This window comes from Ursus americanus, chromosome 15 (genome assembly GCF_024610735.1).
Source record: "Ursus americanus isolate L20-20 chromosome 15, mUrsAme1.1.p, whole genome shotgun sequence".
NCBI classification, from domain to species: domain Eukaryota; kingdom Metazoa; phylum Chordata; class Mammalia; order Carnivora; family Ursidae; genus Ursus; species Ursus americanus.
The window spans coordinates 2,690,356-2,751,303 of record NC_142141.1 but is presented as its reverse complement, the minus strand read 5'-3'; the positions used below and the strand labels follow the sequence as shown (position 1 = coordinate 2,751,303).

Sequence of the window (60,948 nt, the reverse complement as noted above, 5' to 3'; positions counted from 1 at the left end):
AGGCCGCAATCCCTCGGGCGCCTTTCCGAGAGGGGTGGAGCACCGGTTCCCGGAGCTCTGCCTCCTTCTGAGGCAACTGCCCATTCCCCTTCCCCTTGAATGGGTCTTTCTGCGTTGGTCAGGTGTGCGCAGGGCTGTGCGCCTGTAAACGTTCCGACTGCGCGTAACACCTTCTTTCAGTGACCGCGCAGCTGGTTTCCGAGGGCTCCTCCGCGGCGCGCGTGTAACTGGGTGCGCGCGCGAGTCTGCACGTGCCGGTCAGCATGGGTGCACGCGTGTCTGCACGTGCGCGCCTGCCAAAGTGCGTACACTCGGGCTGGCGCGCAAGGGCCAGTGTACGCGCACACATGTCTGCGTGTGCTTTGTCATCCGCGCCCCTGCTCTGCGTGTGCAGAGAGGTGTGAGCCCGACCACCCCGCGCTGCAGCGGTGTGGGGCTTCCCTGGGCCTTGCACCTGCAGCGGGCGCTTTACAGTCCAGCAGGTGGCGCCCGAGGCCACCTTCACGCCTCCTAGCCAACAGCAATTCCCAGCCTGGGTATACCCTCTCCCCCGGGGTTATCGGGGGGGGGGGGGGGAGCGCAGGGGAGGATAGGAGATGGAGAAACTGAGGACCGAGGTGGTCAATCTTGTACCTGGGCAGAGGATGCCAGGCCCCAAAGAGCGGAGTGGAGTAGTCGGGGACCTGGAAGCCCGTCGGCCGCCCCACCCACCTCCCAACCCTGCCTTGCCGGTGTGGCGGCGGCTACAGACAGATTGGCTTTATTCGTGGACACGCGGAGCGGGGAGGCGCCCGGGCCCGCCCACCCAGGACACGCTCACACGAGGGGTGGGGGACTCTCCATGCCACAATCACGACACACGACGCCTGCGTTCGGACTGGGCCGGCTGAGGGCGGGGGCATGGCACAGCCTGGCTCCTGGTTTTGGCTAAAAAAAAAAGGTTCTTGGGGTCTTTGTGGGAGTGGGGTTGGAGGCTCTGGGGCTGCCCGGGGGTCCCTCAGAGAGCCTCCGTCGGGAGTGTGTTGGGGGGAGCCGTCGCTTTCTGATCTTGGTTTAAAAATACATAGAACATGCAGACATTGGACGGGATGGGGTGGGGAGGGGGCAACATAGGTGGGGCGAGGCTACCAGCCACAGCCGCAGCCCCAGCCCTGTCCACGCCCCAGGGTTGGACGCGGGCGGGTAGGACAGACAGATGGACAGACACCAACACAGGCTCCAAGGGGGCGCCTCGGAGCAAAGGAAGATCTCGTGTTTGGGGGAAAGGGGTAGAAGGACAGCCCTGGTTCTTGGGGACGGGGCAGGGGATAGGGAAGGGATTGTGCTGCTGGTGGGGGGCCCTCCTGGGCCCTTACGCCTCTGGCTCATACTCTTGATACTCCTCCTGCATCAGAGGGATGGGGGTGGAGTGGGGAAGAGCAAAAGAGGAAGGGGTTGGAGACCAAGTGGCCAGGTTCTGGCCCCGAGACTCCTCTCCCTCAAGGAGGAACAGCACATGCCCCTCTCCCTGGGCAGGGGAGGAACCTGGAAGTTGGGGACAGCTGGGACTTTCCTGGGCAGGGGTGCCTGGGGCCCAGTGCTAGGCCCCATCTGTCTTCCCTCTCTGCTGCCATCACGGAGTGCCCGGGTTCTAGAAAAGGGGGGTGTGAAGTTCCCTGGCCCAACCCTATCCTATCAGGGACCTCCCACCCCAGCTGGGGATGGTGGCAATCTTCTGGGATGCCCAAAGCCCCACCCAGCCCTGCCACCCCTCACCTGGGGCGGTTCCTCATAACTCTCCCCTTCTGGCTCCATCAGGGGCTCAATCAGTGGCTCCTCAGCAGCTTCCTGGGCCACTTCCTCTGGCTGCAGGCAGAGAAGGGACAAGGCCATGAGGGCAGCTGGGGGATACTCCCCAAATTCCTACCCTGGGAAGCTTTTGGCTGATTGGGCGGAGGCTAGGCTTTGTTGGCAATATAACCAGAATTTTTAATTAAATTTTTTATCTGGAGTGCCTTGGAAGTGGAATGAAGGTGTGAGGGGTGAAATCCCCCTAGATCACCATGAAGCTGGGAGTGGCGAGGGGAAGTGGGGCTCTCCATACCCCTCTCCCCAGTGCCAGGTAGCCTCCTGCCCTTCCGTCATTTGGACTGGATAGGATGGGGAGATAGACAGTACACTCGATCACCGATTCATCCCTACCTGCCTTGTGTCAGGCTCTGCTGGGCATCAGGACCCCAGAGATAGCCCTGGGGGCACCTCTGGGCTGGAGGGAGATGGAAGCTCTGAGACAGGGCTGGGCGGGAGCGCTGAGCCATTCCCCTGCCACCTTCCACCCATCCCTCCCCCAGGGTCCTGTGTGGCCTGGTTTCTTCAGCTGTTGCTATTTTAAGATAAGCTGGAAGCAACAGCTCATGGTGTTGCTTGGATGTGTGAGCTGAGACTCTCCCCTCCCCCCTGCATCTGCTGCCCGGACGGGAGCAGGCCAGCAGGCACACAAGTAGGGGGGCTGCCAGACACATGGCCAGCCACCTGCGGGTGAGCACGTGTATGTGCACAAACACAGGCACACACCATCAGCTGGGGTCCACGCACGGCTGCACAAAGCCACATGTGGGCTGGCACACTCCGGGACCCCAGGGGGGAACGTGTAGGTAGGGGGGATACCACCTCCCCATTTCCCACGTATAACCACTGTCCCTCCCTACTGGGCAGAGATAAGAATCTTGGGAGCCTGGGGGGCTGGCCCTGAGAAGGCCTGCCTGACCACGTCTGCGGTCTAGCTGCCTTACCCCCATCCAGGCAGCCTCAGTTCCCTCACATGACCAGTGTGGGCGGGCCCCCGGGCACACTTGCTTCCAGCTCCTGACCTGGCTCACTTCCCCCAGTGCACCGATGGATACCCCACGGCCTAGGAGGTGGGGAAACGTCAGTTTGCCCAAAGTCACCCAGTACTAAAACTTCCAGCTTGAGTGCATTGTTTGGCAACAACCTACACATCCGGAGCGGTGGCACGAGGTGTGCAGCACGGCTCATCACAGGGTGGGTGGCCCGCAGCGAGTGGGGAGAATGGCGGCACCCCCCACGCATGGCCGAAGGCCGCGCTGTTGAGCGCAAGCAGCCAGGTGCAGAAGAGCGCGCACTTCGTGATAACATGTATATGGAGTTAAAAAATACCCAACTCATCTGTGGTGACAGAAGTCAAGAAGCAATGACCCTTGGTGGGGGAGGCAGGGCCAGGACCAAGGTGAGGTGAATAAGGCACCCAGGGTGCAAATGTTAAGAAGGCCCCCACTCTCGGGACCATGCAAATGAGACCCCAGAGTGAGTGTCCCCCTCAAATTTTGTGCCCCAGGCACCTCCCTCTTCTTACCCTGGTCTGGGCCTGGGGGTGAGGGACTGGAAGGAGGTCTAAGGCAGGCTTCTGAGGGGCTGACGTTCTGTGTCTTGGTGTGAGTGCTGGTTACATGGGGGGTTGGCTCTGAGACTTTCATGGGGCTGTGTGCTTTCTGTATGTATGTTGTTCTTCAGTAAAAAGTTTACTTAAAAAACATCCCATCCTGGCCACTCATGAGCTCAGGTCAGTCACTTCTCTGAACTCAGCTGCCTCAGATGGGAAATAGCGATGGAGCCGTCTGCTCTGCAGGAGGGGAGGGTCCCACGGTAATGCACGTGAGCAGGAAGGTGGGGACACTCAGAAATGTGCACCCTAGGCTTGCGCGGGGTTCCCCATGCCCAGTAGCCCCAAAGGCTGCTGCTTAAATAGTAAAGTCCATGATACTGAGCTCCCTTGAGAGCCGAGGCTTGGGGTGTCAGAAGCGCTGGTAGGAAGGAGGAGGCCTGAGAGGAACCGTTCTGTGCAAAGGCCCCTGGAGGCTGACAGCTCAGGCTCAGATCTGGCTTTCTCTGCACCCCGGCTCCCAGCAACTCCATTGACATAAACCTGAGCTTATCTTCCCAAGCACCTTCTTAGAGAGGCAGGCAAGTCACTTCACCTCTCTGGGTCTCAGTTCCTTCATCTATAAAATGGACACATGTAGTGCCTTCTTCCCAGAGAGTGTGAAGATTCAGCGAGTTACCCCATGTACCCAGTCTAGAACATTGCCTGCCCGTACACGAGCTCAGTGAATGGGAGCAATCCCTGGAACAATGATAATAACTGGGAAGTCACATAGCTGGTAAAATCCATACACAGGACTTGAGCCAGAACTTCTGATTCAAGCCCCAGGCTTGTGACAGGGGAAAGGATCAACTGTGTAAAGAGCCTGCAGTGAAGGGTGGTCCTTGGACCCATAGCAGCAGCGTCACCAGGGTACCTATTTGAAATGCAAACTCTCAGGTCCCACCTCAGACCTACTGAATCAGAAATTCTAGAGAGGCAGCCGATGGTCTGTATTTTAACCGGGCCTCCTGATGATTCTGACGCATACGTAAGTGTTGAGAACCTGAGAACCTCTGATATACATTATATCTAATCTGTGCAAGAGCCCTCTTGTGCTCATCTTCTGTCTTACAGGCAGAGGCACGCTCAGAGATGTAGCGGACCCTGCCCAGGGTCACACAGTCAGGACGTAGTGGAGGTAGAATTCAGATCCAGCTCTGCGGCACTTCCAGGTTCACAGCTCTTACGATGCAGTGTGTCCTCATGAAGGTGCCTGCCCTCACGCACCTGGCGGTAGCCAGAACTGCTCTGCTGGGGGCGGACATGCCTGCACAAATATGCCATGCATGGCCCCGTGGCCCGCACTCGCTCATGCCTGCCTCAGGGCCTTTGCCCATGCTGTTCCTACCGCCTGAAATACAATTCTCAAAAGGCTTGCCTCATCCCTTGGGTGTCAGCCCAAATGTCACCTCATCAGAGAAGTCTTCCCAACTAAAGTAGTCCCCTGACCCCTTGACTCTCTGTCCTATCACCTGTCTTTTCTTCATAGCACGTATCCCTGTCTGAAAGCATCTTATTCATTGGTTGTCTATCTTCTCCCACCACAGCGTCAGCTCCCTGAACACAGGAACTTACTCACCGCAGCAACTCCTAGAATAATTCCTCTCTGGCACGGATACTTGTTGAATGACAAGAAAGAACGAACAACCCGTGACATGCAGACGTGGCCCAAAGTGGTCCAGGTCACACTCGCAAGCAGGATACGTGTATACAGGCAGACCTGGGTCACTGTCAGAGGGAGCACCACATCCCGACACGCCAGGGGAACTCATTCTGAGCTGAGTCTAACAGAGCCCTGTGGAACCTGAGGCAAGGGGTGCCTCAGGCTGGCTGGGGGAGGGGGAGCCTGGTGGCACGTGTACGGGTATGCCTGGCACGTGTGCGTGTGTATGGCGAGAGGATAACTCACCTTCAGATCAGTGGGGAATTCCTCCTTCTTCATCAGGCCCGTGGCTGCTGCAATGTTCCCGGCCCCAGAGAACACGGCTCCTCCCAGATGGGACGCCTGCTCCTTGGTTTTTTCAGCCACTGGAGCAGGGAGAGAATTGGGGAAGGGGGTTGGGGACCAAGGTGAAGCGGACAGAGATGTGTTTCTCTCCCGTGCGGTGTCCCGGCTGGCCCCCCTCATGGAGCACACTCTCAGATATCCTTGGGGGTGTCCTCTTCCCCCACCACCCCCCACCCTGCAGATCCCAGCCAGATCCCAGGCCCGAGGTGAGGGAAGGGGGCTGTGCCAGGGCTGGGCTGGTACCTGAGGCCACTCCTTGTACCACCCCCTCTCGAGTCTTGCTTCCTGCAGGGACAAAAAGGAGCACACATCAGGACTCTGAGCTGAGGGAGCAGAGGCTCTGGCGAGCGTGGTGGTTACGGAGCGGGCAGAGGGACCCAGTAGGCAGTGGGCATCATGGCCCCATCACTGCCTCCTCAGGCCCCCAAATTCAACAGGTGCCCCTCTCATGACTGCACTGAGCCCTCCAAACCTACTTCCCAAGGACTTTGAGTTCTCCCCCAGTGTCTGCTTCTCCTCTACCTGAAATGATAGCCACACCCTCTGGGGGATGTTGCCTGGGAGCCAGCACTGTGCAGAGCACATTTCCTTTACTTCTCAGTCCCCGGTGAGCAGGTGGGGGTGGGAGTGGGGGGTGGAACCTCAGAGGGGGGGGTGTTCCTCTGGTGCCCTCGATGCCTGACCGCCCACATCCCACCTATGGACATTCACACCCGCCAGCCCCCACTCCTCTTCTTCTCAAGACTCTTCTAACTGGGGTGTGAGTTCGTCCTTCCAGCCAAAGTGAGGAGTATCTCAGGTATATGGTGGGTCTGAGGGTGGGTCTGAGGGTGCCTGACACCCATGGCACAGGCAGGGTCTTTTCAGGAAGGTAGCTGCTGGGAAAGGCAAGATGGCCTGATTGGAGGTGGGGGGCAGAAGCCTTCAGGGTAGTGGGGAGTCTCCTATTCTGAGGATGTGGCAATGCAGACAAGAGCTGGTAGACCCGAAATGGGTAAATGGATGTCTGGGCGGGCTGAGACTGGTGGAAGGAGAGAACAGCATGGGAAAGCAGGAATCTCCCGGCTATGGCCAGCCTGACCGTAGCCAGAGACAGCTGGTGGGGGGTGCTGCATGGCACCCTGTCATTCCTCCCACAAACATTTGTTGGCACCTGCTCTGTGCCAGGTCCCAGGGCCAATGGCTCAACGTCAGATGGGGGTAAGAGAAGAGCAGATTTGGCGCCCTGGACCTTGAGTAGTGGGGAGAGGGCTTCCAGCCTCCAAGGGGTACATGGTAGGGGAGGGGCACTGCCTGGGCCTTGACAAATGGGGAGCAGGTGGATATGCAGAAAGGAGACTGGGAACGGTATCTCAGGCACAGGAAACCAGGCAGACAGGGCACAGAGAGGTGATCTTTCTGGGCCTGCGCAGAGCACATCAATGCTGTCTGTGCACCTGGAGAGACGGAAACACGGACTGAGGCAGGACTGTGAAAGCACTGAGTTACAGGCTACAGGAAGCTGAGGCTTTAACGCGTAGGAACTGGGGCCCATTGGGGGTTCCCGGGCAGCGGGAGGAGCAGGAGATGCCAAACTAAGGGGAAGGGGATACTTCGAGTCTGTTAGCAGGGAGACTGCATCAGGGTGCCAGGGATACATAGGAGTGCGAGGGCTGGGTCGGGGGAGGGAGCAGGGAGGCCAGAGCTGGGGCCTGGCAGCTGTGGGCTCAAGGCTCCACGTTATCTCCATCACCTGTGCCCTAGTTCCGGCCACCCTCATCTGCCGGCTATACTACCTCCCCACAGGCCTCGCTGCATTTGGTCTCTCCCCAGAGGCCCTAGGAACCTTTCTATACTGAAGTCAGATCACGTCAGTCCCTAGTTCACAATCTCTCTTGGCAGGTTGTAACGATCCTTTGCCTTGGCCAGCAAGGGCCCCCTCATGCGCTGCCTCTTGCCCATTTTTCTGATCTCATCCCCCACCACTGCTTCCTGCCCTCTGCTCTCCAGCCCTGTCTCCTTCAGCCCTTTTCTGCTTCCTCCAACTCCCCTCTTCCACCCAGCTCTTTTTTCTTTGGGGTTCAGCTCAAATGCTACTTTCTTTGATTACCTGACTGCAGTAGCCCCCATCCCAGCCACTTGATGTCAGATTCCACTATGGGAATGCTCTGGGTCACTATCGGGAGAGGCGGCACCTACTAGCACCTACTAGCATGGAGTAAGAAGTCAATCAATATTTTTAAAATTGCACAATCCCAAATCTGCCACAACCCTGGGCAGATTAACTAGCCCTCTTCCGCCCCCACAAAGGATAATTCTGCCTACTACACACCAGTAAGCCCTGAATCACCACAGAAATTCAGTAATTGTTAGTTTGGGGCCCTGCATCCCCTTATGCAAATGACCCTGCAGGCTCCCTCTCCTCTCACACTTAGGGTGAGAGATTTTAATCACTTCGCCTTTCTCCTCACACAGCTAGAAGCTGCAAGGAGGAGGGGCCGAGGCAATGATGGAACCACAGGCATCGGGAGGCAGGAAGACCCTAAGAGCAGTTCTGTGGTGGCCGTAGCAGGAGAGGAGGGCTAAGGTAAGGGGCAACCCGGTAACAGAAGAGGCAAAGCGTGCCAGGCGGGAGCTCTGGAGTCCGTAAAGATTGGCTCCGACTGCGGTTTCAGGTTTCAGCAGCTGTGTGACCTTGAGTGTGGTAGTTAAACCTCTGGGAACCTGGCTTTTCTTGGGCTGTGGAATGGGCCAGGGCCATGAAGTGAGGTAATGAATGTTAGGGCATTTCACACGGAACTTGGGAGAGTGGAAGAGCTCAACACCCGGTAACTAGTAACCATGTGAAGAATAAGAAAAAGGCTATCTGTTTTGACCCATGCATTGGTCCCTGGCCTTTCAGCTGAAACCCCACCCTCCCCAACTCTCTCTCCCCTCTCCCGTTCTCCCCCCCCCCCAAAAGGTTTCATCACTGACCCAGGCTTTCTTCCTGTGTCCCCGGTGACCCCTGCTGACCCCGCCCCATCTGCTGACTCATATTCTCCCGCCCAGACCCCTCTGGCCCCACTCCCTCGGAGGACACCCGAACCCTGCATAGCCCCGGAAGCCTTGCCCCTTGCCCACCGACGTAGAGGACGCCCTCCTTGGTCTTCTCCGCAGCCTCGGTGACCCCCTGCTTGGTTTTCTCCGCGGCGGCCACGACGCCCTCCTTGGCCATGGACAGGCCCTTCATGAACACGTCCATCCTGACGGCCTGGGGAGGGCGAACACACGGGCACGGGTGCGCTGGCCCCGCACCCTCACCCCAGCCCTTTCCCTGGGATGCCGGTTACCCCCTCCTCTCCCACCTGAGACCCCGGCCCCCTGCCGGGCCAGAGCCCCCTCCCGTCTTACCCCCTCCCCAGCGTGAGGCCACAGGGCCGCGACGAGTCCCGGCGTCCTTGAAACCTGGGGACGCGGGAGGAGCCACTGCCTCGGTTATCCCGGGCCCTGCAACCTGCAGCCCCGCGGAACTGGGGTGCTGGGATCAGCGCGAAGCCCTGGGGCCTGCCTGTACACACGACAGAGTCACAAGACCATACACACAAACATTCTCCACCGACACGCTCACGTGCACACACAGGACACGCAGACGTTCAAACGCGCACGGACACCCTGACACACACGAACACACGGGCGCGGGCGCACGTCCACCCCGCCACCCCGCCAGTTGCAGACACAGAGCAGCAGTCACACAAACAGCCCAGGGCGCACACGGACACGCACCTGCCGGAACCCTCTCTCCATTCTCCAGCGGGTTCCGCGTCTCTGCTCCCAGCCCCTATCCCATCCCGCCCAGTCCCCTGTCCCTCCCCAGCCCCTTCCCCTACCCCGGCGTCCGAAGAGCGGCCGCCTCACCTGGAAGCTGGGCCCGGGCTGGGGATGGAGCGGCGGCTGCGGCTGCGGCTGCGGCGGGCGGACGCAGGGGCTCGGTTAGGCCGGGCTGGGGTGGGCTCGGGGCGGATGGGGAATCGGGGCCTCGCCAGGCGCCCAGGTCGGTCGGCAGCAGGCGGGGCGCGGGCGCTGAGCCGGGACGCAGCGGTGCCCGGGCCTTCGGTGAGTCGCCAGCCACGGATCGCGCCTTGCGCTCTGCTCGCACGCTCAGCCTCCGGCTCCTGCTCCCGCTCGAGCGCTGCGGCAGCTCTGAGCTCAGCGCCCCCTCTGGCGGCCGCGCCGCCCCCTCAGCCTGACTGACAGGGGGCGGGGAGGGTGACATCTCCGCGGAGCCCGCTAGCCTCCCGGGGCAGGCCACCGACGCGTCACTGAGGACCCCTGGGCTCAGACTCGCGCCCAGCCCCCAAGAGCCTAATCGGGTGGGGGAGACAATGCGGAGCGCCAAGAGTAGGGCAGAAATGCTGCCTGCAGTTGGCTTTGGGGTTCAAATGGGTTCGAATCTCCGCTGTGCTTTTTCTTCACTGTGAGACCTTGGGCTACTCAGCCTTCCTTTTCCGAATGCCAGTTTCTTTTTCTGTAAAATAATGGATGATTCGCTCAACGAATGTTGACTGAGCGTTTAGATAGGTGCCAGGCAGGTTTGAGTCTGGAGACAGTGGAAAAGGAAACCAAGGTCCCTGCCCTTGGGGAGTTTACAATGATATGTTTGTATGTGTGCAGAAATGGGACACAGGACTGAAAACAAACGTGTCAACACTTAAACCTAAAAGGTTGTTTCAGGTTGTGATGAGTGTTATGAAAATAATGGAATGGTGATGTAACAGAATGACTGGAGGAGGGCGCTTGAGACAGAGTGCCCAGGGAAGGCCTGTGTGAGAAGGCCAGTAGGAGCAGAGACCCCAGAGAGGCACCCAGGCCAATATGGGCAAGATCCATAGAGAGGGGACTGCAAGTGCAAAGGCCCTGAGACAGGCCTATGCTTAGGAACAGATAAAAGGAAGTGCAGCAGGAGAGCCAGGAGTGGATGAGGATGTAGACAAGATCGCCTTTTGTGTGTATGGTTATGGTGGGGATTGTCAAACGGCCGTAGAATGCCAGACACACATGGGCCCTCAGTTGGAGCTATGACAGAATTATGCCCAAGAAATTATGGGATCCCAGAGGAAGGGGACTTTGACAGCTTAGGGGAATCAGGGAAGCCTACACAGAGGAGGTGACATCTATGCTAGGTCTCATGGGAGAGGTAAGCTTTTACCTGGAAGACAGGCTGGAATGGTATTTTAGGCTATGGGTGTAGCATGGGCAAAGGCACTGTGGCTGGAAATGCAGGGTGTGTAAGTGACAGGTGAGGAGGTGAGGAGGCAGCCAGACTGTGCAATGGCCCGGGGAAAAAGTGTTCATAGGCCACTCGTAGAGCTGCAAACTGGTGCATGCTTTTTGGAAGGCAGTCTGCCAATGTTTAGCAAAAATATAAAGGCATGCTCCTTTTGAGCCAACAGTTCCCCTTCCAGGGATTCATTCCTTGGATCTACTCACACAAGCGCACAAAGCCATTTGTGCAAGGATGTTCACTGCAGCACGGAAAATAATGTCCATCCGTAGGGGACTGGCAAGTTAATCATGGGACTTCCATCCCGTGAAAGGAAGAGCAGGACCTGACGTGGGGTGTATCGAGAAATGGTGTGAAGCGAGAGAGGGGGGTGCTAAACTGCAATGTGGGGAACTAGTCCGTTTTGATACATAGACACACATAGTTATGTAAGACCCCTTATACACAAATATATACATAGTGACATCTAGATTTACACAGATCACACCAGCAAGGACTTCCAAAACACTGTTCACAGTAGTTGTCCCTGGCAAATGGGGCTGAGAGCACTCAGGGAGAGAAGTTTCTACATTTTATCACCTCCCTTCTTATGCTGTCTGCTTATTTTACTTTGAATAGTATTTTACTTGTATAATTTAAAAAGCTAGCAGGGGGGATGTCTGTCATTATTTTTGGCCTCTCAGCATTGGAACTGTCCCCTTCTTATGTTCGGGGGCTCTCCTACCTTCTGAGGCCCGGCCCACCTCCCCCGCTAGGAGCTGACAGTGCTTTCCTAGCCTTGCTTGAAGCCCAGACATGTGACCTCAGCCCCAGACAGCCCAGCCCCAGACTTGGAAGCTGCAGAAGGAGGGAAGGAGGCAGTCGGCTCTGGCGAGGACAGGTGGTGTTGGTGGTAGCGGCTCCAACCAGGGACCACAGGTGGCAGTGACACTGCTTCTGGGAGCATCCGGCAGCAACAGGGCAAGCTGCGCTGTCCATGGCCAGCTGTAGCACTGGGGGAGTCTTCTAGGGTCTGCTTGGCAGTGTGATTTGGAGGATTAATCCAGGATGTGTTGTCTTCAAGGGGGACTCTCTGGCCTTCCTAGAGACTTTCTGAGCTGCCCAGTATTGGATAATAAAATCCTTATCTGCTTAAATGAGTTTTGTGACTCTCAACTAAGAACCCCAGAATGTCAAAATCAGTGTTGAAGAGGCAAGCAGGAGGGAGAAGAGGAAGAGAGAAAGGCCACATGAAGGGTGCCTGTATCTCTACTGTAGGAACCGGGAAGTCACCAAAGGGTATTAAGCACCAGGGAGACTGAAATGAGATTTGCACTTTGTGGGGCCACATGGAGGTGAACAGTTGGGCGAAGTGGGACACAGCAAGATCAGGAGAAAGCTGGAGTAGAATCCCCAGGAGGGATGATGGAGCCCGCACCAGGGAAGCCACAGTGAGGCTGGAACAGGATTGGAGGGACAGTTGGGTGTTGTTTAGGAGGTAACTTATTAGGTGTCGGGGAAGAGGGAGAGGGATGAGTTGGAAGATTTCCAGGTCTCTGGCTTGGATAGCAGGTGAGAGATGCTGTTGCAAAATGAAACAGACATTGAGGGGGCGCCTGGGTGGCTCAGTCGGTTAAGCGTCTGCCTTTGGCTCTGGTCATGATCCCAGGGTCCTGGGATCGAGCCCCGCATCGGGCTCCCTACTTGACGGGGAGTCTGCTTCTCCCCCTCCCTCTGCCTGCTGTTTCCCCTGCTTGTGCTCTCGCTCTGTCAAATAAATAAATAAAATCGAAAGAAAGAAAGAAAGAAAGAAAGAAAGAAAGAAAGAAAGAAAGAAAGAGACATTGAGGGGATGGGGCTGCTTTCAGGATAGGGTGAGGGGATGGAGAGCTTGTTTGAGGCCTAACTGGGGCCAATTCTGTGGTGCCTGATAGCCAAACTAGAGAAGGTGTCCAGCAGATAGGACATCTGAGCCTGGAGCTCGGGGAATCACTCAAGGCTGGCTTCGGGTATAGATTTGGGCCATGGTATACTTGGAAATCTTTAACATGTGGCTTTCTGAAGCAGGGAAATACCTTGATTTGTAGAAGTTGCCCACATCTGTGGTGCAAATTCTTTCTCTGTGATTGATTTCACTGTGAATGTGATGTCACAGAGCAGAGAATTGGGAAGAGATGGGCCATTTTACAGTATTTTCACCATACAGATAAAATAGGTAAGAACAATCTTAAGAGCATGGATAATAGTAAAATAATTAGGAAGCTATGTTTTGAGTATTTATTATCTGTTTTAAACATAATTTATACAACTATAAGTTTATATGATGTAATTTTCAATAACGACTTGAACACCTGGCTCACAAACTCCTGAAACTGGAATAATTGCTCTCATGAGCTGGGCTAAGGTAGCCCATTACCCCACTGGGCTTGGAGTCATTAGCATGGAGGTGGTGGCTAGAGTCATGGGGAGGATGCAATACCCAGGAGAACATGGAGAGTGACAAGGAGAGGGTCCAGAACAGAATCCTGAGGCACTGCAAACTTCATGTGTGGCCAGGGGCAGAGGACCTGGCCAAAAGACTGAGAAGGAGCAGCACGGGGAAGAGGAGAATCTGGAGAGAGTGGTAGCAGGGAACCCAAGGAAATTGGAGGACAGCTGGTTAAATGCTACAGAGGGACCAAAGTGATGAGGAGTGATGAGTCCTCAGATTCACAGCAAGTGGGCCATCAGGGACATTAACAGTAGCACAGGGGCTATGGGAGCCCAGGAGGGAAATGGCACCTCCAGAAAGCCTCCAGGAGAAAGTGACATTCAGGCTGGGTTTTGAAAGATGAGAAGGACCTTACAAGTGATGGTGAGCATTCTCGGCAGAAGATTCAACAGGTGAAAAAGTCCAGAGTGCGAAGGGAGCAGAGGACAGGTTTCATTCTGAATCTGGCAAGAAGTTCATTTGACTGCTAATACAGAAGCTTAGGCAAAGCAGGTTTTTATTCTTTTACTTAAAGAAGTCCAGTGGTAGGCAGGCCACAGTTGGTTTGATGACTTCACATTCATCAGGAACCTAGACTCCTACCTTCCTGCTCCACCATTCTTAGCATGAATTCTACCTTCAAGGTCATCTCATGGTCCAACATGGCTGCTGCAGCTCCAGCCATCATATCTATGCAGAAAGCAGGAGGGGAGGAAGTAGGGTAAAAGAGTACCTGCCAGTTGTCTGTCTCATTCACAAGGAGTTTTCAGAAGCTAACAACTGCGTATCTCCAGGCTATGCCTAGCTATAGGGAGGCTGGAAAAGTGTGGTCGTCTAGCTGGGCATATGACTTTCCAGAATCACATTATGAGAAGGGGAGAATGATTACTGAGTGGACCACTAGCATCGCTGTCACTATTTCTTTTTGCACCCAACTTTTTTATTTTGAAAAACTTCAAACCTAGAGAAAAGTTGCAAGCATGCTACAGTGAACAAAATCTTCAGAAAAGTTGCAATATGAATATAATGAATACCCAATATTCTTCACCTAGATTCACCCGGTGTTAACATCGGCTGCATTTTTCTTTGTCTCTCTTTGTACTGTCTCCAGAAGAAGGCCGTGTGGTTACTGGGCCGCCACTTTGCAGCACAACGGGTTCTTCACCCTGTGTCACACTGCTGCCCACCTCCTCCCCCTCTCCTCTTTAGGGCACAGGATGGCAGAGCCCAGGGCCCTGGGCCTCTCTCTGGCTGGGCCCTAATCCTGTGGGTTTTCTGGGACCTCCCCTCGTTTCCATCTTCTCTCCCCCAGGAAAATGGGCCTCTTCATTCCTCTCTTCCCTTCCCTCTTCCTAAGAATGTACTAAGGAGAATGGTTGTTGAAGCCTGGGGGAGGGAAGGGTGGGAGAATATGGGGAGGGGTTGGGAGAAGATCCCCAGCGGGGCAGCTGGAGCAGAAGGCATTCTCCTAAGAGGATCACGCGGATGCTGGTGATCCCAGCCCTGCCTGGGTTTTTCGAAAATCCAGATGGGTCTTTGTAACTCTGTGTGCGGTGCCTGACAGTGTGATTAAACATTTACCAACATTCCTGCTGTCCAGAAGCCTCAGGGTAGGGAGGATGACAGGCGGGCAGGGTGGGAGCTGAAGACAGAGAGAGGAGTGAATGATATTTATCGTACATCAACCACGTCCCAGGCGTGGCATCATTATGTCATTAATCCCTAAAATCAATCCTGTGAAGCAGGTATTTTTCAATCCCCCCCTTACAGATGAGGGAGCCAACACCCAAAGAGGGGAAATCATATAACCAGCCATTGGCATCTCTTCTTCTCAGTTTCTCCCGAGTGCCCACCGTGTGCCAGGCATTGTTTTAGTACGAGGTTTAGCAGAAAACAAGACCACGAAGTCCTTGCTCTTCTAAAAGTTAAATTCTAGTAGGAAGCAACAGACAGCCAACGAACTAGTGACCAAATAAGATGTTTTAGATAGAGTTGCTCACGTCCAAATCAGTGAGGTCCACCGTGCAAAATCTAAAAGGTCAGCCCTCCGTCCTCGCCCTGCCCTCTGAGGCCTTGCTAAGAGCCGGGCCCTGCTTCAGGTCCTAGAGAGCACAGCTGTGGATGAGAGAGGCCTTGGTTCTTCTGTTCTGGTAGAGGGAGGCAGCTGAGTAAAATAAATAGGTAAAATATATGGTGTGTGAGGAGGAGCTATGCTGGGAGGGGAAGCAAAGAAGAGAAAGGGCATGGAAAGTGCTAGAGTGGAGCTGAGGGCTTGAACAGTTACATACAGTAGGCAGGGAAGGCCTCACTTGAGTTAGGAATTGAGGGGAGAGCCCGTGTAAGGTCCCGAGGCAGGAGCATGTGGTCTATTTTTTATTGAAACACAGTTTGACACAAAACGTTCATTCATTTCGGGAGTACAACATAGTGATTCGACAACTCCATAAGTTACGCCTTGGAGAGTGGTCAGCTCTAGATAAGACAGTCAGGGAGGCCCTCTTTGAGAAGGCAACATTTGAAGCCAGTCCTGAAGGACAAGAAGTCAGTCATGCAAAGAGCTGGAGAGGAAATGGCAAGTGTAAAGGCCCTGAGGCAGGAGCCAGTCTGGCCTGTTGGAGGATTAGAGTGCTTGGGGCACTGGGAGGCTGGGTCATGCAGAAATCTGCAGGCCCAGAACCTGGACTTTGGGTCACATCCTGGGTGTCCTGGAGGGTTTTAAACAGAGGACTTCAGTGATCAGATTAATATTTTAAATGAGCCCTCTGAGGGAAGTGGGGGATGTTCTGTAAGGAGGAGGAAGTAGAAGCAAGGAGAATGTTAGGAGAGACTTGGGCAGTGGCTCAGGCCAGAGATGGCAGGGCTTGCCTGGAGTGGGGCAATGGGGAGTAAGACGAATGGGCAGATTCAAGATATTTTAGGAACAGTATGGTAGGATTGAGGTTCTGGAGACCATTGTGCAGAAGTCTTCCACAGATAGGCTTGGGAGGGCTTTGAGTAGGGACCAGGGCCCCTTAGGGCCAGGGGGTTTGCTCCTAGGGTCTTTCTTTAGTGACCTGACTCCAGACTCCACAGGCTGTCCCATGCTGGAAGATGTGGAAGAAGGTAGGAAAGGGGTACCGTGGCTGGCAGTGTCGTTCCATGCCAGGCTCTGGGCCAGGACTCTAAGGCAGCTAAGACCGTGCCTGGCACTTGGGGAGGGTCCTTTTCTCCCTTTTTCTCCATCCAATATAGATTTATGATCTCTCCCCAAGCCTGGCCCTCCTCCAGTGCTTCCTCTGTCCAAAATTCTTTGACACTCTTCCAATCAGGAGGTGGGAGTACATCCCTGTCTTTGAATGTGGGCCCGGGACACTAATAGAATACAGTGGACATGATGCTGTGCCAGGATTTGGGCCCAGGCCTTAAGAAACTGGCAGCGTCTGCTCCCTGTCTCTTGGGATGCCGCTTCTGGGAACCTAGCCACCGTGCTGTGAGGAAGCCAAGCGGCCGCATGGAGAGGGACATAGAGCTGTCCCAGCCAACACTCCCAGCTGAGGTTCCAGATGACAGCTGGCGTCAACTGCCCCACTGAGGGAGCAGATGACTCTAGCCCCAGCCTGGAAGCCACTCCAGCTGACGGCGCTTTGGGGCAGAGGCGAGCCGTCCCTATTGAGCACGACCTGAGTTGTAGATCTGTGAGCAAAATAGATGATTGTGGCTGTTTTAAGCCACTAAGTTTGGGGTGGTTTGTTAAGTAGCAACAGGTAGTTGGGACATTGTGGCCCACCTCTCCAGAGCCGATCCATCACCAAACAGCAGGGAGACTTCCTTCTAAACACCTGTGAAGTCCATCATGTTCTCGCCATCTTCCCTGTCACCTGGACAACTACATTAGCAACCTAATAGATCTCCTCCCACACACTCTTGCTACCACGAAGTCTGTTTCCTACACAGCAGCCCAAAGAACTTGCTGGAAAGCCCATATGATTACCTCCCCAGCCCATCTGTATCCACTTGAAGCATTCAGTGGCTCCCCATTTTCCTAAGATCAAGACCTACTATCCTTTCCTCCTTTGGCCAGCAGCCACACTGGTCTCGTTTTTTCCTTCAGTGCCCCATGTTCCTTTTGCCCCTGGGCCTTTGCACGTGCTGTTCCTGTCCCTGAGATGCCCTTCTCCATCCACCTAGTTAACCCTTGTTCATGCTTTAGGTATCAACTCAAACATCACCTCATCCATGAACTGCGTCTAGCTAGTGGTTCCTGAACAGCGTTCTTGACCAGCATCCTCAGGGAGCTTGTTAGAAATGCCAATTCTCAGGCCCAAGCCCAGGGCTAAGGACTCAGATTCTGGGGGCGGGGCCCAGCAGCCTGTTTAACAAGCAAGCAGGTGATTCTGATCCATGCGCTTGAGAACTGCCACTCTAAAGCCCCCAGTTCAGGTCATGGACTTTATCCTTTCCCATCTGCGAACTCCTTTCCTTCAGAGATTTGAGTCTGTGACTACACAGATGTTTGCAAGAGTACCTGCTGTCTGGCTCCCCCTGATAGAGCAGAGCACAGGGGCCGCTCAGTTTTGGCCCCTCACTGCCTCCTGGCACCTAGCCCCATGCCTGGCAGGGACCTGGAGCTTAGGGCATGTGGGTTGGACAGATACTGACTGTCAGCCTCCAGGTGGTCAGGGGCTTCCCTGGGTGTGGGGGGAAGAGACTGGTCCCTTTATGGATCTCAGACCCTAAAAGTGGCCAAGGGGAGGGTGAGAAATTTGGGGAGGCCTCAGCTCTAGCAGAAAAGGGTGCTATTGAGAAGGATACCCCTCCCCCCCCTGCACCCTGGGGTAGCCCTCAGCTGACTTGTATTGACCACAGCACCAGGCCCTGTGTTATGGGCTTATGCATTTTATATCACATTAATATAATGAGCTTCTGAGTTGTATATCATTAACATTCCCATTCTACAGATAAGGAAACGGAGACTTGGAGGTTCCGGTACTTGGCTGAGGTCAGGGCAGGGAGAATTTGAACCCAGGCTATGAGAATGTCGCACTGTCTCCCCCCAGCACACCCCCATCACTGCTGGGTGGAGAACACTCAGATGAGCCGGGCAGCGGGAAGCATGAGCGCAGTGGGCCAGCGGGGCCGTATGGCATCCCATTTGCCCTTCCAAAGGGCAGCCTCCGCCGCAGGGGATTGTGGACCTACAAGGTGGAGACCCCAGCATTGTGAAACCTTCCCAAATTTTCAAGAGTAGCCAAAAATGTAGATTTTTAATATTTAATCTCCCTGTTTCTAAATGATTATATACTTTAAAAAATTCAGATGCTTCCAGAAGCCAGATCAGTGCTGGTGTCAGATGACATTGGTAGCCAAATGGGGGTGGTGAATGGCAGCAGAGGCAAACACGGAGACACTCCAATGCACAAATAAGGTCTCTGACCTGGCCCTGGACACCGGCTACGTCAGAGTTGCTGCTCCTGCCCTCTCTGGGATGGTCCCACTTTAAATTCGAGGCCCATCCTCCACGGGATGTGATTGCACTAAGAGCAGATCCCTAATATTGACCCTTACCTTCGTGTGACCCAGCCGGCGGCACATGGCCAGCACAATGTGGGCAGTGGCTGGTCACACCTGTCCCCTTCCCTCCTGCCTGCATGCAGAAGGTGCTCCCTAAATGCTTGCTGATAGAATGCATAGTGCAAGCCCTTTCCCTTCTGAGCTCCCACCACACCACGCTGGCTCCTCCCCACCCCGTGCTCTGGGTGGGTGGGGTAGCACTGCTGGGTTAAAAGCCGGCAGCTGGGAGCCAACTGGGATGAAGCCTAAACTGCTGCATGGCTGCTACCAGCCCTGTAAGTCCACCTCCCTGGCCCCCGTGCAGCAAGGGATGGGGCTGGGACGGCTGGGCTGGGGCTTGCTGCTTACCCCAATTCCTTTCTTTGGTTAGGCCGGAGAGGCTGAGGGTAGAATCCAAAAGTGGGAGGAGAAAGAGGAGAAAAAGGATGAGAAAGAGGAGGCAGCAGAGTCAGTGTTGATGGCAGAGGGGCCTCTGAATTCCCCTGGGGCCCTGCTGTCCCAGAGGAGGAAAGCCCGGGATGGGTGCCCCCAGGAGGTCAAGTTGGAGTTACACCCGCTGCTGAACAGGTAAGGCAGGTTTTGTGGCCTTGCACCAGACCTTCCTCTCTTGGCCCCAGTTCCTCATCCAAGAACGGTCAGAGCTGGCATAAGACTTGGGCCCTATTGGCCCTTCTGGCCTTAACTCAACTGAGATTCTGGGTTATGTTCCCCTATCCTGCCCCAGCCTTTCAGGATAACTGACTCCATTCACCCTGGGGACCCTGTGCCCAAATCCCATCTCTTTTGTCCCTGAAGGGGCATGAATTCCCCGCCAGCACAGGTGCTGCTGGTGATGGGCCTGGGAAGGCTCTCTGCTTCCTTCTGGCTTCCCCTCCCCCCAGGTGGGCTCTGTGGTTTTTCAAGAATGACCGCAGCCGTGCCTGGCAGGACAACCTGCATCTGGTCACCAAGTTTGATACCGTGGAGGACTTCTGGGCGTGAGTGTCTGCTCCTTGCAGAGAGGGCCAGAGCCAGGAGGCTCTGAGCTGGGGATCCTTCCCAGGCCCCACCCCTCCAAGGAGCTGTTTCCTATGCAGCTCTCCCAGCTCTCCCTGGGACCTCTGAGCATTTGCTGAGGGATGGGGCTTGGTGGGTCCTGCTTGGGGGTGAGGATCCTTGGGGCTGGGATATGGGCCCTCCTGAAACCTTCTTGGGGCTTCAGGAGAGAGCCTGGGAGGTGGGAGAAGCCAGGAGTTGGCCCTGACTTTGCTGCTCCAAAGCTTGTGGTGCTGGGCAAGTTCTCCCTCTCTGAGCTTGTCTCAGCCGCAAAGGGAGGGTTAGGCTGCCTGGTCCATGGGAGATCAAGGAAAGGGATCTAAAAGGTGCCCCACAAACCCTAGGGGTGGGTGAGAGTCTGGGGCTCAGCTGGAGGGGTGCCTGAATCCTCCTCCCCCCTGCACTGGGGCTCTAAAAGCCTCCCCAGGGGTTTGGATGGTCAGGGAAGGCTCCAGGAAGGTGGGATTTCAGGGTTTGGCTAAGTAGGGATGGACTTCCAGGCAGGGGGTGAGGGGATGAGTGTGAGCAAAGTCTTGGAGGCCTGAAGGCGGGTGGAAAACAGTGGAGTCTGGAAAGAAGTTGGGGGGACAAGGCAAGTTGGAACCAGGCTGTAAAAAGTCTGGACTTTCAGCCTGGGGTGGGGGTGGGGGGCTCTCTCCAGGATGTACGGTCACATCCAGCTGGCCAGTAAGCTCTCTTCCGGCTGTGATTACGCCCTGTTCAAGGTAAGCTCTGCCTCCCCACCCCTCGGGCCGCAATCCTCCTCAGCTTCTGCGTTCCTCCCTCATGGAGAGTTGGGGGGGTGGTTTCCACAGACAGCCTTTCTCAGAGCCCAGGTGAGACTTGCAACCTGAGGGACTGCTGCACAGAAGCTTGGACAGCGTCAGACTCAAGCTGTACCTTGTAGGACATTAAAGAGTCTGGAAGGGGAGGGGGGAGAAGGGGGATCTAGGAAGGAGCACAGGTTTCTGGCCCAGCTCCTTAACTGGGGACATGCATCAGGATTGCCCCAGAACATTCTGCATCAATGTTGTCTGGAGCTCCTGACCCAGCAGGTGTGTGCGGCGCAGCCCTGCCATCCATGTTTAAAGACTCCCCCGGGTGATTTACGCCCAGCCTGGGCTGTCGGCACTCGCACACACTACAGTTGCCCCAGAGGCTTCTTAACCGCCCCCACCCCGCCCCTGCCCCGTTTAAACTCTTGCCTGAAGAGACTCAATTCAGTAAAGGAGACAAACCTACGCCTCTACAAGGCTACAAAAGGTGACCAGGGTTGAGGAGCAGAGGCTTGGGGGAGCTCATGGGAGGGCCTGGGGGGCTGAGTGGCTGGTGGTGGAACTTGCCTGTTCACAGGGGATGGAGGCAAGAGGGAACCTGGTCTGTGGAGGCTTATTTGGGGGCCAGAGCAGGGCCCCGGGAGGGGGCCGGGCCCCGACTTCCCTTTGAACAAAGGGAGGCAGGTGACTTGTCCGTCCACCTCTTAGGATGGCATTGAGCCCATGTGGGAAGACAGCAGGAATAAGAGGGGTGGCCGCTGGCTGGTCAGTCTTGCCAAGCAGCAGCGCCACAGCGAGCTGGACCGCCTGTGGCTGGAGACCGTGAGTGGGGATGGGGAGAGGAGGGGAGGGGTGGGGGGGGTCCCCCACTGGAAGAGGCCGGGCTGGGGTAGTGGCAGTGGTCTCCAGGATAGTGGGAGCACTCCCTGTGACTCAGGTGGAGGTCTCACCATCCTCCCTTTTTGGCCCCAGCTGCTGTGTCTGATTGGGGAGAGCTTTGAGGAGCATAGCCGGGAGGTGTGTGGGGCAGTCATCAACATCCGAACCAAGGGGGACAAGATAGCCTTGTGGACGAGGGAGGCAGAGAACCAGGCGGACGTGCTGCACATTGGGTGAAGTATCTCTGGCTCAGGGTCTGTTCCAGGGGAGAATGTGAGCGTGGGTGGTGGTTGGCCTGTGAGGGAGACCCTGGAACTTTCCGTGTCATCTCCCCCATCTTCCTTACCCACCTGTATGAGGGTTTGGAATCCAGATTTCAAGCTATTTCTAGCAGGACTCTTCTTTTGCATTAAAGAGTCCTGTTTTGGGTTTCCACATAGGTAAGACACACAAACAGTGATGGTGGCTGGAACCACGTAGGAGCTCTGGGCAAAGGACCCAGAGTCCCAGGTTATCTCCAGGACCTGCTGGGACTATCTCATTTCCTCTCCTCCTCATCCTCCAGGCAGGTCTACAAAGAGCGCCTGGGCCTCTCCACGAAGATAGTCATTGGGTACCAGGCCCATGCAGACACGGCCACCAAGAGCAACTCCCTAGCCAAGAATAAGTTTGTGGTGTGATGAGACCTTGGCACCACTCCCCATTCACTCCCTGCTGTGTGTGTGTGTGTGTGTGTGTGTGTGTGTGTAAGGGGGTGCTGGGCCACAGTGCTGATGCTGGGCAGGACTGGGGGGTAGAGAATGGGGTTCTCACATGTCCTTGAGTGAATATGAACATTCTTTAACATGAGTGGGGGCTCAGGCCTAGGGACAGCTCTGTGGTCGGGGAGCCAGTCTGAGGACCCAGGAAAGGTGGAGGAAAGCCCTGAGTGTCTTTGTCACTGAGTATCAAACCCATCTGAGGGGGGTTGGGGTGAGTCACTGGAGGAAGCGGAGCTCAACTGAAGGTGGCGCGGAGCTCAACTGAAGGTGGGAAGATGACAAGAGCATCCTACAGTCCAGCACTTAACTCTGTGAACCCCTGGGAAAGGGGCTGGGTGGCTTGAGGGCCAGGCTCTTCTGTTTTGTGGGGGGCCCCAAGGCCACTGGCACTCAGAGCTGGGGCTCGAGGACACGGTGTGGGAGGTGGGGGGAGGCTCTCCTCTTTGCGATCGCTCTACTTCAAGCCTTTGAGTTACCTTCTCATCAGATTTGTAGCCTTGGGATCCTACCCTGTATCTTGTACTTTCCCTCAACCAGATGTGGGTGGGTCCCTGGAGCAGAGCTCTCCATCACAAGGTTTGGAGGCTTAGAGGCAGAACCCCATTATCTCACAGACAAGGGTATCCTCTTGCCCTTTCCTCAGCTGTGGCCAGGGGTGTGTGGGCCTTGCCTGCCTCAGGGTCAGGCTGAAGTGGAGGCGGGTAGATAGATGACGCGTTGGCCCAGGAGCTGTGGACAGCGGTGGTTAGGTCTCCTCGCCCTTCTGCTTGAGTGGAGTAGCCGAACGGTGATGAAGTTTAAGCCCTTTTCTGTTCCTGTTCTAAATAAACACTTTCCAGCAAAATTAGAATTATTTTTGAGAGTTCTAAAATTAAGATTTGCCCCCCACCCCCCGCCCCCCGCAAATCTTAATCTCCTGTCCGGCCTTGAGGGGGCTCATGGGAGACCCCCAGGGCCCAATCAGGCCCAAGCTAGTACGGGGAGAGGGGTAAGACAGGAAGAGTCGGGGACAGGTTTCCTCGTCAGAGGGGTTAGAGCCAGGGGTCGGGTATATGCCTCTGGCAACGCCGAAGTGTCAGGGAGCAGCAGGCGCGGCCCTCACAAGACCCAGCTGTCATCAGGCTTGTATCTGAGCCAGTATAGATAGAGATGAATTTCCGTTGAGTGAAAAGCGCATCTGATTCGACTGACTACACTGTGAGAAAACGGCCTGCATGTGTGTTAAAATCACCATCCCTGTTGCCATCTCCATCTCATCAGAGTAGCAGTTACTCCTCTCCAGGACTGGGCTCCGACAGCAAGGCTGGGGACTGGGGTGGCGCTGGTACTGAGCCTTGTAGGGTAGGAGTAACTGGGGGTGCTTCGTGCCTGCAACTTGCCGTGCCATCATCAGGCTTCTCAGGCAGGTCCGCAGGATGCTGGGGAGATCTAAGCGGCGGCCGGCGCTCGGGGCGGGGCCTGTATGGGGGCGGGGCTCGGAGGACCTGACTCAGGCCCAGAGGCGGGGCTCCGAGGGGACAGAGTAGGGCAGGGGCGGAGTCAGGCTTAGAGGCGGCGGGGCTCCGACGGGACTGCGCGGGCACGGAGCTGGGCGGTCGGGTCGCCGGGGGCGGTCCCTGCGGGGCGGGCGGGGCCCGACCGACGCTCTGTGTGGCCGCGGCCATGAAGCCGCAGCCGCCGGGCTAGGCCCCGGGCGGCTCTAGCCCAGGGCGGCCGGTGGAGGGCTGGTCCCGGCCCCGGCTCCGGTTCCCGGGCCGGCGGGCGGGGGCTCACCATGCCGGGCAAGCATCAGCACTTCCAGGAACCCGAGGTCGGCTGCTGCGGGAAATACTTCCTGTTTGGCTTCAACATTGTCTTCTGGGTGAGAGCGGGGTGGGTTCCGGGCCCCGTGCTGGGGGTGGCGGGAGAAGGAGGTTCAGTCCCCTCCTTGGTTGGGGGGGACCACTCCCTGCCTTAAGGGCTTGGGACCGTCACCTCTCCCCACCCCCTTCTTCCCACTCCCACCTCCACGCCCATTCCCAGGACCACTCCAGGGAACTGCGGGGAGGCCCGGATTGCTGGAGGCGGGTCCCAGGCGCCTCGGGGGTAGGGTATGGAGGTGGAGTCTCCCTGTATCTTCCCAAGCCCGGGTGGAGAAAGGGGAGGTGTTTCCTTGAAGGTCTCAGGGACCTGTCTCCGGTCCAGCTCCTTTGCTACCCGGGAGTGTGGGGTGTGGGGTGTGCGCTGAGCTCCGCCCCTGGTTTAGTCCACAGGGAGGAGTGTCCGTGAGGGGAAGGGCCGGATCCCCTCGCCTAGTCTTTAGCTCCTGTAAGGCGGGCGGGAGGGGGGCGGGTAGGTCAACCTGCTCCATACTGAGAGCTTGCGGGCTGGGAGGGCCAATAGCTCTAGTCCTCCGCTGGGGATAGGAGGTTGAGACACTGTTGAGACGTCCTGAGCTGGCCAGGGGAACAGAATTCAACATTCCACAGCTGACAAAACCGAGGCTTCTGGGCGGTGCTGCCCCTGCCAGAGAAGGGAGCTGCTAGGGCCCCTCCCAGGGTGGTGCCTGTGCCCCTGGGCCCTGCCAAGTCATCTTTCCCTCCTCCCTCCCCCATCCCATCTCGCCAAGGCTGCTTGCTGCCTCTGCAGTCTGTGTTCCTGTTGCCTTCAGTCAAAATTCCAGGCCCATTCAGTTTTGTTCAACAAGACTGGCGCTGCCCTCTACCCATGTGCTGCCCATGAAGTCACCCGTGTGTGGTGGGCTTTTTGGCTCCAGCAACTCGCAGCTCTCAAGGGTGTGGGCAATGTGCAGAGAGTACTGGTGGGGTTGTCTGGAGGCCTGGGTGTAGCAAGCCTAGCTTTGAGACTGGCAAGTCCCTTCTCTCTGGGCCTCAGCCCCCTTTCCTGGGAGGGGTGATAATAAAGCCCACCCCTCAGGGTTGTTAGGCAGAGTAGATGACTTCTAACTTGTATGCACACAGCTACTTTGTTATTTATTATCTACGTTTTATGGATGAGGGAATTGGCACAGAGAGGTTAAGGCATTTAACCTAGAGTCACAAGGCCAGTAAGTGCAGAGCCAAGGTACATACCAGGGGGCAGTGGGTGGGGGCGAGGCAGAGCATTGAGCAGAGTGAGTCCCCGGATGACAAGGGGGCAGGCAAGAGAAAGTCAAGATTGTTCCAGGCACACCCACTTTTGCAGGGGAGTATGGGTGGGGAGCCAGAGCAGGAAAGGCCCCAGGGCTGGGACAGTGTTGGAGGTTTTTTTTTTTTTTTTTTTTTTTAAGATTTTATTTATTTATTTGAAAGAGAGGATGAATGAGAGAGAGAGCATGAGCAGGGGGAAGAGGAGAAGCAGACTCTCCGCCAAGCAGGGAGCCCAACGTAGGACTCGATCCCAGGACCCTGGGATCATGATCTGAGCTGAAGGCAGACGTTTAACGAGTGAGCCATCCAGGTGCCCCAAGTGTTGGAGGTTTATGTTGAGAGCAGTGTAAAGCAGTGAGGGCTTCAGTGCTGGGCGGTAGGTCTGTTTTGGCTTTTGTTTTGGAGAGAGATCTGTCTGCCTTCGAGGGGAGGGTGGGTAAGGGGCAGAGGGTTTGGAAGTTGGGAGACCAGGGAGGAGTGCTGGGGCAAAGCTGGGGGTGGGGAGTGGGACGTGAGGAAGGCTTCAGGGGAAGTTATGAGGACCAGGTCACTTAGGGGGGCCTAGAGAAGGTTTCAGGTTTGGGTCCAGGTGGCCAGAGGGAGGTACCTATCAACAGGCCCAGAGATTTTTGTTTGTTTTAATGGAAAGTGGATCCTGGTGTTACCCTTCTGAGAACCTTCCAGCGATTAATACAGTCCGGACTCCTCTAATAGTCTCCAGCACCCTCTGGGGTCTAGCCCTGCTGCCCTTCAGTCTGTCCCTTGTACCACCAAACTGGATCTTACCTCTGGGCTTCTGCCAGGCCCTCCACCTGAAATTTTCTTCTCCTCTATACACTTTTTCATCATTCAGAGCTCAGCTAGAATGTCCCCATTTCCCCTAAAGAAAGCATGCCTCCACCGCCCCCAGTCACTCCCCATCGCATCACTCTGTTTGCTTTTCTTTAAAGGATCTGTTGGTATCTGAAATTACCTTGTTTGCTCACTGTGGATTTCCCCCACTGGAGTGTAAACTCCTTGAGAGCGGAGAGCTCATTTGTCCTATTTGCTGATGTATTCCCCGCGCATGGAACTGAGCCTGGGACGTGGAGGTGTTTGCAGCAGGCAGGTGGACCTGGCCATCTGGAGCTAGGGAGAGGTTGGGGTGGAGGTCCGGGAGATGCCAGTGTCTGATGGTGTGCAAATAAGTATGAAGGAGGAAGAAGGGCAGAAGGCTGAAGGTGGACCCTGGTGGGGTTGGTGGCCATGTGCATAGGGCAGGTGAAGCAGTGCATCCTGGGAGGGAGGCTGAGAAGGGGTGGAAGGAGGAATGGTGTTTGGGTAACCATGGAGGTGTTCAGAAAAGAGAAAGTAGTGGTCAGTTGCCTGTCTAAAGGCCATGGGTGGGTCAAGTGGGATGAGGCAGGAGAAGTGATGTTTGGTTTCACATCCCAGATCTAGTGTGGGGGGAGGGAAGGAAAGACTTTAGAGAAGAATACTGCAGTGGGAGGAGCCTGGGGTCAGAGAGAGGAAGGCGTTAAAAGTGGGTGGTCATGGTGGAATGGACCGGAATTGGTGGGGGGAAGGGAAGGACCCTGTGAAAGGAAGTGGGTGGGAAGGTGTGAGGAGGGGGTCATGGCCTTGGGCTGGGGCAGGAGGGGCACTCTCCATGTGAGACTGGATATCTGGGGAGCAGCCCAGGCTCAGGCATATGGCCTGGACATCCAGGACTCTTCCCAGTAAGGAACTGAGGCAGGATGGTGGGCGGTGCTTAGAAGGTCCAGTCAGAACTGTGGCCAGATGTTTTCAAGGGCATAGCCACCGGTCCAGACGGGGGTCCCTCAACTGGATGCTGCTCACATCAGGATTCCTTGTCATTCAGGGGTCTTTGCTTGGGAGCTTTGAAAACAGCACAGAGTGGGGCGGCCATCACAGAGTTGCAGGGCAGCAGGATGGCCAGATTGGGAGGAGGCAGAGAGGAGGCTAGGAGCCCGGAACCCAGAACAGGCTTGGTGGGAGGAGAGGCTTAGGACATTGCTGTTGCTGCTGCTTGGCAGGAGTGACCCAGCCACCCTCTGCTGCAGTGCTGAGCTCCGGGAAGGGCTAGGGTGGGTTCAATCCTTCAGGCTGTGTTTTGTGGGGGAGAAGCATGGAAATGTGTTCTTGGGGAGGTAGAAAGGACCCTGGACCCCATTTATAGTCCATTCCCCTTATCCTCTCTCTCCCCCGGCTTTCTGAAGACCCTGACTACTAGAGGGGGAGGGACTCTCCTGGGGGTGGGGAAGGGTGCTGACACTCCAACCCTTAGCTCTTTGCTGCTGCTTCTGCAGGTGCTGGGAGCCCTGTTCCTGGCCATTGGCCTCTGGGCCTGGGGTGAGAAGGTAAGGTGGTGGAGTCGGGTGTGGGGCTGCCATAGGTTGAGGTGGTGGCAGGACCAGCACGACCACTTGCCTCTGCTCCCCTGGCACAGGGCGTTCTCTCCAACATCTCGGCACTGACAGATCTGGGAGGCCTCGACCCCGTGTGGCTGTTTGTAGTGGTTGGAGGCGTCATGTCGGTGCTGGGCTTTGCTGGCTGCATCGGGGCCCTCCGGGAGAACACCTTCCTGCTCAAGTTTGTGAGTGCACCCCCACCTAGATCCACTGGGGACCCCAACCTCCTCCCACTGACTTCTTGCATATAGTTAGTACTTAATGGGTAGTTTTATTATTATGTTATTATAACAATAATCATCAGAATTGTATTATCTATATTTGTGGGATACTTTCTGTTGTGACTGAAACCCAGTGGCCCAAGCATAAAAGGGTATTTATGGGCTCACTAAGAAAAGCCCAGGGGTATGCCAGGCGGCACATTTGAATCAAGGGGCCACCACAGTGTCACTTGGCCTGGTCTCTCTGTTTCTCTAGTCCTTCCAGTTGGCTCCATTCCCCATGGGGTAGAAGGATGCCCACGAGTGGGTGGGAGCTAGCTTCACGCTGCCCCTCCAGGAGCTCCTACTAGAGGCCGGGGCGCTCTCTTCCCAACCCATGGGCCAGTCCTTTAATTGCATCTCTCTGGTTCTGATTGGCTATCTCTGGACCAATCCCTGTGGCTCGGGGAGAGGTAGCGCTCTGATTGGTGGGCTCCCGGCGCAGGCCCAGCCCTCTGAATGGGAAAGGAGGTGGAGATGGCTCTCCCTGAGCCGCAGGGGCTGAAGGTGTATATGTGTAGGGTGGTTTCTCAAAGAAAACAGGGTGACTACCAGAGGAAGCGGAACGGATGGGTAGGTAAGAACCGCGCTGTCCTTTGCCGTCACTAAACAATACTAACAGGAGAGAAGGTGGGGCCTCTTGGCTATCTTGGGGTGGGGATGGGGGTGGTGGGGGGAGCTCTGCCCCTCGGCAGCCCCGGCCCTGCGTCTCTGACGCCCACCGTCTGTGTGCCCCCACCCCAGTTCTCAGTGTTCCTCGGCCTCATCTTCTTCCTGGAGCTGGCAACAGGGATCCTGGCCTTCGTATTCAAGGACTGGATTCGAGACCAGCTCAATTTCTTCATCAACAATAACGTCAAGGCCTATCGGGACGACATTGACCTCCAGAACCTCATTGACTTTGCTCAGGAATATGTGAGTCCCGCGCCAGCCCGGGCCACCTGCACGAGGGGGCTGCTGGGCAGATGTGTGAGAGAGCAAGTTCCCTGTGTTCTGGGACTGTTCCCCTGCCCACGCCCCAGGGAAAAGAGCCAGAAGGCCCCCTGTCTGAGGCGAAGCCAGCTTCTGTGATCCCTGTAGGTCCCCACTGGGCCTAGTTCTGCAGGGATACATTGTTGGGGAACAGAGGCCAGAGGCTCCGACCTGGCAGCTCCTAGGCCAGGGTTTACAACACACTTAAAGGACGAAATTTGATATAAAAAATACAGATTTCCCCTTCTAAGAAAGTCTGGACCCATGGTATTAGCTGGGGTTATATTGCTGCTGTCCCCTTTGCTGGTACAGGAGCTCTCTGTTTGCCATCATCTCTGGCACTCTGTATTTTATTATACCTGTCGGCCCTCTTCTCTTGTTTATGTTGTTTGGCCTCTGAACTTACTCGAGTTTGAGACCTCCTCCCTCCACAGAAGCTCTGCTTTTATACTCCTATACTTAACCCACGTGAAGAAGCAGTCAGCGAACAGTTCACGAGATCCCGGACACCTCGCGCCTCACCTTCTCTGCTCACAGCCGCCTCCATAGTCCCACAGCTTCAGCGCCACCCGCCCCGAGTCTGTTCCGGAATCCAGAGATGAACCAGAGCTGGGACCTGCTTTGAGGAGTTCCCAGCTCAGGGCAGAAGCAGACATATAGCCAGGCCATTAGGATGGGATTGATTTGTTCATTCAACACAGATTGGTACAGACTTACTGTGTGCCAGGCCCTGGGCCAGTTTTTGGGAGTTCGGTGGTGATAAAAGCTGGGATCTGTCCTCATGGGGATGGCAGTCTGGGGGCAGAGGCAGATGATAAGGAAAACAGACAAATATGTGTGCGTGTGTATATAAAAATAATAAATTGTGGTAAGAGCTGAAATGGGGAAGGGTGGAGATGAGGAGGGCTTTGGAGAAGAAGCAGGGCTGTGGAAAGAGGGGCAGATGTTCCCCAGCAGGCACAGGTGCTGAGTAGAGCGAGGGGAGGCAGGCAGAGGCCAGGCTGTTCGCTGGGACCTGTGCACACAGAGCTGCACGGTCATGGCTGCCCCCCCCCCAGGGGGGCCCACCTGTGTCTACGCTCAGTGGGTCCCTTGAGGGTCGGCTTTCCGTGGCAAATGGGTTAAGGCCTTTGCTTCCGTGTCCGCCAGTTCATGAGCGTGCTTCAGGGTGGCCACACGCTCGCTATTCCTGTGCCTAGGGAGGCAGTGCTGGATGTGCCGGGTAGGGTGATGGGGATATGGGTGCTGTCAGCAGCATCGATGGAGAGTGATGCAATCGTTATGAGGCTGGCGCAGTTGCCCTCCTGTCCCTGCAGACGGGAAGAGAGAAGGTCTTCATAAAATCTCTGAGGCCAGTGTGGGGGACGCGGCACAGACATGGGCTTCAGTGGTGCCTCTCCCCACAGGGCTTGGCCTGACACCCACTTCTCAGGGCACCCCTTCCCAGGGCCCCGCTGCTCCCACCAGCCTGGGCAGGAGCGTAGTGCTGCTCTGATGGGTCTGGGCTGAGGTCCGGCCTTTCTGTTGGAGGGGGTGTGGCGGTGCCCACCTGCCTAGCTGCCTCCAGACCCCCTCCCAGCCCAAACCTACCCTGTCTCCTGCAGCCTGGGCCTGTCTCCAGACTGGATGGGGCTCCTGGGGCAGGCGTGGTTCACCTGGGGCTCTCCTGTCACCCCTTAGTGGTCTTGCTGTGGAGCCCGAGGGCCTAATGACTGGAACCTCAATATCTATTTCAACTGCACTGACTTGAACCCGAGCCGGGAGCGCTGCGGGGTTCCCTTCTCCTGCTGCGTCAGGGACCCTGCGGTGAGTGGGGCCCAGTGAGGAGGGGCAGGGGGATCCCAGCGCACAGGCCAAGTGTGGGGAAAATCCACCCCAGGGCTTGCTGGGCTCAGCCTTGCTCTGGGGACCTTGGATGTTGTGGGGAGGGCATTTTACATGGGAGTCCTCCTAGTAGGCTGAGGACTTCGTGTCCGTGGGCAGCGGGGAGGCCTGCTGGGGTAGGGGCTGCACCACTTCAGCAAAACCTGTCTCTTTGATGGTAGCGAGCCAGCTGCCACACCCCTGGGCCACCATTCTGGAGTGGCAGGGCGTGGGGATTCTGACCCCTTTATGGCTTTCTTTGGAGCAGAAACTTCTCCCAGGGACATCTGTCCCATCACAGTTCAGCTGGGACACTGAGGGCCAGGATTCTTCCCACTCTTATAACACACAGGCAGGCAGGATTCCAAAACAGGAGGCAGCTCAGGCTGGCGTTGGTGGCCGTGTGTCCTGGCGCCGGGGAAAGAGGTACATGGGCCTCAGGGAGCCTCACATAGTAGTGGTGGGCATGGCAGAGTCTGTGGTTCCGTCTGTTTCCCCTGAGAAGCAGGAACCGTTGCAATGCTGGGCACCTTGGGCCCCTGTGGGGTACCCCCTCACCAACTCGCTTATTGGTCTGTTTTTTCTCAGGAAGATGTCCTTAACACCCAATGTGGCTATGATGTCCGGCTCAAACTGGTGAGAGGGGTGGGGACAGAATTGAGGGCACGGGGAAGGGAAGGGCAGCTTCCCATAAGCTCCTCTGAAAGGCCTCAGGGATTATGGGGGAGGGCTTGCTGAGTCCTAGGAACCATCCAGGCACCTAGGGCTTGGTACTGCCAGTCATAGGGCCAGTGGACCCGTGGGCACAGACACGTGTCTGTTTGCTTATTTCAACTCTTTGTCAAGCACCCACTGGTGCTCACACCTGGCAGTGCCCTGGACACTGGGGATTCACGCTCAGGAGATAGGCAGACACAGCCCCTGCTCTCAAGGAGCTCCCACTCCAGTAGAGGGAGAAAGACAGTAAGCTCACGGATAAACACATATGAACAGTAACGTGACAATTTCAGCCAAGAGCTTGGAAGAAAATAAAGGGAGGTGATGGGATTGGGGCCGGGTGGCCAGGGAAGGCCTCCTGGAGGAGGGAGCATCTGTCCCGAGACCCTGATGATCTGAAGGAGCCTGTCACGCAAAGCCTTGTGGTAGAGCTCCATCCAGCCAGCAGGTACTGAGATGTCAGGCGCGGAGATGAGCCTAGCAAGCTGGACTGAGAGGAGGCCCGTGGGGGTGGGTGGGCCAAGCCCCTTGCCTCTGTGTCCCCAGGAGCTGGAGCAGCAGGGCTCCATCCACACCAAAGGCTGTGTGGGCCAGTTCGAGAAGTGGCTGCAGGACAACCTGATCGTTGTGGCTGGGGTCTTTGTGGGCGTCGCTCTCCTCCAGGTACTGCCTCAGCACAGCATGCCCCCCACGCCCCCGCCCTGCCAGCAGACCTTCCCTCACTTTGCCCCTTCGTCTTACAGATCTTTGGTATCTGCCTGGCCCAGAACCTTGTGAGTGACATCAAGGCAGTGAAGGCCAACTGGTGAGGCTGCCACACTGGCTGTGGCCACCTGCCTGGCCTACCCAGGGACCCCCCTTCCCCTGCCATTGGACCCGTGATGCGCAAGGGTGTGGGCGTTTCTGCTTGGACCTGAGCTCCGTAAGGGGCTCGAGTGTGGGTGTGCTGTGGGCCCATGGAGATAGCTGTGTGCCTTTGCCGGGCTGCCTGTCCTGGAGCTGTGTGCGTGGAGGGCGGGTGTGTCTCTGTGAGTGTGCACAGGGAGCCGCCATCTCAGCTGCTGTTGGGGGCCGGGCTCTCCAGGGATGGCACAGCTGAGACGGTGCTGGCCAGGTGGGTGGGAGGGGTCTGCCGTGTCCCTGCCCAGGCTGGGACACGCTTCTCTGTGCATGGCTCTTAGCGCAGGCTTGGGGCCTGCTGTTGCCTGGGACTCAGCCTCAATGTCTCTGACTTCAAAATGGGTCCAAGAATTTTCTCTCCTTCGCTTGCCTCTCAGGGTCCAACATGATGATGGCTACAAACTACTCAAATAAACAAAACCTTGAAAACCACTGGCTTACGCCCACCATCTCAGAGGTTCTGTCAGCTGCAGGGCCTCAGCAGTGCTGTCCGCCTGGGGCCCCGGCCCGGACCCGCCCTGCCAGCGTGTTTTCTTGGCCTGGGTAGTGTATACATTGAACCAACCTTTAAAACTTGGTATATTTCACATAAAAGTCCAGATCCCCAGCATCTTGTGAAGAATGGCCACCTGGCCACAGCAGCTCTTCAGTGGCATCGTCTCCTGGGACACGTGCTTCCCGTTCTCTGAGGGACCCGCCTGGCCTGTTCTGCTCACCTAAGTACCCTGCCTGCCTGACCCTGTAGGCTGGGAGTTGGCCTCCCCCACCTCTGCAAGGTTTTCCCCTACAAATGCTGCGAGGCTGCTGTGGGCCAAGCCCGGATTGAAGCCTGGGAGTGTGAAGAATGGGGAGGCTGGAGCCAGCCCCAAAGAGGCCACAGCCTGGGAAGGGTCTGGTCCTCCTGGGGGCTAAGACGGATGCCAGCGTGCCCAGGAGAGTGGCTGAGGGGTGGGATGGAGATCAGGAAGGTTTTGGGCAGTAGGTAGCTGGAAGCCTGAGCTTGGCACCCATGGGGAAGGGGGAAGCCAGGTTTGGGGGCCATTGTTGGTTGACACCTACCTAGGCTCACTTGGAATCCAGTTCAAAATCTTCCCAGTGGCCTGTAGAGTTGCCTCCTGGTCACTAGAGGGCGTGCCAGCACAGCATTACCTGGGTCTGGCTTTCCTAGGGAAACCCCACCCGGGTACAGCCTTGTGCCTGGTGTGTCCACCCTCCTTACTGGTTCTTCGGGTTTCAGGGAATTTACAAACTTCTAAAGCAGCAGACTGGCTCAGATTTGGGAAGTCTGGCTGCTGTTGTCAGACCTGCACAAAGGTGTGTGTGTGGAGTGAGCATTTGCGGTGAAAGAGGGTTGGGCTAGTGCACAGATCTCTTAGGAGCCCTCGGGGCCAGGTGGGTTATAAAAATAAAGTAGGCCTTGGAGTTGTGAGGCCGTTGCAGTGCGACTTTAATTTTTCCAATGGGAAAAATTCTAGAGATGGGACATAGACGTTGCTTTGTGATGAGAAATATTTGCATGATTGAGTCTGAGTCGCTAATGGCAACTGGCCTTGAGTGACAATAAGATGTGGTAGGGACTGTGGCAAAGCACAGATGTCCTACCTGAAATCGGTGGCTGTCATTCAGTTGCAGGTAATTGCTGTAAAGCAGGAATGTAGGAAGCTCTAATGCGAGAAATCTGGAGAAGCCAAAAAGCTAGATTTTTATGTGAAGTATTCCAATTTTTAAGTTGTTGGCAACTAATGAAAAAACATTTTAAGCCCTTCTAGTCACACTAAAGGTGCAGGGGCCAGCTATGGCCCCTGTGCCACCGTAGATCCCTCTGGGACAGTCCCCCGTGGGGGCCCTGGCGACTCCGCTGCTGAGGAATGCGGGGAGCTGCTGCAGGTGGGCGCGCTGTGGGGCAGGCTTCCAGCATCGGGGCTCCCAGGTGCAGGCTGGCGGTGTCCTCGGGTCTCTGAGAGGCGCAGGCCTTGGGAGGTCTCTACATACTACAATAAATACGGCTCGCGGTATCACGCACATGTCGTGTGGTTTCTGATTGTAAATGCTTCCGCCTTTCAGTTTCCCTCTCAAACTTCACAACCTTGTGAGGTGCGGAGTCTTTTCCCAATGAGGAAACGGGCTCAGGGGAAGGAGCTGCCCAGAGCGCACAGCTGGGAGGGGGCCCCCCGATCTGACCCCTCTGCTGTCTTGCACGGCACCAGTCCTGCCCTTCTGCGGCAGCAAGGTGGGACCTGTGCACCCGAAGTGCCAGCTCGTGAGTGTGAGCGGAGCACCTGCTTAGGTGTGCAGAAGTAGAGGAAAGGTCAAGCTCCTGGCCCTCGTGCTGCACTCTTGTGCAGGGGACACAAAAAACAGGTAGGTGCACAAGCATTTGTGTTAGTAATATATGCTCTGAAGAAACGAAGAAGGATGGCTAGACCATGACTATTGGGGTGCCTGGGAGAAGGGACCCCTTGATGGGGTGGTGGGAGGGGCTGCCATCTCTGGGAAGCTTCAGGGGAACAATGTTCTCTAGGTTTGGGTCCCAGTCGTCCTGGAGGCCCTGTAGCTGGCATGAGTTTGGCATGAAGGAAACTGGGGTGCTGAAGAGGTGGGAGTGGGTGAGAGAGGCAGAGGGAAGTGGGAGAACCAGAATAGATTTGGAAATGGGATTGATGAGGTGGGATAGGTATGACTGGTAGGAGTTGTTGTGACCCTGGCTAGGGACCCAGAATTCTCCAAAGCTCAGTTCTGCTATAGGATATCCATCTGTCCATCTTCCATTCACCCACTTACCCATCCACCCACCCACTCATCCATCCATCTATCCACCCACCCACCCTTCCATCCACCCATCCACCCACCCTTCCATCCACCCATCCATCCATCCATGCACCTACCCCTCCCCGTCCACCATCATCCACTCAGGTAGGCCCTGGCTGGAGGCTGGGGTTCCCAAGCAGCTCACACTTGCCCTTGTCCTGGGGCCCACCGGCTCTTGGCAGAGGCAGTTGGAGCAGTCACTAGTGGTGTGATGTGTATACGTGACAAGCACACGATGATCATGGCTGGTGGCATCTCATGCTGGTTAGAGACCTTTCCTGTCCCCAGAGTGGAACCCAGAGCGGTTCTTCCCCTTGTGCTGAGGAGTCCTTACTCAGAAGGGGATCTCTCCAGATGTCTAGAAAACACAAGGAAGCTTATAAGGCCACCCCCTGCCCATCCCTCTAGGTGGGTCCCTAGGCCATAGGGACCGAGGTCATCCTCCCACCTTCTGTCAGGGAGGGGCACACGCTGGTGATGACAGAGGTGGGCATTGTCTGGCAGCCTGGGAGCCTCCCACAGCCCTGGGCCTGCATAGACCAACCAGAGCTGCTGGCGGCTTCTGGCATCGGCTTGGAGGGAGGGCGTCCTGTGACATCAGGCTACTCCAGATGGGGAACTGCAAAGGAAAGAGAGATCCTGGGCTGGCGAGCCCTTGGATCTCTGGGTGAGGAGGTCAGACGGGCTCAGGAGGCTGGGGTAGGGTTTCCTTCAGAAGATGGCCAGTGGGTTAAGGTGGTGCACACCTTGGAGGGAGCCGCTCCCAGTGATCACCAGAGGGCACCAAAGTACAGCCCATGCAGTCTCAGCAGCGGACCAGGGGAGGCTGCGGGTGTGGCCATCATGGGGGGAGGGTGGGCAGTGGTGTAGGCCCTTGGGGCTGAGCAAGGCCGTAGCCACAGTTCCACAGACCTGGGGGACCATCCTGTTAGTGCCAAATCCAGGCCTTGCCACCATCCGGCCTCTCTTCTCCAAGGACTCAGAGCCGACGACACCGCCTGAGCTCTTCAGGCCCCCGCAGACGGTGGGAAGGGGTCACTTTCTCTAGTGGGTCCAGGCGACAGGCTCCTTCCTACACACACGCCTTCACTCAGTCAAGCGGATTTACTGAGCACCTACTGTGTGCCAGACACTGGAGTGTAAGTATAATAAGGAGCAAAATGAAGTCCCCCACCCCTGTGGTGCCCACCGACCAGACCGGGGCTCGGCGGTCTTTGTCCGCAAAGGGCCAAATAGGACACATTTTACGCTTTCAGGCCATACAACCATTCAGCTCTGCTTTATGGCAGAAAGGAGCTCTTGACAGGACAAACAAATGGGCATGGCTGTGTTCTAATAAAATTTCCTGGACACTGAAATTTGAATTTCATATAATTTCTATGTGTCAACAAAATATTATCCCTCTTTTGATGCTCAGCCATTAAAACCCACAGCCATTCTTAGCCCCCGGGATGGAGACAGGCCTGGGCGGGGCTCTCTGCGGCCGGAGGGGCTTCGCACCAGCCAGGGAGAGAAGAGATGCCACCCAGAGAGCGTCAAAGTGGGTCACTCAGCTGGGGAGGGTGAGCGCTATGGGAATATTAGAGAGAGCAGGGGCCTTGGGAGTGTGCGGGGCGGGGACTGGTCTGCATGTAAACGGGGTGGTCAGTGAGTGGTCTCACTCTCTGTGAAAAAGCGACATGGGATAAGTCTTTAATTTAAATTATTTTGTTTTATTATTTTTTAAAGATTTATTTATTTTCGAGAAAGAAGAGAGTGGGAGAGGGAGAGAGAGGATCTCCCACTGAACACAGAGCCCGATGGAAGGCTCGACCCCACGACACCGAGATCATGACCTGAGCCTAGGACACGCTCAACCAACTGAACCGCCCAGGCGCACCTCCTTTTATTTTAAAGTATTTTGACAGCACAGGTAAAATAGAAACCCACTCTCCTTAAAAAATGGGTGAAACTAAAGTCCCCTAACTGCCCCATTCTCTTCCCCTCTCCTGCCTTCCTCCTGTCATCACGGCTATGAGCCATAGATCCTTCCAGACAGTTTATATTTTTAAAATTTCACACTCGTGTTACGTACACATAGAAAATGTTGGGTATCATTGCGTGTGTGAGTTCGAAGTGGCAGGATACTGCCCCTATCTCGCAGTAGCTTGCTTTTCCAAACCCCACAATATGTTTCGAAGACCTAGTCATGTCTGTGCGTGTAGAGCTGCTTTGTTTCATGTGACTGTAGGGGTGTTTCCCTGCAGGGACAAGCCATGTTTTGCTTTTCTGTCCCTATCCTGATGGATGGTAGATGTCAAGCTGTTCCCACTTGGGCTCCACTCCAAGGCTCTGGTGAGAGGCACAGCCAAGCCCTCTCTCCCGGGGTTTAGACTGGAGCAGCCACTGCTTACTGGACAAGAGGATGAGGGCTACAGAGAAGAGTGGTCCCCAAGTCAGGCTGATGGCAGAGTTGGCCCCGGTAGGTCCCTTCCTGGGCCTGGGGCCTCATTTCTGCTCCTCAGCCCAAGCATTGGCCTGCTAGGCAGCATTACCGCCTCTGCGCGCCTGGAACTCAGCCCATCAGAGGTGTGAAAGCCACACAATTAGCCCCTTGGCATTGCCAAGGCTGTTGACGTGGCAATGCCTACCTGGTCCCCTGTGCAGCCACTCAGACAGATGGGGACACTGGTATCCTGTATACAGAGGGACCTCTGCTACGGCCCGAAGGTCTAGTCCTTGGCAGAGGCTTAGACGCCTAGAGGCCTGGACACACTTGGACACCTGGGTCCCACTTCCAGAAACGATCCTCTGGAAATTAGCTCTCAGGCCCACCTCCTGATCAGGCCAGACCACCCCCAGGAGGCTGCAGCACGCACCTGCCCCCATCTGTGGGAGTCTCCTGGGAATCATGCCTGGGGAGAGGGGGGTCCGGGCAGGGCCGTGTGGAATTCCAGGTGGCTTGCCTGCCAGCCAACATTTGCCAAGTATCTGTGTGTGCCCGGCCGTGCTGGGTGCCACAGCTCCGACACTGTTTCCGTCCTCAGGGGGCTCGGGGGCTGGTGGGAGATTCAGGCAGGTGAGTCACCAGTCTTGACAAGTGATTTATTTGTTTGAATAGGCGGTGCAGGTGTGTGGTTAAAAACCACAAACTGCACGGAAGGCTATGTGCAAATCCCTTCTCGCCCCTGTCTCCTGGTCACCTTCTCCTCCCCGGAGGCAGCCACTATTGTTAGTCCCCGCCGTGTCCTCCGGAGATGGTCTATGCATTCAAAAGCAGATCTCCTCAAGAAACAAAGCAAGCCAGAACCCCACCCACACACTGCACGACTGGAGCGTCCGACAGAAGCCTCTGTCTGCATTTTCACTGACCAGCATTTCTGGGAGATAATTACATATCAGTATGTATAGTCCGCCCCGTTCTTTTCAACAACAGCAAACCGATGATAACAGCAGGACCTTGTACTTAACTATGTGCGGGCTGCTGCTCTAAGCACTATTTATATGAACTGATCTACTCCCCAAACAGCTCGGAGACGGGCACTCCCTTATCTCGCTCCGCAGGCGAGGAGGCCGGGGGTTCCGCATTGTGTGACGAGGCCCCGTGGACTTCCACGGCCGCTCCTGATGGACATGCGGGATGGTTCCGGGCGGTGAACACTCTTGTACTTTTGTCTCTGGGCACTTGTATCTCAGAGGATAAATGCACGGAAGCAAATGGCTGGGTTAAAGGGCATGCACATTTTTAATTTAAATAGCTATGGCCAAATTGCCCTCTGCAGTGATCCCAGCCATTTACATAGAGCTGCACCTGCCCCTCCCGCCCCAGCAGCAGGACCAGCGCAGCCTTCATCCGCCTTTTCTATCTTCGCCAATCTGATAGAAGGAAATGATCTCTCCTTGCGGTTTTCCTTTGCGCGGCTCTTACGAGAGAGGTCAAGCGTCTGTTCACACAGAACAGCACCATCTGGCACAGTCAGAATCCAGCAGGGCAAGGTCCAAGGAGGTCTGGGAGCCAGGAGGCTGTTGGGGGTGAGGGTGGAGGTGGACATCTCTGAGCTGGCCCTTGGGGCGTGGGGCACCCAGAGAGGGCACCTTTGGCAGAGAGACAGGCCTGAGGGCTCAGGGGGCACCTGATCAGTCCAGGCCCGAGGACGGCTCTCTTCTCAGCAGTGTCAGCCCTGCTCCCTGAGTCCCTACTCCCCAGCCATGCTGCTTCCTCTTCTCCCTCTCGCACCTTGAGCTAAACCTTGGTTCCTGGGGTCCCTGCCCCACAGGGGGCTCCTTCCAGGGTCCCCAGAGGGAGCCTCCCCCCCATGCCTTTAGTGAGGCAGCTCACATTGGCTGCTTCCCCTACCCCTCCCACCCATCCCTGCCTCCAGCTGGGTGAGCGTACATCCTCATTAGCACGGTTCAGTGCCCAGCACTGGTAATTGATCTCCCTCCGGCCCAGTGTGGACAGCGGCTAATGGGGATGAATGGGGCGGGAGGTGCCGCCAAGGGACGCTCACCCGGTGGCCCGCACAGGGGTGGAGAGGAGGGCAGGAGATGGAGATGCGTTGAGCAGGCCTGTGACTCAGATGGGGAGCCTGCAGTCGCCTCTGCCCACCCACCAAGGCCGCCATCTGGCCCCCAACCCAGGTCCAGGGGCAGGATGAGTAGGTGGGTGGGCAGAGGGGCACTGGAATTCAGCTACCTGCTGGGGTAAGGGCAGGGGCCAGTCTAGGAGGCAGGACTGGAGTTCTGGGATGGCATCCCAGGAAGGCATTGCGGCCCTACGGGAGGGGCAGGCAATGCCCTCAATCAGTCATGTGTGACGGAGAGAGAGAGAGACATTCCAAAACAGGAGCAGGTAGTCACGGGCCGACCAGAAACAAGGACTCCATTGCATGATCAAGTGACAAATATTTATTAGGTGCTTACTGTGTGCCAGGCACTGGGTAAGCCGCAAGGTGACCTAAACAATTAAGACCTTCTTCATGTGTGCAGGGTGATGGGGAGTAACTAGGAAAATAAACACTGAAGTTGGTAACAGATGGTACGTGCTCAGAAGGCAATAAACAGGGCTATGTGTTAGGGTGACGGAATGGAGGTGGCACTTTAGGAAGGAACCTGGGGAGGCCTCTCTGAGGAGGCAACATGTGAGCTGAGACCTGAACAATGAGAAGGAAAAGCAGTCCAGGCAAAGGGAACAGGCAGTGCAAAGGTCCTAAGGTGGGAATGAACTTGGGGTGTTTGAAGAATAAGAAGGGGCCAGTGTGGCACCCGGCTGGCTCAGAAGAGTGTGCGACTCTTGATCTTGGGGTTGTGAGTTTGAGCCCCATGTTGGGAGTAGAGATTACACAAAAAATGTTAAAAAATAAAATCTGAAGAAGAAGGAGAGGAAGGAGAAGAAGAAGAAGAGGCCAGTGTGCTGGAGCGTGGCCCATGAAGAGATGAGCTGAGAAATTGATGGCAGTAAAGCAAGGAGGGCCATGGTCAAGGCCAGAAGCCCCGTTGCCGGGTCTGTGGGGTCATGGTGGATGGGACCCCTTTCCTGAGGTGGTGTTGGCCATACACCAGTCCTGCCTGGGTCAGCTGGGCCAGACGTCCCTGGGGAAGCCAGGCTTGTGTAGACTCTTGCCACTCCCCGGTCACTGTGTCTGCAGACTTCAGGGGGACAAGGGGGACTCCCAGAGATGTCTGGGCCAAACTCAGTCTGATTTAGAGGAGACACAGACACCTTCTTGGCCATTCGGGAGAAGGTGTCCAGTGCGTGTTACCTGCACATCACAGTGGTACCCTGTATTGTCTAACTTCTGCCTGACTTGAGGTGAAACTCAAGGACTCCTCCCAGGACCGAACAAATCTACTAATGAGCATTAACGTTACGGAATAAAGCTTAACATGGAAGCGAGTTGGAGTTAGCCTGGCAGCTAAGCAGGAGCACTCTAGAATTCTTACAGGGTTTTAGACATAAAACTCATGTATGTGTTTTATGGACAATTTAAGCAATTTCCAAGGGTAATCTTGACTGTTCTCTTGATTTTTGCCATCTGCGCTGACTTCACTGTCAAGTGCCAAAGCGGCCATTCCTGCAGGGCGAAGGTGTGTCCTGGACCCGCAGTGGGCTGGCATTTGCTAACCAGCAGAGGTGTGTCACATGAAAGGACCACTCCAGACTAGTCCCCATTCTCTGAAAGCATGTTCGCACACCATATTCTTGCTTAAATTGTCCCTCTCAATTCACAATGCCATTCCCTGCACTGATGCTAGTCAGTTTCTTCATATCCTTGAAGGACCTACTCGAATGTTCATTTCCCTGCTGTCCCTGGTCCTCCTCACCCCTCCTGTAGGTTCCTGTCTACTGTCTATTAGAGCTCAGTATAGTAAACCTTTTGGATTACACATTCCAGTAAAATGTGATCTAGAAAGAGTATTTGATAAACTTCAACATCAATTTATGATTTAAAAAGATCACAATTTTGGGGTGCCTGGGTGGCTCAGTTGGTTAAGTGTCCAACTCTTGATCTCAGCTCAGGTTTTGATCTCAGGGCCCTGAGTTTAAGCTTAAAAAATTAAATGTAATTTAAAAAATCACAATTGCTTAGCAACCAGAAATTTAAAAAAAAATTTCTTTATCCCAAAAAGGCATCTATCAGACATACAGAACCAACTTCATACTTAATGTTGAAAATTAGTAGCAGGTAGGGCAAAGATGCTCTCAGTACTACCATTCAGCATTGTAGTGGAGTCCTAACCAATGCACTAACACAAGAAAATAAATAACTATAAAGATTAGAGAGGAAGAGACAAAGGCAGGGACCATCGCCTTCATCTTGTTTCCAATTAAGTGGAAACTTAATAAGTGTTTGTTAAATTGAAGAAAAATAGTGTGTTCTCAAAGAAATTTCTTGAAAAAGTCAGGGACAGAGCCGATCCTCCATTAGCAAGAGTCTAAGAAAATTCGCTGATGCGCAGGAGGTCCCATGATCATGTCCTGCTAAAAAGATAGAAGCACAGTATTTCTCTAAGGCCAGAACTGAATGACGGAGCTCTTGGCATGCCAGGAAAGGACTCAGTTTTCAAAATAATTGGTGTTGGTCTCAGAATAGGGACAAGATGTTTAGGTCACCAGAATCTCTGTGGCAAGAGAAGTAGATGGTACCTGGATTCTGCATCAGGAGTGGGGAGCTGAGGCAGCAAAGCCAGGCAATTACTTCTAGTCAGTGGGGGCTGCAGGAATAAGAGGTGTGGAACTCAGGAAATCTTTCTGTTCTTTCTCCTGGGACAATTAAGATTAAAATATCCTGCCTTTTTTCCATGGGGTTCTGGAATATTGAGTTTAATTCTGACTTCCCATCCATTCCCTGCCAGGTCCAGTTTCTTGGTATCTATGACATCAGCCCTGGAAAAGGAGCTCTGGCTCAAAGCAAACTGGTTGTTAGGCATCTACGGTTTCTGCCTGGTCCCCATCTCTTCTCCCATATTCTGGATTTTCTTTTGGGAAGGATTCTCCCCCACCCTTGGTCCATATTCTTCATGGGAAGTGAGAGCAGGACCCAGGCCTGACCAGTCAGCGTGCTCCATCCCCTCAGCAGTGAAGAGGGCAAAGGGTGCCTGCTCCCCGGTATTGCTGAGACAGAGAAGCTCCCTCTCCTTGGAGTTCTGGAGCTGCTACGGACCACCTTCCTGCCCATGGTCCTAGAGTGAAACTGACACAGAGAAACAGACTCAGGAGACGGTGACCAACCTTGGCCCAGTGACCACACTTAAGCCCTAGATCTAGCCATGTCTGATGCAGAGCTTTCTTTCCGGGACAGGAGCAAAAAACACCCTCTCCCCACTTTTGAGTCTAAGCTGGTTTGAATTGGGGTTCTGACATGTGCAACCAAAAGAGTTCTGATCGACACCGTGGGAATGAGAAAGTCTGCGTGGGAGAAGCCAAAGGTCTGGGTCATACACGCCATCTCATGGGGAGGGGCAGATGCAAAGAGCTTCCAAATGGAGCTCAAGCTGGCACTCCCTGTCTCTTCCTTCATCCTGTGCTGACCCTTCCAAGGAGGCTGGCCCTGAGATCCCAAAGGGAATGGCAGAATGATCACACATCATGCTAAGTCATTTTTGTAAAGTCAACTTATTGAGGTATAATTTGCAAACAATAAAACGTGCCCATTTCAAGTGTATATTTCATTAATTTTCAGATATATATCCCCCTGTGTAACCCCCACCACAAACAAGACAGACAACATTTTCATCACCTGGAAGGTGCCTTGTGGTCCTTCCTTGTCAGTCTCTGTGCCTCCCCGCACCAGACAACAACTAATTTGCTTTCTGTCACCATGGGTTAGATTTTTTTCTTTAGAGTTTTATATACGGTCAATCCTCAGTATTCACAGATTCTGTATTTGTGAACTCGTTTCCTCACTAAAATGTATTCGTAATCCCCAAATCAAGACTCATGGTGATTTCATGGTGATTCATGGACATGTGCAGAGTGGTGAAAATTTTAATTCGCAGGACGCCTGGGTGGCTTATTCAGTTAAGCATCTACCATCAGCTCAGGTCATGATCCCAGGGTCCTGGGATCGAGTCCTGCATCGGGCTCCTTGCTCAGCAGGAAGCCTGCTTCTCCCTCTGCCTCTGCTTGCCGCTCGCCCTGCCTGTGCTCTCTATCTCTGACAAATAAATAAATTTTTCTTTTTGAAGATTTTATTTATTTATTCGACAGAGATAGAGACAGCCAGCGAGAGAGGGAACACAAGCAGGGGGAGTGGGAGAGGAAGAAGCAGGCTCATAGCGGAGGAGCCTGATGTGGGGCTCGATCCCACAATGCCGGGATCACGCCCTGAGCCGAAGGCAGACGCATAACCGCTGCGCCCCGCAGGCGCCCCGTGACAAATAAATAAATTAAAAAAAAATTTAATTCGCTTGCCGCACATGCTCCCCGCTGAGGTTAAAGGAGGTGACCCTCTGTTTTCATCCCGTAAACAAGTGTCCTTTGTGACGTTTATGTAGCACCACGTTGTTTTTCGCATTTTTGTGCTCCTTGTTGGTGGTTTTGTTGTTTAAAACGGCCCCAAGTGTAGTGCGCAGCGCCGCCTAGTGTCCCGAGGTGCTGTGATGTGCCTTGTGGAGAATCGACGTGTGTTAGACGAGCTTCATCCACACCTGAGTTTCCGTGCTGTCGCCGTGAGTTCAACATTAGTGAATCAATAATATATATTAAATGAAGTGTCCTTCTGGATACAGAGCCACACACACAACACAGTCACGTATTGATTGGCGACGGAGGCTTGCAGGAATCGAACCCTGAATGCCCCTAGGAGCCGAGGTTCCGTATTCAGAAATCTAGCACCTGCGGCCACGTTACAGAACGTAACTACCACGGGTAACGGGAACCGGCGGTGTATGGAATCCTACAGATGCAGCCTCCTGAGTTTCTCTCTGCCGCCTGGCATTGTGCTTCTGAGATTCACCCACGTGTTGGGGTGTGTCACTGGTTTGTTTCTTCCAGTGCTGAGTAGTATTTCATCACGTCGACACACCAGTTTCTTTATTCATTCGCCAACGGATGGAACATTTGGATGGTGTCTGGTCTATGGCAATTGTGAATGAGGCTGCCACACACTTTCATGTACAAGTCTTCGTGTGGATATATGTTTTCATTTGCATTCCAAGTATTTTCATATAAGTAAATCAATTTCATGTTTGTTGAATCCTTACAAGGGTCCCAAGGAGCAGCCTCATCTTATACGGGACAGGGGGGGGGGTAACTCAGAGTCACAGTGGCCTGCTGAGGGTCACATGGCTCAGAGCCCCTGCCTGAGCCACACTGCCTCTTCCTTGGTGGAGGCCTGAGGGTCCCTCGTCAGGGTCGGCCCCACGCTGCAGTGGGAAGGACTTAAGCTCTGTCACTGTCTTTTCACAGCCTTCAGTTCCCCAGCTGCAAAATGTTCAGTTTCAGTTCCCTCCAAGGAGCCCTTGGCTTTTTGAGCCGCTGCTCTTAACCCTGCTGGAAGCCAGGGCCAAAGCAGCCCGTGGGAGGCTGAGCCAGGCTGGAACCAGGAGCGAGAGTCTGGCGGGCCTCACTTGTCAGCTCGTGGGCTTCAGCTGCTCCAATCCACTCCCCTTGCAGGAGGTGATGGTACTGACTTCGGTCTGTAGACTCCCTATCAGGTGCGGCCAACCAGTGGAGGGTCACATGCCTGTCTCTGGCCTAGGGTTTTGAGGCCTCACGCAAGGACTGAGAAGGAGCTGGAGCAGCGCTCCGGGCAGCCCTTGCTCCTGGCCCTTCCCAGGCCTCCATGTTCCTCCTGCTGGTAATTCAGCGAACTGCTAGACGAACTTCCAGTGCATTCTGGGAACTGCCTGTTGCTTGCAGTGCGTTAACTCCACATGCTGAACTTGCTAGTCCCCCCCCCCCCCCCACGGACCTGAGCCTCAGCTCTGGCTTATCTCTTCCTCAGGACGTTCCTTGGCTTGAGGAAGAAGGAGAGTCTGGTATATGGGAGCAACTGGTGCAGAGGAAGGGGTCCCAGGCAAGGGGAGAGAAGGCTTGGATTTGGGTCCTGACTTGTCTCTGGCCCTCTAGGGCTCCTCTTCCTCGTCTCTAAAATGGGGACCCTCACTGGTGTTTCAGTCATTGTCATCAGTGCCTCCTGTGGGCAGGCTCTGGTGCTGGGGAGACGGAAGGAGGAGACTCCCTCCGGAGCGGGGCCTCTGCTCTAACGGGGTCGGGGGGCAGACAGTGAGATGTCACAGTTGAGCGAGATGACAGGGCAAGTCCTGAGGCCCTGCAGGCCAGTTCAGGGCATGGTCCAGCCTTCGCAGTCCTGGGGCCAGTGACTGACCTGCTACCTTAAGCAAGGCAAATTTACTTGAAGGGGAGGGACGAAATCAGGGCCCTGCTAGGAATCTAAGTCATGAGAATTTAAAGTCTCTTTAGGGTGTGGCCATCAGGATGTTCAGTTCTGCCAGAATCCCATCCACAGAGAGGGGTCTGCTTGGCCTCACTCCCCTGTTGGCACACACCAGGGTACGTTGTCTCATGGACAGCTGGACAGGACTGCCCGTGGCAGGGAAGGGGGGAGTCCTGGGGTGATGCACCCTGCAGAGTGGGGGAAATGCAGGGAAGGCAAAAGCCACAGGTGTTCCCCGGTTGTCAGGCCAGGACTCATGGCAGGCCCTGTAAATGCCCTGGAAATGGGGCTGTGGGCACTTCCAGGCTTTGGTACTGCAGGGCTCAAAAGGGGAGGTGGCCTGACGTGCGCCCCACACCAGCGGAGTGGGCTCCCTCAGGAAGGGCTTCTCGTCAGTTCCCTCGCTGCTGAGGCATCTGAACCAAGGAGGGGCTCCATGCATGTTTGGTAAATGCTGGTGGAGCGAATGAATACTCCGCACACATGCTGAGGCTGTGAGGCCACTGCCAGGCCAGTCCCGTGTGGTCCCTGCCTTCTGGGATTCGGGGGCAAGCACTGGAGACAGATGCCCTGGACTAGAGACAGAACAAGACACAGGTGATGGCCCCGTCCCTGAGGCATGTGGCTAGTGCCTTGGGAATGCCTGGGATGGAGGGTTACCCTAGACAGGCAGTCAGGAGCTTTCAGGAGAGGTCTGGACTGAGAGGGTTGAGAGGGAGAGCATTCCGGGGGGTACCCTGGTTTCTTATTCTGGGGCCCTGGCTCTGCCCTGTGGAGCTCAAGGTAGCTGGGGGCTGGGCAGACAGATGCATAACTGTCCGGTGGGTGAGCTGGCAGTGGGGCAGGAAAAGGAGGATGGGGGTGGGAGTGGGGAGAGCCCTGGGCTGGGGGAGAGGTGAGGAGACGGGGCTGCAGGCCCCAGCAGGCTGCAGAGGACGCCCCAAGGTTACCTTGGCCTGTGGCTCCTGGGCTCCAGCGCTGCCAGCGATGACAACAGCGAACCAGCAGCCTCTCCGAGTTTTATTATCATTCAAATGAGGACGTGGAGAGGTATTTCGTTTGATTGGTAGAATAATAGGAGCCATTTATCTACCTTCTCTCAACCTTTCATATCTGTTTCGCTATTTTATGGGATCGCATACATCATAGTAAAGGCAAAAATGTATTTTTTCCCCCTGACTTGGGGCTGGGGGGCAGCAGGGATGGGAAGGAGGATCTCAGAGTGGCTGGCAGGAGCTGAAGGAAATGAAATCGAAAAAGACTATTATTGGTGACAGACAGTTACATCTGAAAGGGAATAAGAAACTCCCCAGTGCGGGCGCGGATGAGGAGTTTTAAATGGAAGATCTAACAGCCTCCAGCTCTGGGTCCAGAGAGAGGGGTGGGACGGGAGGAAGGCCTGAGGGGTGGGGGGACAAGATGGGGAGAGTGGGGGAGGGGGCGGGCGGGGAGCCAGGAACAAGACGGGCACAAGGGGCATGTGGCCCAGCTGTGGGAAGTCTTTGTCCTTCTTCAGTTATGATAAATTACACATGTCATACAAGGATCCGTTCTCCTTTTGAAAAAATTAGAACATTCCAGATGAAGCCCCCTGTGACCATCAGCACCATCCCCACCCCTTCTCCCCCTTCCCCAGAGGGAACGACTATGATTTTCTTTTCCCTCTTGATTTTACAAATACATAACGGTACCTTAAAAGAGGTAGTACTCTTTTGTGGATTTTTTCCCCTCTTTTAAACGGTATCATACTGTGTCACCAGCTTCTTGTTTTTCGCACTCAATACGTTTTCAGCTCTGTGTGCATAGATCTGCGTGGCTCTCGATCCTTCCTGGAACTGCATGTGGTTTTCGCTTCTACAACTAGCCCGTGGTTTAGCCACCCAGCGCCCCTTGACGAATACTTAGGTGGCTTCCAGCTTTCACAGTTACAAACCATGCTGCAAGGATCCCTGTCTCCTTCCCAGGCAGCTGGGCCAGTTTCTGGAAGGCAGGTGAGCATTGGACTCCCTGGCAGGGGAGGGGTGTGCATTTACAGGTGGAGGGGATGCTGCCCATTGCTGCCCAAAGTGTTTCCGCTGTGCTGTGGGGCTCCAGCCACCTGTCCCCAGCAGCTCCACCGTGGCAGTCACTTCCCAGGTAAATGGGAGTGAGAGCACACAGCTTCATGCTCTGGTTGCTGCCCACGTCTTGGGCAGGAAATGGATGGCAGAGAAGGGAGTAGCAAAGACCTGGATGGACAGGGCACTAGAGTGGAAGGGAGGAGACCTGACCCCAGAGCTCCAGGATCTGGGCTTCAGAGTCTGGGCCCCAGGGTCTGTGCCTCCTCTCCCACAAGGTGAGGGAGGCAAAGGGCCAATAGGCACGATGCTGGACAGGATGATGGGGCCACAGGCAAGGGCTGGAGGGGGGGTAAGGGCAGGAATCAGAGGGTACCGTGTGGCTGGTCAGCAGGGCCAAGGAGGAGGTCTAAGGCAAAGTCTGAGTCTGTGGATGGTATCAACACAGAGTAGGGGATGGAGAGCACCAACACGGAGGGGTCCTCACTGGACATCTCGTTGCCTTGATGGATGCGCCCCCGGAGGTGGGACAACCCCCCGCCACCCTGTGCAGCCAGCCTCCACCCCCATGTGTAACTCCCAGTACAAGGTGTCACCAGAGATAGCCTTGTGTCTCCTAGAGTCGTGGCTTCATCTCACCCAGCCTGGGGTGAAGTCCTCCCAGGTGTGGGCTGGCGATGTCTGCAATGCCCTCTTTATCCCATCATTGGCAGGGCTGGGGAGGAGTAGCCCCAGGGCAGCTGAGGGTCTAACCGCAGGGAGCAGCTGAGCTTTGTTTCCTGGTTGGGTGAGGTCCTCCAGTACCCTGCGCCCTGGGCGTGTGGTGACAATAGACAGGAGGTGAGAGGTGGCTTGCAGCAAGGTCCTCAGACAGCCCAGGAAACTTCCCAGTCCCAGAGCACTAGGGGAGCAACTGGGCCTCCCAGTGGTGACAAAGGGAGGCCACCACCCAAACTTACAAGCAGGAACCAGATGGGGACACAGACACCTCATTGCTGCCAACGCTCAAGGGAGATGACAGCCAAGACATGTCTTGGGTGGGTGCCAGCAGGGAAGACATTGACCTATGACCCATCAGCCACCCCCCCATGTTGTGACAGCACCCACATTAGCTGAAATCCAAGAACAAGGAGATGGGGGAGGGGGAACTTTGAATCAACAGAATTTAAACCCTAATCACTGAGCTGACCAAGTCTTACATCCTGCTGCGAGGCAGAAAATGGGGTTTGAAATAAAGAAGACAGATAGTAGGAGCATATTGCTGTGGTTTTGGTACACTTGGGTTAGTGGTCTGAATAGTCATACAAACCACAGCTTAACTGGGGACAGTGACTGGGGAGTCCCACAGGGGCTCATGGAGACGGCATGGCGGGGCTCTTGCCCTCTCCTGGAGCCATGCAGCTGGGCGTGCATCTTGATGTGTCCTCCCCGCTCTCCCTCCCCAGAACCCATCCATCCGCTTGCACACAGATTCTGGGGGAATAAAGGGGGTTGAGTGAGTGGTGAGCAGAACCGCCCATCTTCCCGCGCCCAGGGAGTCCCTTTGTGGTAAATGACACTAATAGGATCCAGCAATGAGGAGGGAGGAAGGAGGAAGGCCTGAAAGCTGGGTGACCTGCTGGTCCTAGGAGAAACTTGAAGGAGGCTGTGGGACAGAGGGGCAGCTCCTTGCGTGAGCACAGGGTGAGGAATCAGCAGCCTTGGGGCAAGAATGAGCTCTGGGGATCCCAGGCAAGACCCTAAGTTCTCTGAGCCTTCAAGTCCTCCCCGCAAACAGGGTGGGCTCTGCTGTTCCTTCCTGAGGCTCCTGCTGCCACCCGCGCAACCGTCATCTGGAAAACCTTCACTTCCCTGTCGCTCAGGCAGGGCCGACTCTCTGGGGTCAGGTGTGGGGACGTGATCCAGGCCTGACCGCCAATACTATGTTCTATATATTCGTTGAGACTGTTGACAAAGAGAAGCTGGCTCTCCCAGTACTGGTGAGCCAGGAGTATGTTGCTTGGAGCTGCCGGGGGAGGGGGGCCTCCATGAAGAGGTGGGTTTGTCTGAGAATGGCTCCAGCTCGGAGGAAGGCAGAGCAGAGACAGAACGAACGGAGTCTGTCCCAGCCGGCTCAGGCCGCCATAGCATAACACCGCAGACTCAGTGGCTTAAACAGCAGACATCTGGATCTCACAGTTCTGGAGGCTGGGAAGTCCAAAGTCAAGGTAGGTTTTGTTCTGAGGCCTCTCCTCCTGGCTTATAGATGACCACCTTCTCAGTGTATTCTTCCAGGGCAGGGAGAGAAAGAGAGAGAGATCCCGCACACGTGCCAGCACTCTCCTGCCTCATCTTACAAAGGACAGCAATCCTATGGATTAGGACCCCATCTTGACGACCTCAGTTAACCTTGATTACCATGACAAAGGCCCTGTCTTCAAACAGAGTCACACTGGGCGTGGGGACTTCAATATATGAATTTATGGGGGGACACAAACATTCAGTCCCTAACAGAGTCTTAGAAACATGGTTTGTTCCCCTGGGTCCAGCTATGCCTGAAGCCAGCCCTACCCATGGACTTTCTAGTTATGCAAGCCGTCCCATTGCAGGACAAAGTGGTTTGCGTTTCTGCAGCTTGCAAACAAGAGCCGTGTGGTGACTGTCGCAGATATTCCACAGGTGCGTGCCCGGCACGTAGCATGTGCAAAAGAAGTGCTCATTCGGTCCCTGGAGAGAAAGCACACAGTTATTATTTATTTATTTATTTATTTATTTATTTATTTATTTATTTATTTATTTATATTATTATTATTTTTAGACATTTTATTTGTTTTACTTGGCACAGAGAGAGAGCGAGCGAGTGTGTGTGAGCACAAGCAGGGGGAGCAGCAGGCAGAGGGAGAAGCAGACTTCCTGCTGAGCAAGGAGCCTGATGCGGGACTCAATCCCAGGACCCTGGGATCATGACCTACGCTGAAGGCAGATGCTTAACTGACTGAGCCACCCAGGTGCCCCTATATTATTTCTTTTAAGTCATCTCTACACCCGATGTGGGGCTCAAACTCACAACCCTGAGCCGGCTCCACCGGCTGAGCCCGCCAGGCCCCCTGAAAGCACAAATGTTTAATGTGGGGAGCGGGAAACAGGAGAGAATGGGGAGGAGACAAGGACAGGCAAATCAGGGAGGGAAAGCAGGACACGGAAAAGGTACGGGGACACAGGCCGTGTTATGTGGAGGCAGAGTGAGAAGAGAGAAAAGCAGCCAGGACTTGTTGGAAACACTTGGTTCTCAGCAAATGAAGCTCCTGTACCATTTGCCGTGTGGGTGGTGGAAGAGCATCTGGGTGGAGCTCAAGGCCATGGAGTGGGCTAGGGGCTGCCGGCTGGGCCCACGAGGCCACGAGCTGCTGTGGACACTGTATCCGGCCCCATCCAAGGGGGCTGGGGACCATGTGCTTCACTGCAGATTGTCCCCTGTCATCCAGATCTATTCTTTAAAAGAAGTCAATCAAACCAGTCTTCCTTGCTTCACCTGCACCCGCTCCTGACTTTCCATCACACAGAATGACGGGCAGACCCCTGTGCCTTGGGGGTTCGCTGCCCCTGCTCACACCCAGCTGCAGTCCACGGGGCCCCATTCTGCAAGCCTAGGCCCCTCTCTGGCCCGGTACACCTACCATCCCCTCCGCCTGAAATGCCTTCTGCTCTGACCTTCCCCTTTAGCTCCTTCTCCTCACTGGAGACTCAGCCCAGTGTCTCCTCCTTAGAGGGGCTCTCCTGGGTCCCCTCCAGGGCAGTCCTGATCACAGGATCCTGTGCTGATGGTTCAAGACCACAGTTCCCTCCGTCTGACACAAGCCCATGAGGTTACTCTCACTTTCGTCCTGAGTCTCCTCCACCTCCAATATCAGCGTGCAGGGGCAGGACCTCAGCGGCATCCCGAGTCCCAGGACAGAGCCCGGGACAGAACAGACACTCAGGAGGGTCCCTGCCTGCACACCAAATGCCTCTTGAGAACTCGGTGCCAAGCATGGGCAGTCTCCACGGTTACAAACTCAGGTGGGGAAAAATGGTTCTGTAATACTGAACTTAATTTCTATCTTAGCCCCTATTTTGGTCAACTCAGTATAAATATAGTCAGTTTGGGGGTTCTTGGTTAATCCTGGGTCTCCTCTGCCAGTTTCAAGTCCCCACCTTCTCACTAAGGTAGGGGAGGGGCCCACGGAGAGTCAAGGGCTTGAATGGGGCCAAGCTCACCCTGCATCTATGCCACTGTCCTCGCTGCACCCTCATTCCTGGAGCTCTCCGCTGAGATCCCCAGTTCTGCCTGGTCCAGGGTCTGTCCTCTGCCACATGCCCCGTTCTGGCCACTGGGATCCCCCAGCCACTTTCCAGGACCACTCTGGTGACCATCTCACTCCAAGACCAAGATTCTGCCTCCCTGGGGCACACAGGGACATTCTGAGTTACCCCAAACCTGTCTGTCCTATCCCTCCTAAAGGATTTTCTTATGTGTTGCTGGCTTGGGGCCAGGTGGGGGGGGGGCTTGCTGGTCCCCAGGCCTTGCTTCAAAAGTGAGGCACATAGGGGCGCCTGGGTGGCTCAGGCGGTTAAGCGTCTGCCTTGGGCTCTGACGTCATGATCCCAGGACCCTGTCTGGGAATGAGCCCCATGTTGGGCTCCCTGCTCAGCGGGGAGCCTGCTTTTCCCTCTCCCTCTGCCTGCCGCTCCTCCTGCTTGTGCTCTCTCTCTCTCTGTGTCAAAAAAAAAAAAAAAGGGGGGGCGCCTGGGTGGTGCAGTGGTTAAGCGCCTGCCTTCGGCTCAGGGCGTGATCCCGGCATTATGGGATCGAGCCCCACATCAGGCTCCTCTGCTGTGAGCCTGCTTCTTCCTCTCCCACTCCCCCTGCTTGTGTTCCCTCTCTCGCTGGCTGTCTCTATCTCTGTCAAATAAATAAATAAAATCTTGAAAAAAAAAAAAAAGTGAGGCCCACAGGGCCATGCTAGCTCTCCCCACCCCTCCCAGCTAGGAGTGGCAGAGACCCCTCCCATCCCCTCACTCCAGGGCTCTCCCACCCTGGGGGGTTTCTTCTAGTGTGGTTGACCAGAACTTTCTGAGCTGTTGCTCCTGCCATGTTAGCCTTAGACACTGGGCATCATGGGGTCCTCAGCGGAGGAGGGATGCGGGGAGGAAGGGAGCGCAAAAGGTGCAAGAAAGAGAGCTGCCCAGCTCCACTCCCACTCATCAGGATGGATCAGGATGGGGACAAGCTGAGGGGTCCTGGGTGCCAAATGAGTGTGAGCGAGGCTCGTCCTGAAGGAATGTGCTGAGGAGGTAAGGGTCTGACAGGGGGCTTCATCTTGCTTTAAGCAATGGCAGGACTAAGCTAGATTTCTGGTGCTGACAGATGGAGGCTGCAATGCGGCTCTGCTCCAGGCCTAAGCTCAGGGGATGGGGTGGCGGAGAGACCCACCCCTCGTCACCCCTGCAGCCCCCCTGCCTGCCTGCTCCTTTTCACTTCGCTGACTCCTCATCAGATTTCCATCGCAGTCTCCAGCCCCCAGCCCCCACCTCCCTACCCTGCATTGCTTAATTTCCCTCTCCCTGCTGCAATTTATTATTGAAGTCCGCAGAGCGACCGGGCTGGAGCGACCTTCCTGGAGGGTGCTGCAGCGGAGAAACAGGGCTGCTTGGCCTGGCCGGGCCTCTTGGGCGCTGGAGGGGGCTGGCTCTGACCTGGGGACCCAGGTGGTGGAACCCCGGGGAGGCATCCAAGCCCGGTTGCAGCTCAGGCTCTCTGGCCAGGCGTCACCCAGCCAGATACTGCCCCACCCCTCCCCCAGCAGGCGATGGGCTCTGGAAGGTTTGACACCCCGCCCCAGAGAGCCCCAGCACCAGGTGGGCAGGCGGGCAGGCAGGTTTGTGCGGCTCCCAGGGAGGGTGGATCTAAAGAAAAAACCAGGAGATTTCATATAAACGCCTGGATTTCTAGCTTCTCCTGAAAGACCAGTTGTGCACACTGAGCTCCTTTCCATAAGGCACACTTGGACTGCAGCCCTATTTGGAAGGGGTCTGTTCCCGGCATCGGCCAGGCCCAGCCTGCTTCTTCACTCACGTAGGGGCCTGCTGGACCCCCAGGGATGTCTGGATTCAAGACCCCTGCTCCGAGGGTGGCACAGCAGGGGCCAGAAAGAGCTCCCTCCTTCCCCCTCGCCTGTTCTGTGGGTTTCCGGAGGGCAAGGATTCTCTCTCTTCCTCTTTCTGTATCTTTGTATATGACTCATTGTAATGCCAAGCCCAGTGCCTGGCGTATAAAGGTGCTGAATAAATGCATTCTCAATGAGCAGCTGCATAACCGAGCGAACGAATGCTGGCACCTGCCCAGGGTTACAAGGCTGAACAGGATTTTGCCAGTTGAAAAGGTGAGTCTGGCTTGCAGGCCGAGGAAGCAGAGGGACAGAGGCTGGGGGCACCAGAGGAGTCCAGGGCGCTTGGGGTGAGGTGGGGGTGAGGGAGGGAGGTCACCCAGATTGGATGTATTATCCAATCACCTGAGATTGAAAAACCCCACACAGTCTGGGGATCCTCTCCAGGCTCACTGAGTCAGACTCTTCAAGAGTGGGTGGGGCGATCGGTTTTCTTAATATGTCCCCTCAGGTGGGGGACATGGAGTCTCAACAGGCCTGGGGCCCTGACCGTGTGGCTGGGAGGAGATCTGCGGCCGCGTCCCCGCCCCTGCCTGTCTCCCCCCAACCTGAGACTGGCTGCTTTCTCGAGAGCCACCTGTTCCCCTCCTGAGTGATGGTCAGACCCTGTGTGTAAATCTTAACCACTCACCACATTTAAGTAAGTTTTAGAAGGAAGGGAAAGTATGAAATGACTGTGTTTGTTTTGCCCAAGCAAAATCCATTTATAAAGTGCAGCACTTGTTTAAGAAAAAAACAACAGCTATTGACAAAATATAAGAAAATAAATTAAAGCAGCAGTTCCTTAAAAGGACCCTGTCCGATAATTTGATTTTTTCCCCCTTCTTCCCTCAAAGGCCAGAACGACACAATCAATCTTGTCGTTCCACGGGCTGTCTCGTTACAGCTTTTTCTTAAGTGGAGGGGAAATAAAGAAAAAAAATGGAAAGAAAATAAGGTGCCATCTGTAGGACCGTCACCTCCTGCCCCGTGATGGATCCCATTGGGTCCCTCTGCTTTCCCTGCCCCAGCCTTCCTGTCCTGCTGGTGGTCCAGCCCTGGCCTCTGCCCCCCGCCCCAGCCTGCGCCCAGTCAGCTCAGGGCTTCTCCTGCCAAACCCCGTGACCCACAGACACGGTGGGGACACTGTCCTGTCTCCTAGCCCACAATTTCTCATCCTGACAGCTTCATCCAAATAACTGACGTCTCTCGTGAGAAAAGCGTGGAGCAAACCACGGGGGCACTGAGGGTAGACAAGCTTTGTACACACAGGTGAGCTCATTTTGTAGGCAGCGCTTTGCTTCCAACACATGCAAGACCTCAGCCGGAGGGGGTTCCCCCATCTCCCTTTGTTGCAAGACCCCCTTCCCCGAAAGCTGCCCCTATTGTGGCTACTGTCAGCTGCACACACTGGGGCCTGGCCCACAGCTAGTGGCACTTTGACCACCCCCACCTTGGGGACAGGGAAGGTTTTCTGGGAATCAAAGCAGCTTTGGGGCACCTGGGTGGCTCAGTGGGTTAAGCATCTGACTCTTGATCTCAGCTCAGGTCTTGATCTCAGGGTCATGAGTTCAAGCACCATGTTGGGCTCCACGCTGGGCATGGAGCCTACTTAAAAAAAAAAGAAAAGAAAAGAAAAAGGCACCTTTAAAGTCAGTGTTCTTGGCCAAATCACAGCACCCCTGTGAGCTTCTCCACTGGGAAAGCGAGGTCAGTACCCAGAGGCGGTTGTGAGGATGCAGTGAGCAGCCACATGTAATAAGAATAATAAAACTTTGAACTGAGCACAGGCTCAGTGTCTGATCCCTAGTTATAGTCCTTCTCCGACATTATTGGGTGAAATCTTCAGTTCATAGAATTATGAACCTTTATTTCACAGGTGAGAAAATCGAGGTACAGAGAGATTAGGTTGATTGCCTATGGTCTTTTAACTAGCAAAAGGAAAGGAGTTTTTTGAAAGGGAGAGTTTCCCAGAATCCACATCCCCCTTGCTTATTAGTCCCCATTTCCTTGTGGAAAGTTCCCCGTGGGTGTGGTCTTCATGGGAGGGGCAGTGATGACACCCGCCTCCCACGGGAGCCCCAAGGGCAGCTTGTCTTACACTGGGGTGCAGGGAGCCAACTCAGCTGTGAAGTTCAACCCAGCCTGCAGTCCCTGGTGTCCCTAGACCTAACCCCTCAGCTCCTGGATTCTGGGAGCTCCAAACATAGCTTCCCTTTCCGCGTAACATAGGCAGAGTCCCTGTCTGGAGCTAGTAACCCCAGACACTGCCTGCAACAAAATAAGTGGTAATAATAACGTCAAGAGTAGCTATCATTTCTTGGGCACTACTGTGTTCTGGGTCCTGCGATAAAGGACTTTCTACATATTCCTGTGTCTGATCTTTGCCTCAGTCCTATGGCAAGACAACTGAGATCACAGACATTTGGATTTTGCACAGCATCACACAGCTAGAGAGAGGGATGGCTGGGTTCGAACTCTGAGCGGCCTGAGCATAACTGTGAACTCAAAATTCTGTTTCTGCGCCTGACGGAAGAGGAGCTTACTCTCTGGCGGCTTTAGCACCCTGTGTGCATCATGTACTTTGAAAAATTTCTGGGAGGTTCCAGGTCAAGGTAAGATGAAGTAAACACACTCCACCCTGTCTCTCCCATGACTACAGCTTACACCTGGAGAGAATGCGCGTGAGCTATTTGAACTCTCTGAAAAGACCAGATACCAAAGTAACACCAAATTGGTGGTAAGTTTACTACTTCCTCCCACTCCACAATGCCCTGGGTCGAACGCAACGCAGCCCCAAATCCTGAAGGGCATACTAGCATCTATAGAGAAAGCGACAGGAAAAACCTTCCAATTCTGGCTTGAGGACCAAGGAAGGGGTCTTTCATTGCTGAGAAAGAAAACAGAATCTCCTGTTTGTCGGGGATGTACTATATGGTGACTAACATAATATAATAAAAAATCATTAAAAAAAAAAGAATCTCCTGTTTGTCTTTTCTTTCTTTTTCTAGTCTTGTACCCCAGCAACCAAACTATGTGGTGGCCGGAGCAGCAGTAGCAGTGGGAGCTGGCAGGAACCTAACACTCTAAGGGTGGGGCGCCTGGGTGGCACAGCGGTTAAGCGTCTGCCTTCAGCTCAGGGCGTGATCCCGGTGTTATGGCATCGAGCCCCACATCAGGCTCCTCTGCTATGAGCCTGCTTCTTCCTCTCCCACTCCCCCTGCTTGTGTTCCCTCTCTCGCTGCCTGTCTATCTCTGTCAAATAAATAAATAAAATCTTTAAAAAAAAAACAAAAACTCTAAGGGAGGGGAACCTCCGTCTCCACTGGAGGGGCCATGGCCCATGAGGGTGGGCCAGCCCCCGCTGCTTCGCTATCTCAGCAGCTTGGGCCCAACACGAGCAGTTACAGGAAGGGCGTGGCAGGTGGGGTAAATAATGTTCCCACCTTCCTGCCTGAGCACTAGAAAAGGGGCACCTCCACGAACTGGAAAGTCCAGAGGAGATCCCAGAGAAGGAAGAGCCGGGAAAAGCCGCCCCTTAAAGTTGTTTATGAAATCTGGGGTTCACCTCCAAACTGTACATAATCTGACCCCAAACAGCATACATAGACCTGAGAACTGAACACCTAAGGACAGACCACTACCCCGATCTTAGATTGGCCTTGGGTGGTGCACATACAGGACGGATCTAAGTAACACCGCAAAAGCCTTCAAAATGGGACTGCCATTGGAACCACAACCCACGGGAGTCTGGTGAGAACTCGTGACTGAACCCAGCCGGGTCAACTGCCTGTTAAAGAAAAATATCAAAATAACTCCATATAGGAGGGGCCAGGAAAATTCTCAGCTCACTTGGGAAAAGACTGTCTAGAGATGCCGATGCTGAGACGACTTCACTGACCCGTCAAACACGTTACAGCAGCTATTGTAAAAGCAGCATGTAAGGGCAAACTCTTGAAATGAATGGAAAGACAGAAAGTCTCAGCACAGGAACAGAAGCTCTCAGGAAGAACCAGGTGGAAATTTAGAAGTGAAAAAATACAACGGAAATAAAAAAAGCCCATTGGTGGATGGGCTCAATAGCAGAGTGGAGATGATAAACAGTGAATTTGAAGATAAACCAATAGAAGTTATATAATTTGAATAACAAAGCGAAAAAAATTGGGGTTTGGGGGGAAATGACAGAGCCTTGGAGGCCTGTGGGGCAGTACCAAAAGATGTAACATTTATGTCATTAGAGTCTTGGAAGAAGAAGAGAAAGAGTGGACATATGTGGAATATAAGAAACAGTGCAGAGGATCATAGGAGAAGGGAGGGAAAACTGAATGGGAAGTAATCAGAGAGGGAGACAAACCATGAGAGACTCTTAACTCTAGGAAACAAACTGAGGGTGGCTGGAGGGGAGGTGGGTGGGGGGCTGGGGTAACCGGGTGATGGGCATTAAGGTGGGCACGTGATGTAATGAGCACTGGGTGTTCTATGTAACTGATAAATTACTGAACTCTACATCTGAAACTAATGATGTACTATATTTTGGCTAACTGAATTTAAATTTAAAAGATAGAAGAGAAAAAGTAGGGTCTAGAAAAAAATATTTGAAAAGAGAACGGTGGAAAATTTCCAAATTTGGTGAAAAACAGCAACATACTGATTTAAGAAGCTTGGTGAATTCCAAACAGGATAAATACAAAGAAATCATGTGCTCTACTGAAAAATACTGTTCAAAGAGATACAGTTTTATAAAAAGAGAATACATTCATAAATTTAAGAAGTCTTAGCTTAAATCTTATACTTTCTGCAAAAATCAATTTTAAATAGATTATAGATAAAACTTTTGGAAGGAAACATAGGGGAACATCTTTGTGGCCTGGAGCAAGTACAGTTATGACATTACAAACACAATCCATTAGAGAATAAATTGAGCTTCATCAAAAATCAAGACTTCTGGGGCGCCTGGGTGGCGCAGTCGTTAAGCGTCTGCCTTCGGCTCAGGGCGTGATCCTGGCGTTCTGGGATCGAGTCCCATGTCAGGCTCCTCCACTGGGAGCCTGCTTCTTCCTCTCCCACTCCCCCTGCTTGTGTTCCCTCTCTCGCTGGCTGTCTCTCTCTGTCTAATAAATAAATAAATAAATAAATAAATAAATAAATAAATAAATCTTAAAAAAAAATCAAGGCTTCTGCTTTGAGAAGGACACCATCGAGAGAATGAAAAGACAAGCTATAAACTTAGAATATTTGCAAACCATGTATCCAGCAAAATATTTGTATCCAAATTAAATGAAGAACTCCCAAAACTCAAAGTAAGAAAACAAGCAACCAATTTAAAAACCAAGCAGAAGATTTAAACAGGCACTTGACCCAAAAGAATAGATAAGGATGGCCAACAGGCACAGGAGGCGATGTTCACCATCATTAGCCATTAGGCCAAAAAGTTACAACCGCACCTCTAGCAGAATGGAAAAAAAAAACAAAAAAACTGACAAAACCAAGTGCTGGTTAGGATGTGGAGCAACTAGAACTCTCACACATTCCCAGTGGAAATGGAAACTGGTACAGTTCGGCAGTTTCTTATAAAGTTAAATATATACTTAACATATGACCCAGCAATCACACTCCTGGGTATTTGCCCTAAAGAAATGAAAACTTACGTTCGCATGGTGCACAAACGTTCATAGCAGCTCTACTGATAATTGCCAAGAATGGGAAACAACCCAAATGTCTTCCAGTAGGTGAAGTATTCAATGGAATACAACTCTGTCATAAAAAGGAACAAACTATTGATACATGCATCAGCTTGAATGAATGTCGAAGGCATTAGGCTGAGGGAAAGAAGCCAGTCTCAAAAGGTTATATAACGTGTATTTTCATTAATGTGACATTCTCAAAATCACAACGCCATAGCAATGAAGAACAGGTCAGTGGTTGCCAGCGCTTAGGGGTGTGGGAAATGTGTGATGAGAAAGGATAGCATGCAGGCGTCACGTGGGGGTGCTGGGCAGCTTCCATATCCTGATTGTGGTGGTTCCATAAATCTACACATGTGTTAAAATTCGTAGACTAAACACACACACACACACACACACACACACACACACACATACACACACAGTTAAGAAACTAACAAAACAAAATGAAAATGCTGTGAGGGAAGAAGTTCCCAAGAAGCTTCCCTGCTGGGTCCCCAGTAAGTAGTAGGTGTACAAAGTTGAATCAGGTAAGATTTACAATTTTGAGGGTCTTACAATCAAAGCCAGTAACAATGTGACAGAAGAAGGTGCCTTAACTCCCCTTCCCAGAGAGGCCATCCCTGACCCCCACCCCCAAAGCAATACCCCTGTGTTAGTTCCCACTGCTGTTGCAAGAAACGACCACAAACCAGGGTTTAAAACAACACACTTTTGTTATCCTGCAGTTCTGGGGGTCAGAAGTCCAAATTGGGTCTCACTGGGGTAAAATCAAAGTGTTGGTAGGACTGCATTCCTTCCGGAGGCTCCAGGGGAGGGTCTGTCTCCTTGCCTTTGCCCAATTCTAGAAGCTGGTGCCCGCCTTCCTCCCTCCTCCCTCCTCCAAGCTAGCAACATTGGGCTGAGCTGCTTTCACACTGCTGTCTCTCTGGTTCTCTCTCTTCTGTCTCTATCTTCCACTTCGAAGGACCCATGTTACTGAG

At 54.5% G+C, this 60,948-nt stretch overlaps 3 protein-coding genes across 6 annotated transcripts; 2 read left to right on the top strand and 1 right to left on the bottom strand.

Moving 5' to 3' along the window:
* Positions 1-744: 744 nt before the first annotated feature.
* SNCB (synuclein beta) lies at positions 745-9,590 on the bottom strand. 2 transcript variants are annotated; one of them, XM_045800851.2, is made up of 6 exons: positions 9,306-9,590; positions 8,532-8,661; positions 5,673-5,714; positions 5,331-5,449; positions 1,756-1,845; positions 745-1,384 (listed from the first exon to the last, which is right to left on the bottom strand). In XM_045800851.2, the coding sequence occupies exons 2-6, from the start codon at positions 8,650-8,652 to the stop codon at positions 1,352-1,354; spliced, it is 405 nt and encodes a 134-aa protein (XP_045656807.1). In that variant the 5' UTR covers positions 8,653-8,661; positions 9,306-9,590; the 3' UTR covers positions 745-1,351. The 2 variants fall into 2 exon arrangements, with proteins under 2 accessions (XP_045656807.1, XP_087723924.1); XM_087867798.1 differs by lacking the exon at positions 9,306-9,590 and adding an exon at positions 8,802-8,958.
* Positions 9,591-18,927: 9,337 nt separating this feature from the next.
* EIF4E1B (eukaryotic translation initiation factor 4E family member 1B) lies at positions 18,928-23,219 on the top strand. The gene is made up of 7 exons (XM_087867762.1): positions 18,928-18,945; positions 19,041-19,237; positions 19,552-19,647; positions 20,367-20,430; positions 21,190-21,303; positions 21,454-21,593; positions 21,926-23,219. The coding sequence occupies exons 1-7, from the start codon at positions 18,928-18,930 to the stop codon at positions 22,038-22,040; spliced, it is 744 nt and encodes a 247-aa protein (XP_087723888.1). The 3' UTR covers positions 22,041-23,219.
* Positions 23,220-23,686: 467 nt separating this feature from the next.
* Positions 23,687-34,394, top strand: TSPAN17 (tetraspanin 17). 3 transcript variants are annotated; one of them, XM_087867796.1, is made up of 10 exons: positions 23,687-23,993; positions 26,200-26,353; positions 27,559-27,609; positions 27,699-27,845; positions 28,665-28,835; positions 30,573-30,698; positions 31,344-31,391; positions 32,019-32,135; positions 32,216-32,277; positions 32,750-34,394. In XM_087867796.1, the coding sequence occupies exons 1-10, from the start codon at positions 23,896-23,898 to the stop codon at positions 32,784-32,786; spliced, it is 1,011 nt and encodes a 336-aa protein (XP_087723922.1). In that variant the 5' UTR covers positions 23,687-23,895; the 3' UTR covers positions 32,787-34,394. The 3 variants fall into 3 exon arrangements, with proteins under 3 accessions (XP_087723922.1, XP_087723923.1, XP_045656699.1); XM_087867797.1 differs by having other exon boundaries at positions 32,216-32,804; XM_045800743.2 differs by lacking the exon at positions 26,200-26,353 and having other exon boundaries at positions 23,693-23,982.
* The last annotated feature ends 26,554 nt before the right edge of the window (positions 34,395-60,948 follow it).

What these genes read in the sequence shown, in the direction of transcription:
- SNCB (XM_045800851.2), bottom strand. Translation starts at nt 8,652, where the DNA reads ATGGACGTGTTCATGAAGGGCCTGTCCATGGCCAAGGAGGGCGTCGTG. An exon ending in GGAGGGCGTCCTCTACGTCG is followed by an intron (nt 5,715 to 8,531) that starts GTGGGCAAGGGG and finishes TTGTCCCTGCAG; the next exon opens with GAAGCAAGACTCGAGAGGGG. An exon ending in AATTCCCCACTGATCTGAAG is followed by an intron (nt 1,846 to 5,330) that starts GTGAGTTATCCT and finishes CTCTGCCTGCAG; the next exon opens with CCAGAGGAAGTGGCCCAGGA.
- EIF4E1B (XM_087867762.1), top strand. An exon ending in ACCGTGGAGGACTTCTGGGC is followed by an intron (nt 19,648 to 20,366) that starts GTGAGTGTCTGC and finishes GGCTCTCTCCAG; the next exon opens with GATGTACGGTCACATCCAGC. An exon ending in GTGATTACGCCCTGTTCAAG is followed by an intron (nt 20,431 to 21,189) that starts GTAAGCTCTGCC and finishes TCCACCTCTTAG; the next exon opens with GATGGCATTGAGCCCATGTG.
- TSPAN17 (XM_087867796.1), top strand. Translation starts at nt 23,896, where the DNA reads ATGCCGGGCAAGCATCAGCACTTCCAGGAACCCGAGGTCGGCTGCTGC. An exon ending in ACACCTTCCTGCTCAAGTTT is followed by an intron (nt 27,846 to 28,664) that starts GTGAGTGCACCC and finishes CCCCCACCCCAG; the next exon opens with TTCTCAGTGTTCCTCGGCCT. An exon ending in TTGACTTTGCTCAGGAATAT is followed by an intron (nt 28,836 to 30,572) that starts GTGAGTCCCGCG and finishes GTCACCCCTTAG; the next exon opens with TGGTCTTGCTGTGGAGCCCG.